The sequence below is a fragment of the Salvia miltiorrhiza genome, chromosome 2 (genome assembly GCF_028751815.1).
Source record: "Salvia miltiorrhiza cultivar Shanhuang (shh) chromosome 2, IMPLAD_Smil_shh, whole genome shotgun sequence".
Taxonomy (NCBI): Eukaryota; Viridiplantae; Streptophyta; class Magnoliopsida; order Lamiales; family Lamiaceae; genus Salvia; species Salvia miltiorrhiza.
The window spans coordinates 20,547,630-20,619,718 of record NC_080388.1 but is presented as its reverse complement, the minus strand read 5'-3'; the positions used below and the strand labels follow the sequence as shown (position 1 = coordinate 20,619,718).

The following is a 72,089-nucleotide window of genomic DNA, read 5'->3' as shown; positions in this document are numbered from 1 at the left end:
TATCTAAATCTTAAAGCATTCTGGGCAAAACACAACTAGCGATAGGCCATCGCAGAGAGCGTGGATGTTGTCCGGGGTAGTTGATTTCCATTAGCTGACCCTTCTAAGGGATCATAAACTGAAAGGATAGATTGGGCAAGGGGTTTTTGCGTGCGTGACGAGTGACAATAGGGGCGCAACAATTCTTATGCCTATAACCACTGGTATGCGAGTATAGTGATTTATCTTTGCACCAATGATCGAGTGTCCAGTACATGTTTAGTGATTCAAACCCAAATCAGGATTGTTTTGTTATTTGATTTATCTACCTTTGTTATTTCAGTTTTAGTTGGAAACTCCGTTCTGCCCATAAGCACGTTGTGGTCAGAACACTACAGGATACAAAACCTTTTTAGTGACACCCTTGCAAGAGAAGTTACTGCTCAGTTCCCTGTGGATTCGACTCTGGACTTACCACTAGCTAGTCTAGTTGTGGGCACAGGATATTTTATTTGCACAAAGCTCAAACGACAGCTTCGTCACATTTGGTCCATGAGAAGAAGACCTTGTGCAGTGGATTGCGCCGGTTGACAACGAGCTCCTGCTCATTGCTGGTGCACCACACATGAGCTTCACAAAAATGTGAGAAGCTCACCTGAGGAACAGGTGAAGTCAGTCTGCTTGAGACAGGTACTTCAAACCGTATGGTCCGGGCATGAGGATGGAAGACGCTCACGTCGATGGATACAGGTGAGAACAGGGCAAGCTTTGACGTCGGAGAGACGTTGAGATCCAGTGGAAGGGTCCGGTGAAGACTAAGTATGTGAGTGTCATTCTCCCACTCCATGACTTTGCAGTCATTGAATTTCTCCTTTGTCGGAACAGAAATTTTCTCTGCAAACTTTGAAAGAGTTTGAAATTTTTCTCATAGTGAAGGCTGTGGAGATTTGTTAGTTGAGGCAGAAAACTATTGAAGACATCATGGTATAAATACACACATTTACCAAGTAAGAAGATGAAAAGTTTTTCGAAAATTGTGCCTAAAATATTTTTGAAGTAAAAATTCACGTCCGCCGTCACTGAAGGGGATGAAAGCTTCAAAAGGTGAGAGATGTCATTGCATTATGTCATGTCAATGAGGTTCTCAAGAAATTTGATCACAGAGGCAAAAGGTTGGAAATATTTTTGGTAAAGATCAGGACAGGTTAAATCAAATACAAATCCACTTTTTGAAAATATTTGTCCTTCACAGATATTTCATATTCCAACAATCAGTTAAAGATATTGAAAAGAACTGATCAGTCAGAGAAAGATTTTGAATTTAAAATCACAAAGCTCTTGACTGAAATAACTGATGTTAAATAGTAAGCTTAAAAATACTTATTGATCGACTGATCATTGTAGTCAGTCGATACCACTTGATCCTGGATGATTCATCAGGATAAAATTTCTTCATTGCTTTCCACGTCAGCGGTCGTAGAATAGCAGTTGGTTGACCACCAGTCAGCAAGACTGTTTGAGAGAAATCTTCAAACACAGCATCACTCTTCTGGGTTGATGAGGCCGATCCTTCCACACAGATTGTTGAACCTTTCTTCTGGAAGAGCTTTGGTTAGCAAGTATGCTCTTTTGAACTGCGGTCGGAATCCATTCAACAGAGATATCCTTCTTTTCGACGTGATCACGAATGAAGTGATGTCGAATAGAAATGTGCTTGACTCTGGTGTGATGAACTGAATTCTGGGATATTGCAATAGCACTGGAGCTGTCGCAATAGATTGGGACTTCCTTTTCTTCTATCCCATAGTCCTTCAACTATTGGACTAACCATAAGAGTTGTGAACAGCAGCTCCCGTAGCAACATATTCAGCTTCAGTTATGGATGTGGCGATGAAGTCTGCTTCTTTGAAAACCATGAGATGAGCTTGTTGCCTAGGAGTTGACAGGTTCCAGATGTTGATTTGTGATCAATTTTGCATCCTGCAAAATCTGAGTCTGAATATCCGGTTAGCTTGAAGTCGTCGTCAGCTGGGTACCACAATCCTAAATTGGTTGTGCCTTTAAGATATCGCAAGATTCACTTTGTTGCATCCATGTGAGCTTCCTTTGGATCTGACTGATATCTCGCACAAACCCCAACTGCAAACGCTATATCTGGTCTGCTCGCAGTCAAATACAGCAACGATCCAATGATTTCTCTGTATTTGGTTGAAGATACAGATTTCCCTTCTGCTCCTGGTCAACTTTCTAGTTTGTATTCATCGGGATCTTGACTGATTTCATGTGCTGAATACCGAACTTGGCGATCAGTTCCTTGGCGTACTTGGACTAATTGATCAGTATTCCTTTGCTGGTCTGCTTGACTTGCAATCCTAGAAAGAAATTCATTTCTCCCATCATGGACATCTGGAACTTATTGGTCATGATATCAGCGAACTTCTTGCACATGCGTTCAGATTTGGATCCAAAAATTATGTCATCGACATAGATCTGAACAAGTATGAGATCTTCTCCTTCTTTGAGAGTGAACAATGTTCTATCCACTGATCCTTTCTTGAACCCTTGTTCAATATGATACTCAGAGAGAGTATCATACCATGCTCTTGGAGCCTACTTCAGTCCATAGAGCGCTTTCTTCCGCTTGTACACCTTTTCTAGACCTGTAACCTCAAACCCTGGAGGTTGTTCGACGTAGACTTCATCTGTGAGCACTCCATTGAGAAATGCGCACTTCACGTCCATTTGATGTACCTTGAATCCTTTGTGAGCTGCAAAGGCTAAGAAGAGGCTGACTGCTTCCAATCTGGCCACCGGTGCAAAAGTTTCATCGTAGTTGATTCCTTCTTCTTGATTGTATCCTTTTGCAACTAGCCTTGCTTTATTTCTCACAACGTGACCTTCTTCGTCTTTCTTGTTTTTGAAAATCCATTTCAAACCAATCACCTTTGCATCATCTGGTCGATCCACAAGCTCCCAAATTGAATTCCGATTGAATTCATTGAGCTCTTCTTGCATTGCGATGACCCATTCAGTAGACTTCAGAGCTTGGCTCTGTAGATGATAAGAAACAGCTGAAATTCTTATCTTCATTGATGCAGTTCTGGTTGATATCAAAGACGAGGTTGCACATTGATCTTCGAGTCTTGACACCGTCTGATGGTTCTCCAATGATGTTCTCCTTTGAATGGAGTTCAAACCATCTTCGATACTTCTTGATCTCTTCTGGTGATGGAGGAGGTTCTTCAGTCAGAATGGTTCTGAGATGTTGAGCATTGTTCTGAGTTGGGGAGAGATGAGTTGGATCTTCTTCGGCTGGTTCAACTCTTTCCTCATCAGTTGGAGTTCCCCCTTGACTGATGCCATCTGCATTAGCTCCAGTCTGAACTTCTGACCTTTGACTGATCTTCTGATACTAAAGCTTTTTCAGTATCTTCATCTTTTTCGGGTCCCCACACCAAGACTATAGAAGGTTCGGTGTCCTGTTCTTCAGTTCTGGAAACTTCAGCATTCTCAGTTTCCTGTTTCCTGAATTCATCAACAGACTCATCAAAGACAACATGTGGTGTTTCTTCAACACAGAGAGTTTGAGAATTAAACACTCAATAGGCTTTGCAGGATTGCTCAGTTCCAGAATATCCAAGAAAGATTCCTAGATCAGCCTTGCTATCAAATGTGTTTAATCTCCTCTTATCATTGTTGTGAATGAAACACTTAGAACCGAAAGCGTAAAAATATGCAATTGAAGGCTTCCTGTTCTTCCATAGCTCGTATGGAGTTTTTCCATGTCTTTGAGTGAGGAAGGAGCGATTTTGCGTGTAGCATGCGTTGTTGACTGCTTCGGCCCAAAACTTCAAGGAGAATTTTGATTCGGCTAGCATCATCCTTGCTGCTTCATTCAAAGACCTGTTTCTTCTTTCTGCAACTCCGTTCTGTTGAGGAGTCCTTGCTGCAGAAGTTTGATGACTGATTCCATGTTCCTCACAATACTCACGAATGACTGTATTGAGGAATTTAGTCCTACGATCTGATCTGATGCTGATGATGTTGACTTCATTTTCAACGCTTAGTCTTCTCAGCAACTTTGGCAATTCCATTAGTGTCTCCTTCTTGTTGTATAGAAAGATGACCCAAGTATATCGTGAGAAATCATCCACGACAACTAAGATGTACTTCCTGCCATTGTAGCTTCTGGGAGAGATTGGGCCAAACAGATCCATGTGAAGTAGTTGAAGAATCCTTCTAGAGGAGTGTCCTGACTTCGACTTGAATGATGTCCTTGTCTGCTTTCCTCTTTGACATGCTTCAGATTCTTGCTTCTTCTGGAATACAATAGAAGGTAGACCTTCTACCAGTTGATGTTTAGCAAGCTTGTTGATCGTCTTGAAGTTGAGGTGGTTCAGTCTCCTATGCCACAGCCAGTTGAGCTCCAAGCTGTTCTTGCTGATGAGACACGTTTCTGGACGGCTGTCTTCCCATGAGACGACGTAGAGACTTCCTTGTCTGAATCCTTTCAGAACCACCTTTCTTTGATTGTTTCTAACAGTGAATTCATCCTTTTTGATCTTCACTGTGAAACCACTGTCACAAAATTGACTCACAGACAACAGATTGTGTTTAAGACCAGAAACAAAGCTAACATTACTGATACTGGCATTACCCATGTCGAGCACACCATAGCCTTTTGTTTTTCCGATTGAGTTGTCTCCGAAAGCAACTTTGGATCCAGCTTTCTCACCATACTGAGTTAGATATTCTTTGTAGCCCGTCATGTACTTCGAACAGCCGCTATCAAGATACCATGTTCTGATTGACGCCTTGACTTCTTCCTTCTTTTTAGATTTTCTATTTTTGACCTGCAAGGAAGAGTCAGTTTAGGTACCCAATCAAGATTTGAGTCCTTCAATGTTAGCTCGAGTTCCCTTTGGAACCCATATCTGCTTCTGAACTGGTCTTGCTGATCTATTGCGCTTTGCTGGTCGTCTGACTGAAGTAGTTGTCGCTTCGATTGGCATATGAGCATTCTTCTGTTGAGCTTTTCTTCTGAAGGCCTCATTCTTGTAGGAGTTCTGTCTGATGAGAGGTTGAGGTCTTCTTTACTCTGCAAAGTATCTTCCTTGAGATACTTGAGTCATTCTTGACTGATGGAGACTTGATTTATGTTGAGCAGCATAAGTCTTTGGATATCCAGTCGCATGCTGTTGTTGTTGACGTTTGCCTCGTCTGGATTTGTTACAACTTTGTCTCCATGGATATTCTTCTCTTCGGAACTGAACTGGTTTCAGTTTCTGACTGATGTTGTTGTTCTTTCCCCTGGACTGATGAGGAAGAGTCTTCTTGATTCTTGATGTTCCTTCCTCGATCTTTGACTGAAATCTATTTTCCAGTCTTCTCAGTAGGATGATCTGGTTGGGTAGGGATGGCAATTATACCCGCGGGTTCGGGTACCCGCGGGTACCCGACCCTAATGGGGTGGGGATGGGGCCAATACTTTTGGGGTCGGGGCGGGGACGGGTATGAAAAATTAAACCCGAGTCGGGTTCGGGGCGGGGGCGGGTATATAGATCCCCACCCCGAACCCGCCCTGAATAATATGTATTTAGTATATTTTAAATTATTTTTTATTATTAACGAAATATATTATTATTAATATTATATTAAAATTCAAAATTATGATATATAACATCTTTATAATTCTTTATATAACACTATTCACCCACTCTTTCTCATCCATTTTTCAATGTGGGACATTGTTTCTCTTCAACTCTCCCACATTTCTCATCACTTTTTGTCCCACATTGAAAATATAAAGAATAGATGAGGAAAGTTGGCTTTATAAATAAGATTTCCTACACAAGACTTAACTTCATTAACTTTGCTATATTTTTTCTTTATTCTATAAGGAAAAAAAGCAAATTTTAATAAAAGTTTAAATAAATTTGAAATAAAAATTAAGTTAAAATTATTGCAAATTTTAACTTTAATTTAAATTTAAATTTTGCGGGTACCCGACGGGTATTCTTTCCCTATTGGATAATATCCGCCCCGACCCCACCCCGATTTAAACGGGTATGGAGGCGGGGCCGGGGATGAATTTCTTAGGAGGGTATGGGGATGGGAAAGCAATACCCGGCCCCACCCCGCCCCGTTGCCATCCCTATGGTTGGGGCCCTCCTTTGCTCATCTGTAGCTTTGTGGAGGAGGAACATTCGATCTTGCCATCAGTTTTCGTTTCTGAAGTTCTTCCATATCATGATCTCTTGACTCCTCAGAAGTGCTGTCTTCAAGAGCATCAGTCGACTCGTTGATCATGATACTCTTTCCTTTATTAACTTGAGCAGTTCTTCCTCCGATGCTTTCAACAAAGCCTTTTGATGGAAAGTTGCTCATCATGGGAGACTTCATCATGCAGTCCTTGACTGTTTCTTCCAGTTTGTGATTGAGCATCTTGATTTCATGAGATGCTCTATCACATTCTGAGTTGGAGATTCTGAGCTTTTCTTCCAATCGACTGTTCTCCATGATCAGTTGATCAAGACAAGTTTCATCCGGAAAGTAGATGACTGTCTGATTCTTGGCTTGTTCATCATTAATCTCTTTTTCCATTATCTGATTCTGCTTGAGGAGATCTTCGAATATTTTCCTCAACTGATAGTGATCAGTCATGAGCTGATCAAGCTCGTCAGCTTCATCGGTTGAGCTTTCTCCAGATTCTGAATGATCTCCTGAATACACCAGGGAATTATCAGTATAAGGAGTTTTTGAGTGAGAGCTTACCTCTGAGCCATTCATTCCATTGTCGTAGCTGTTGTCAGCCACGCTTTCAGTTTCGTTGGCCATCAGGGGTTGGCTCTCATCATCTGAGCTGGTGGAGTCGAAGTCGGATGATTCTGATGTATCTTTGGGAGATTTAGCATCACCAGCAACCATCGCCTTCTTCTTCGCATACTTGCGACCTTTCTTGGCTTTCAACTCTTTGCGCTCAGACTGTGTCAGTTCAGGGCATTCATTTCGAAAGTGCCCTTTCTTTTTGCATCCAATGCATTCCATATCTTTGATGTCGTAGGCGGCTGACTTTCTTTCTCCGCTTCGATCAGTGGAATGTCTGGAGTTGCTTTCTCTTTCCTTTTCTTTGTAGTGCTGCTTGTGGAACCTCCTGTACTTGCGGAATTTGGACTCCATCTTGTTGAATTTTTCAGTCAACAGAGCATATTGACTGAATAAGTCCTCTGGTTTGAGTTCCGTTGGTTCCTTTGTTAGCTTCTTGCTTTCTCTTGCTGAAGCTTTCAGTGCTGCTCCTCTTGAGGTTGAAGGGTTGTCTTCATCTGATCCTCCAGTTTTCTTGATTCCAAGATTTCTCTGGATGTCGAACTCATTTGCCAAGATATCAGAGAAGAGCTTGTTTGTCGGGAGCTGACTCAATCCAGGCTTGTTCTGATGAGCGACTGAGTAGATCTGCCAATCTCGTCGTGACAGTGCTCGAAGAATCTTCAAGTTGATTTCTCGTTGGGTGTACTTGTCCTTCGAGATGGATTGGACTTCATTCAGGATTTGATTGAATCTGAGTTCCATCTCGTCGATAGATTCATTCTTGAGCATGAGGAAGGAGTCGAACTTCTGGCACGCTATGGATAGTTTGTTCTCCTTGATTTTCTCGGAGCCTACGCACATTATTTCAAGAATGTCTCACGTCTCCTTTGCACTTCTGCACTTGATGATCTTGGTGACGTGCTTGTCTGGTACTGTGCTGGAGATGATACTTTTGGCGAGATTGTCAAGCTCATCTTGCTTCCTTTCTTCTGTGGTGAAGTCTGCCTTCTGCTTGATCTGGACGTCATCGAATGGATCCCGAGCAGGATCAACGGGAATCCTTTTGACAATTTCGATGATGATGATTGGTCCGTTGGTGATGACTTCCCACATTCGGCAATGTTGAGCAGTGAGGAAGCTTTCAAGCCGAAACTTCCATATGTCGTATTTTTCAATACTAAATATAGGTAGAGAAGATAATCTGCTGTGGTTAGTCTCCATAAAAATAGGTAACAACAGATAGAGCAAATCACAAACACTTTGAAAGAGAAAAGTTTTTCGAGACCTTTGAGATAAAGGATCTAGTTCAATTAGAACCTAATCAAAAACAGAGTGTTCTTACGAACAACCTGCTCTGATACCAATTGTTAGGTCCGAAGGGTCTCGAATAGGTGTATGGGAGGGGAGAATACACCTATGGGCTATTTTTCTTTCCTCTAAAAATAGAGGGATCTCAAGATAGAGATCAAAACGAAACTTTACAAGCAAACTAAGACACCTGTTATCTGAAAGGAGTTTTAACCAAACAGGGTTGACGACTGATACTGAAAGACTCTTCAGTAAGGAGTTATCAGTTAAGTTACTGGAACTTAACTGATGCACGTAAAGGCTTCAGTCGAGTTTGCTAAAACAGAGATGATATAAATCTTCCTGACTATCAGAGGATAGATCAGTCAGACTGATGTCATATGCAGCGGAAATAACTTTGTTTCGTAATAGCCTCGGTTGAGCATGTTGTTAGTCTTAGGTTTCTCTTTGCAGTTAATCAGAATTCAGTTTATCAAAAGTAACAACACAAGTAAGAAAGTAAAACTGAAAGCTGTAAATAACACAGTGACTTTTACGTGGTTCGAAAAACACTTTCCTACATCCACGGTCGGTTGATCAGACCAACAATCCACTCCGCAAGTGCTTAACTGGTGCACTGCAAACCGAACCGTGTGCTTGCCGAGTGCACACAACCATTCCACTGAAGATTCCACTCTTTAGTACCAACACTTCACTCGCGTTGGATTTCTCACTCCTAGCACGACCTTGCATTAGGATCTCACGGAGTCAGAGTACCTTCCTGAACTCCTTTACCACTCAAACACTCAATTCTATCTCTCGAAAGGAGGTTTGAAAACTTGCCAACTAAACTTCAAAGAACAAGTTCTTTGGAGCAAGTTTGACCTAGGCTTCTGGGTAAACAGATATCTCCCTAAGGTCTAAGAGAATGTGTGTAATCAACAGTGACTGATTTTGGCATTGGAATTCTCTTCTTCGATTCAAGCTTTGGGGAGGTTAAGCTTTGGGCTGAGTAGCAATTTTGGCAGAGCTTCAGCTTGTGTCGTTGAATCGGTGAAGATTGTAGTGATCCTCGAGCACTACTTATAGGAGAGATCTTGAATAGATCCGTTGGCGGAGAACGTCTTTAAGATTTCTTCCATTGGAGAGCTTTTTGAATTTGGGCTGAGGCTTCAATCTTCGAGGTTCCTTGTTTGGTGGGAACGGCTATGTTGATGAGCAGGAGATGCGACGTCTCTGATAAAGTAGCCACCAAATAGGAATGACCTCTGCAGAGAGGGATGATCCTGAGATCTCTGCATTTAATGCGGCTGTACTATGTGAGCACGTGGCTTCCTTTGAACGTTGGAAGTTCAGTCCGAGGAAGAATGTTTAACTGATACTTGACTTTAGTATCAGTCCGCTGAGTCCACGGGGCACGCATTAAGTAATCAGTTCCGAACTGATTCTTCAACTGATACTTTAGTTGGTAACTTCAGTCTTCAGTCTTCAGTCCTCCGTTCTTCAGTCTTCAGTCTTCAGAACTGCAAACTAAACTAGTAACGAACTCTAACACTTGAGTTCAAAACTGTTCTAGTCTATTACATATTAAACCTAAGGATTTTGGTATCATCAAAACAAGACACGATATTCCATGGGGTTCCCAACATCATACATTCTATTTTTTGTAATCTTCCCATCAATGAACAGATCCTTCAAGGTTTCGACACTCATAGGCTTGTTGTGGAATCGCCTCGTGAATGCGACTTTGCTGGAATGATTGTTGTCCCATCATTGTTGAATGTTGATGCTCCAAATCTGAGTCCTGTTAATAGAGCATACGCAAACCTCCTGAACCTGAGCCTCTTTTCGTTTATCATGAAGCTCAACTCATCCGCATCCCTTCCTAAGTTTATCTCTCTTGTGATCACGTACTGCATAGCACTGCCACACTTGCCAATGATTTCTGGCAGTTTCAGGAAATGACCAAAGCAGGAATTCATGAACTTGTTGTATGCAGCAGATCCTCTTAGCTTTAAGACTGAATCAATCTTCTTTATTATTGCTTATTTGCAGTAGAAAATAATCTTGCATTTGACGTCCCTCATATTTGGCCTTTTGTACACCCATTCGACCTGTGAATATCATATTTAAAAAAAAATTCAGTACATTTTTTTTATCAATGTAGATTGTTGTAACCAACTAGTAGTAAAATACACTAAGTTTATGACTTATAAATTAAAGTAATCAATTATGTATTAATGGTTGTGAATTTAAGTTTTAAAATATTAATTCACAACCAACAGTACATTATTATTTTTTGTGAATTCAAATTCACAACCAAAATATACTATTTGTTGTGAATTGATTCATAGAAACTTTAGTTCACTACCAATATCCAGAGCTTGCTTGTGAATTCACAACCAAGCCCAAGTATAAAATCCTAGGTCTGTTGGTTGTGAATTGGAGATTTAAAGCTCCAATTCACAACCTATCTCTAGTTATTGTTTGTGAATTCAATTTTTCAATCTGAATTTGAAAAACAATAATAGTGTTATATACATCCATGCTTAAAAACTGTAATTGTCAACCAAGAATAGTGTTTTTCTTATTTTTCACAACCAATAGCTATGGCTTTTGGCTGTGAATTCAAGCTATAAAGTTGGAATTCACAACAAAAAGTCCTAGTGATTGGTTGTGAATTTTAGACCACTCTTATTATGATATACATCGAGAAATAATCACATAAACTTGCTAAAACAATTATAATCAAATAATATTGTCAATTACTCTGAAATTTAACTTGATCTAGAGCATCTAAAACATTTATAACAAAAAAAAAATTAAATATTTTTTGAAAAATCATCAGACTGTAACATGCATACTAAGCACATTCAAATATTTCAAACAATTGATCATTTACCATTAAAATATAACTTCAATTGGAAAAAAATTCAGTGTTTAAACCTAAATCTTAATATAATACCGTATTTTCAAGGGATTCGGTTTCTTCTCGTACTACCACTTCCTTTGATGTATCAACTTCGACTTGATCATTTTTTTTCCTCCGCACATACATCTTCTCTGGTTTCGTATACTACGGTTCCTTGTTGAGCGGTTTCAGGAGCGCTTGGTTCTCCTGCAGTAGAAATCTCTGCTGTAGTTGGATTTCTGTCTGATTGAGTTTGATTCCAGTTTCTGGACTAGGATTTTCCTCCGTTTTATTTTGATTTTCTTCGGTTGTTGATGGATCCATTGATTTCAGTAGAAACTTTGCTTCTTCTTTGATGCTCCGGTGGTGTGCATTCCGGTGAATCGTTGATGATGCAGATTTGAAGCGTCTCTTCGTTTCTCAGAGGCGTCAATTTCTTCTCAATTTTTGGTGCGAAATTTCTAGTGAGGAATGTAAATATTTGAATATAGAGTGAAAATCGGGAGTTAAAATCGTGTGAGTGAAATCTGATAGTGGAGAGAGAAAATCGCGAGAGTGAAAATCTGAGAGTTGGGAGAGAAAGTCGTGAATTATGTGTGAGAGTTTAGGTGTGAATTGTGAGTTGACAGTTTTTTAATTTTTAAAGTTGAGGGTGTAGTGGGAAAAATTCGTATAGCCCAATTTTAAATATATATTCATGGCCCAATTGGCTAGCCCAATTAAAAAGGTCAAATTAATTTCAACTAAATTGGTCCACATGCTAGGTCATCAGGGTCAATCCCGAATGCAAGGTCATTAAGGCCCATCGACCCAAACCCTAGAAGAGGCAACGATTTGGGAAAGAAAGCAGGAAACTGATGAGGGATATCGACCCCACAAATATCGGAACAACTAGGATTTAGGGGGATGTGTCAGCAAAAACCCTAGCCGTTAGGCTATCACGGTATAAATAAAAATCAATTAGGTCAATAGACACATACAATCATTCACACTCCAACACGTTCTCTCACTCTTCTCTCCCCACTCGCACTATTCTGCCTCCACGCTCTCAGCCTTAGGTTTTCCGGTGATCAGATCAACCGAGACGACCCAACAGCCCTCGCTCATTGCTCAATCGCCTTCAACTCCGTCGACCAGATCGACCCGATTTACTCTTTCATTTACTTTCAATTGCTTTCAATACAATTTTTATTGATATTGTTTACTAACTTGAGCGTCGGAGGCCCTTCTATCGACACCCCACCGGTGCTCCAAGAAGGGCTCTAACGTTGTTCGTGTTTCAGGTTGCTAGTGTCCATCGTATCGGATGACCCCGACGTCTTTATCCATAATCGTTAGATTCATCCCCAATAATTTGGCGCCCACCGTGGGGCCCTAGCAATCAAGCATTCCCAACGAACACTCATTGAGCTCTACCATGAGTACCCCAAACGACACACGCAACACGACCGATGCTCCCTCCCAAACCGAGTTGTTGGCCCAAGTGGAGATAGATGCCAAGCTCAACGCCCTGATGGACCAGATGGCCCAGGAAAGGGAGAGTCGGTTGTTGTTGGAGAAACAAAACCAGGAGCTACTCGCCCGACTAAACGCTCTCACCCAGATTCAAACGCCTCCGCCAATTCAAACGCAACGCCCTGACCGATTCCGGGTTCCAATTAACCCCATGATAGATATTGAGGACATCCCGCTTACGCCCCATGGAACTGAGATCAACCCAGATGACCCTTCATCATCGGTAAGAAATAATAGATCGGAGGTTAATCATCCTAACACGGGTAATCTTCATGTGAATGTAGGTGAAACACATGTCTTGGACCAGACACCCGGGGCAACCAAAGCAACCAGGACAACTGGGACGAGCGTAATGGGAGCCATCACTCAAGTCAACCTGACAACCGGGGGAGTGGACCATTCTACCCCGATAGGCTGGACCGATACCACCCAGGGGCATGTTGTGCCAACGGGACCACACGAAGGTGACCCAACGGGACAACCAGATGGAGCAAGGCGAACAGGTCCACTTGGTCATAATGGCAGCATTCAAGATCAACCATTCCTGGTTGATCAGGGACGACAGGGTATGCCCAACACCATCCAAAAATTAGACCCTGCCTTGGCTAGAAGACTGGCGGATATGGAGGCCATTATCTGTAACACCCCGTATTTTGAGAAGCTATTTGTGCCCTAGCTCGAACTTAAATTGAGGTTTTTTAAATAGTAGCTAGAGGAATTATGCACGTGGGCGAATAAATGAGATAAGAATTATTTTGAGAGTTTAATAGGAGGCGATTTTATTTTCTCGGGCCTTATAAATCCTATTATTGAGAGACATATCTTCGCCCTATATTTTTATTGAAATGTCTATGTGATATTAATATTTTACGTGGTGGAATATTCACATATACTTTATTGATGCATTATAATTATGGTATTAGTAATATCATAATTGAGATAAAATTTTTCCCACACGTAAATAGATATATTTTCTTGGGATATATTCCTACACACAAAATTAGAGATAAAATTATTCAAGCATATATATATATATATATATATATATATATATATCTATATCTCTCTCACTCTCTCTCTCACTCTCTCTCACTCTCTCTCACTCTCTCTCCCTCACGATCTCTCCCACATTACTCTTTTTCTTCCCCCATAAATGAAGACCACATGCACCATTAACAACCCCCCCTAAAAGGCTAACCTATCTAGCCAACATCCTCCCCATTTTGAGCTCACACATGCACATGCACTCCTTTCTTCCCCCCCCCCCCCCTCATTTTGCTCGGTCTCTCTCTCTCTCTCTCTCTTCTCACTCTCCTGCACAATTAAGAGCATGACATCCTCACCACCATCATCCTATTTACTACAAGATTTTCATTTATGAAAGAAATCACACCCTCACGTCACCTCTCATCAAGGCAAGCTCTCTCTCTTCTTCTTCTTCTCTATTTTTCAGCAGCCACCCCTCCTCACTCCACCACACTTCTTTTCTTGTTTCACCATTTATAGAAAGAGTTAAGGAAGCCAAAAGTGTTCTACCTTCACACCAAAGCCACCAAGAGTGCTCCAACCTTCAAGCACAAGCTTCAAGAATCCTACGCACCATCCTCTACTCCACCTCCCTTGATCTTGTTGGTAGTAACCTTCAAATCCTCCTCTTATGTTATGTATATATTTTCATGATGAATAAGCATGTATATTGAAGTATATTGAAGCATGATAGTTCCTTCTCTACTTATAATTTTCGAAAATTTTGGTGAAAGAAAGCATTATGAACTCCTTCAACTTTCAACTTTCAACTACTTTTCATATGCTTAAACACCTCTACATGTTAGATGCATGAGAAGGGAAGATATATTTCTTGAAAACCCTTGAGAGGGTTATATGTTATGATAATTGAAGAATGATGAGTCTTAGTGAGAAAATGCATGAGAATGATGGTGAATTATAGATCTAAAAGGATATGTGTAAATGTTATTATTTCAACCATTTCGGGAAGTTTTCTTACGTTCTGGGCTGATGAGTCGATGAGGTTTCCCTCGTCTAAAAATCTTCAAAATTTTATGGTGTATATATATATGTGTTTTGTAAGCTCTGGTAAAATTTCAAATCATTTAGATCTTGTTTACTACCTTTTTAAAACATAAAACTTTTACTGCGCATTTCCACCGGAAATTTAGAAGGGCAGTCCCTAGAGTCACACTTTTCAGTGACTTCCAAAAACATTCAGCCTCCCAAATTTTTATGGCAGAAAGATACATGTATTATACCGATGCACGTCAAATTTCAAACCATTTGGACAACGTTTACTAATTTTTAAAAATCCTAACTTCCAGTCGTGCAAAACTGCCGAATCTGGTTGACTGTGGGAAAACACCCATATCTCTTAAACCACTTCGAGTTTTTCACTCTACTTTTTTTAAACAAAACTAGACTCAAAGAGGTTTTCATCGGTATAAGTCTTGAATCCAGAAGATTTCTGAGTTAAAACAGTTTATTCGTTAAAGTTGAGGCAGAACAGAATGGTAAACTGTAGGTGTCCGAAAAATTCTACCTTGATTTTGTTTTAAGGATTTTTAAAAGTTTTGGTGGAGATATACACCATGTTATGGCATGAAAATGCTACTAAAAAATTTTATATATTTTCCAAAGCTTACATGAATATTTGAGAATTTATTTACAAGGGTAAAAGATTTCAAGTTCATAGAGTGACTTTTAAGTCACTTGAATATTGAGGTAATTCATAAATATATTATATGGAATAATTGAGTAATTTGATGTATGAATGACTAAGTGATTGATTTGAATGCTATTTACCTAGGATTGAGAGTATTTTAATTGGATAAGATATCCAATTAAATTGGGAGGTCCAATTGGGTAAATAGTAGAGAAGTTATAAGATGAGATTAAGCACATGATGAAAGTATAAGTATTAGATATTAGTTAGATTAATTTCTAACTAGAGTTTATTTTGTCACATGGCAATCTAAACCACGTGCACCACCAAAGGTTCGAGTGACGGCCGGCGTTAGTACGACTCTGAGCTTTACGTCATCGACCCTTGAGACGGGTGGGCTTTATTCTAACTCTATTATGGCAAGCTACCATGATAAAGAGTTCAAATGCAAAATCTTATGAAAATGAAGCATGTTAAAGTATTATTGTTGAAGTATTATGAAAATTGTCATCTTGCCATATTTATTATTGATGAGTATGAAGTATGGTATGCTGCCTCTATGAAAGACATGACTATGTTCATGATGCAAGATATCGGCCTTTAACTGAGCTATATGACAGTAAAGGTTTTGTGCGCAGAGGTGATCGTGAGCCGTCTCTAGTCGGCCGATCACGGTGATTTGAAGGAGGCCTCCTTCTCTTCACCTAATATGTATATGATGTATGAGTTATCATAGTTGGCACATACCCTGAATATATATTGTCTGCAGACTAATGATATTATGATGATGATGCAAATGAGTTTATGACAGAAAAACATGAACAAGTATTTTTAATCTCACTTAAATCCTGTTGATGCATTGAAAAGGACAAGATTGACATATAGCTCTAAGAGCAACATTTCAATTATTTCCGGCATGAGTCCACTGAGTGCTTTTTGGTACTCAACCCTGCATGTATTTCTAAATGTGCAGGTCTGGCTTGGCGCGAGGATGAGTTAAGGCTGTTGGAATTGTCAGTTGGCTGTGTCTTTCCTATGTCTCACACTTATCTTATTGCTTGACTCTATAAGTAATTGAACTCCCTGCTATAGGTCTTCACACATATAGTAACGTATCTCGCTGCACAACTCTGATGAAACTCCTTATTTAATTTGCTATTGCCTGTAAAATCTTATAAGGGAAAATACTTTTCAAACCCTTGCTAAGTCTCGAATCGCTTAATTATGTTTTACCCAAGCAAGTAATTATTTTTTGTCTTAAAATCTTTCTTGGAAATGAGTATATATTGCAAATGCTTCTGCTAATACAAAATGCAAATTCCATTTCTTTCACGATTATTTTTATTAAGTCGTACGATACTTGGTATACGCTATCACTGGCTATATCGGGCTGCGACAATTCTAGTTTTTGTTTTAGTGTATTTCCACTTTTTTCCATTGTAATCTTTCTTTTGTTTTAAGTTGTATTGTGCTTCACGGGTGTACTATCCAACAGTTTCGCGATTAGTTTTAGTTTAGTTTTTATTCTCCACCATATTTTCCTGTTGCCTGGATATTGCAGTAGTATTTATTAGGATTACTTAGAGTGATCTCGATTATCAATCTCTATGGATACGATACTTGGTTGTTGTTTATTTGCCACAATTACACTGTGTTTGTTGCAATTTTTGTCGCTAAGAAAATAGTAATCACATAATAGAAAAGAAAACAATCAAAATAAATGAAATAGATAAAACTCGGAAAGAGTCTTGAATGAACATCTTGAATCTTGAATCTTGCATAAAATAAATCTAATCTATGAAAGCAATAAATTCTAAAGACTAAAAACTAAAAAAAAAATATGAAAAGAATGAGAAGAGAGATGTAGAGAGATGTTTAATAGGTTAACAAAATCAGTTATATATAGGCACATAGATAAATACAGTACAGAACTCGAAAATCCTGATAAAATCTCGAAAATTCTTAAAATTCCAAAAATTCGCAAATTCCCGTCGATCACTATTCACTGTTGTGCGCGACTTTCTTATTTCGGCCATATATCTTTCGTCCAAACTTCAATTTGCGATCTGTTTGCACTCACGAACTCGTATCGAGATGATCTATAACTTTTATTGAAACTATGTTTCAAAATTCAGCTTCAATATTTCTATAAATTTTATCAAAATACGAGCAAGTATCATATTTCACACAAAATAATGTAATTTAAGTACAAGACAATTATCATACACTCATTTTCCTATAAAATTGATATCTCTGGAATATTAAAAAGGAGTTATGGCCAAAAAAATACACAAACTTTGAAAAAAGTTGTAATTTTCACATGAACTTTCAGTTAAGCCAAAATATACACGAATTTATATTTTTGTTGCAATTTTCACCTAAGTTTGACTTTCAACTAAATTAGAGCTTAATTGACAGTCGGAACTTCACCTACTCTTGGTCTAACTTTCTGATGATGATGAACAGGGGGTGGATCCGGGATTTGAGGTTGGGGGGGGGGTGATTTTATTGATCTACGACGTCTGAAGATATTTACACTGGGGTTCGGGGCGAGAGTCCTGGAAACAAATTTTTTTGAGCATTCTGTACACTTTATTTTCATGCATTTTTTAACAATCACTTAATATAATAGATAATTGTTTGCAGTTCAATTAATTCAACATCAAGTAGATTGAAAGCATACAAAAATATACTTTTATGCATTCTTTAAAAAAAATATATTTCATTTTCTAAACAAATAAACTAACTTTCATTGTTAATAATTAGTAATTTTACTTTTAACTTTAGAATGGATTCAAATTCAACATTAAAAATTAAATAAGAAAAAAATAGGATAAAAATAGCATAACTGTAACAAATCAATGTACAATGTCAAATAATTAATATGGACAGTTGGATATACTATAAATAATGTATTATAATTTTTCTTCTATTTCTTATTTATATACATATATATAGATATATAAAATAAAATATATATATCTATATTTAAAATTAAATTTAAAAAAATTCAAAAATTAGGAGGGGGCTTCAGTCTCCACCCCAAATCCGTCATCGATGATGAGTATTTAGAAGCTCAGAGGTCTAAGAAAGCAAAATTTAATATATTTGACTTAATTTCGATTGTTAATTAAGCTTCAATTTTGTTAAAAGTCATATTTAGATGAAAATTACAATAAAAATATAAATTTATGTATTTTTTGGCTTAATTGAAAATTCAGATAAAAATTATAATTTTTTTCAAAATTCGTGTATTTTTTTTACCATAACTCCTTTTAAAAATTATGGAAAAGTGAGTGGTCAATAACTTCAATGGTTTTAACATCGTTAGGAGATGATTAACCAATAGGTGCAGTTGTGTCTTGTGTGATAACACACGTGATGTCATTGTCACTGATTTCGTTGGGTTGAACATAAATGTGATTATCACGTGCCCAATGTCCAAATCGATCGACCAGGCATATATGTTGTTATTTATTTATAGTATTTTTTATGGTCAAGAAAAACTAAATATGATTCTTTAAAATATATATATAGCCCACAACTTGTCATGGAATGCAAATGATGGTATCACGTGGAGATTGAATGAATCCTCGACGCTATGCTCCCATCGCCCCTTGTCGTTTGAACTCCAGGCTAAGAAATCTCCAAATTTAGTGATTTCTAAATGGAAGACGTGGTCGTGCCTTCACTCGTATGGATTATTATTTAATTTCCTTGTTGTCTTCTTGTGTATTAATAGTTCAAATAATATTTACAAGTGTGTAACTGATTGAAATTCGACGAAAAATTATTTTAAATTATTATTTAATTATATGATATTATTTTTATATAAGTAATTATTTATATATAAATTAAATTTAAATTTATTTAATTTAAGGTAATATAATTGAAATTATATTAATCTGAATTATATTCCTCAATTAAATGTTAACCTTTTATTAGAATAATAAGTATTTTTTTGAGTGGATTTTTAAAATGGCCACTTTCATATTGTAAAGATAAAAAATGTCCACTAAAATAAAAAACTTAAAAAATGTCCACTGTTACCAAAATACCCTTCACATTAAAAATTAAAAAAATGTCCACTTTACATCACCCCTTTAAAAAATCCCGCAATTCACAACCAGTGTGAATTCACAACCAAAAATTTTTGGTTGTGAATTCACACTGGTTGTGAATTCACAATTCACAACCAATCGAATTCACAACCAGAATTTTTTGTTTGTGAACTCACAACCAGTCGAATTCACAATCAAAATTTAATTCACAACCAGATTTTTTTGGTTGTGAATTCACAACCTAAATTTAATTCACAATAAGAATTTTTTGATTGTGAATTCAAAATCAGTCGAATTCACAACGAAAACTAGAATTTATTTTGATTGTGAATTCGAGTTTTAGTTGTGAATTAATAGATCCGGTTGTGAATTCAAGAATATTAAGTTGTGAATTCATCGAGCTGGTTGTGAATTCAAGAATATTAAGTTGTGAATTCATCGAGCTGGTTGTGAATTTAAAGACATTAAGTTGTGAATTCATAAATCTGATTGTGAATTTAATTTTAGTTGTGAATTCATAAATTTGGTCGTGAATTCAAGAACATTAATCAAAATGTTTCAGTTTCACAATCAAAATAAAAAACCACACATTAAGATCAAAGATAAAAATTCTCATAAGAACCTAAAAACTTCAAATTGAGTTCGACTAAATTATCCATGTCAACTTCTCAAGACAAAGATATTCACAACAGATTGAGCCAATTTCACCAGAAATTCAGTACACGCATAAAACTATGAAATCTACGAACATCAAAACTCAGAGGTTTCAATATGACAACTTATCAAACCTTATTTGTGTACTATACACAAATAAGCATCTAACTCATGCTCAAAAACCCCTACACAATAATCATCTAAAATTACGAAGCTAGTCAAAATCATCAAACTTTAAACAAGCATCTGGAGATCCCCACTCACCGCCGGCGGCAATAACACCGTCGCCGCCAGAAGACCTCCAGTGGAACCGACTCCGGCCTTCGACTCCTCTATGGCCGTAGCAATCCTGGTCCTTCTCACCGCCATGTTCTTCCTCGGCTTCTTCTTCGTCTACATCCGACGCTTCGCCGCCGAGACCGCTCCCCCCTCGCAAGGGAGGCGGCGGGCTCGATAGCTCCGCCGTGGATTCTCTCGTGAGAAGAAATCGAGCAGATCTGTGGCTGGCGAGCAGATCTGTCGTTGCAGCTGGAGGAGGCAATGCGACGGCAATTCGTTGTCGGAAGAGGCGGAGCGAGGGACAACGTTGCAGATCTGCGGCCATCTTCGCAGTCGAGTTCGACACCGTCCAGCGCGAGATCTGCAGCAAAGGCGGCGGCGGCGTTTTCTCCTCCAACTGATGCGCTCCGATCACCACCGTCGTCCTCGGGCTCGAACCGCCGTCCACGAATACCTGCTCAATCTCAAGCACCGCCGGCTCATCCTCCACGTCGCAGCATCCTTCCCCCCCCCCCCCCCCTCCCAAAAAACCTGCTCAATCTCAAGCACCGCCGGCTCCGCCGCCGTCCTCGCGATCGATTCCAAGCCGAAGCACGCCCTGAACGGCGCCACCGCCGCCGTGCTATTGATCCCCAAATTCGCAGACCTAGAGAGAGAAAGAGGAGAGATAGAGAGAAAGAGGGAGAGAAGATGAAATGGGTTATTTTAGGCTGAGGGGCATTTCGGTCATTTCAGTCACAAAGTGGACAATTTTTATTATTTTTATCTTAGTGGACATTTTTTATCTTTACAATATGAAAGTGGACAGTTTTATATATTTACTCTATTTTTTTTATATAAATTTTATTTTAATAATGTTTTGAAAAAGGTCGATATAAGATTGAAGATTTTCTTTCATTCGAGCATCATCTCGTCTGAACCCTGTAGGATCATATCATCATCTAAAACTCGAAAAACGACATCTAACGTTTGAACACCAGATTTTTGAGCACCATCTCGTCTAGACCATAAAAGACAAAAAATCAACTTTTATGCATCAATTTTTTTAACATCACTATCTGAAGCTTTGAAAGAACAAATTTAACTTGTGAGTATCATCTTATTTGAATTTTGAATGACCATAACTAAGTTACAAGAATTATCTCGTGTGCAGCTTTAAAGATCATTATCATCGTGAGCTTGTAAGATCATAATTAACTTCTAACATCATCTTGTATGCAGCTTGAAAAATCTTAACAATTTTTTGTGCATTATTTCATGTGGAGCTTGAAATATCATAATTGAGTTTAGAGCATCTCGTTTGAAATTTGAAAGAACAAAATTGACTCGTGAACATTTTCTCATTTGAAGTTTGAAAGACCATAACTAAGTTCTAAAAATCATTTCATGTGAACCTTAAGAAAGTTGATGCGAGATTCAAATTGATAAATTTTCATAAAAAAACAATGTTGAATCCAAATTTTATTTTTAAAAATATATACAAAATATATTATTTTATAACAAAATTAAATTGAAGAAATAATTTACTTAATCACACCAATTTATTTTTCAAAATTAAATTAATTAAATTATGTATTTAATTAAAAAAAATTGGTCAAATTGAATTGACAAAGAAATTAAAATTGTATTAATCTCAATCATTCCGCCAATTAAATGTAGTCTATGTAGATTTTTAATTTGGAAAGCAAGAGCTTATTCTTGTATAGGTTTTACTTTGATGAAATCTTATAAAATATCAATGTGAAATAAGGTGAGTTTTAGGCATCATTTCATTTAGAGCTTAAAATACAATAACTGAGTTTTAGGCATCATTTCATTTAGAGTTTGAAAGAATAAAATTGGCTCGTGAGCATCGTCTTGTTTGAAGTTTGAAAGACCATAACTAAGTTTTGAGAATTATCTCGTCTAAGGATTGAGAAAATTGATGTGTTATTCAATTATATCATATAAATCTATTTAGTATTTCAGTTGGTAAATTTTCATGAAAAAATCAACATGTAATCCAATTTTTTTTTTTTAAAATAAAAATTGTGCAAAATATCTTATTTTATGACCAAATTAAAATGAAGAAATAATATATATTGGGTTAATTATCCATAAAATACTGAACTTTTATTTAATTCTGGTTTTGCACACAAACTTTGAATTGTGGCGTGATAAATACTCCCTCCGTCTCATGAATCTTGACACGTTTTTCTTTTTGGGCCATCCCACGAATCTTGACACGTTTCCTTTTTTGGTAATAATTATTAACTTCTCTCTCCTATTTTATCACCTTTATTATATTTTCTCTCCTACTTTATCACTTTTATTACCTTCTCTCTCCTACTTTATCAATTTTATACTTTATTAATTACACACTTAAAACACTAATCTACAACTCCTTAATTCTCGTGCCGAACCCAAACGTGTCAAGACTCTCGGGACGGAGGGAGTACTAAACTTTTGATTTTATTTGATTTTTGCTACTAATCCAAATTCCGGCCAAGTACCAAGCTAATATATAATATAATGTGCCAATTTTGACGTGGCGTATTTATTCTTGCGTGACAATTAGTTGGCAAAATAATATTTTTTTATTTAATTTCTTATCAATAAAAAAAAGAACACAACGTAAATAACTAAAATTGTCAATAATTTAATATATTAAATCAAATAATAGTATTTTTTTAAAAGTTGAATTAATTAATTGAATAAATTCAATAATAGTAAGGGGATTCTTCGAATTTAGGTGTGTCAGCCAAAAAATATTTAATTATCAATAACTTAATATATAAATAAAATTATTTAGCTAAGTAATAAAGTTTATTAAATTTTCATTATCTTAAAGATTAATTTTTTTTAAACTATATATATTTATACTATTTGAATGACTTCTATTTTATATATTGGAGTAATCAGTTGTGTAATAGTGAATTAGAAAAAAAATGATTTAAACTTGAGAATTAAAAAATGAAACAATAGGGCCAAATGGCCCTATTCAACATACAACATCAAATTTTGTCCACCATTTGAAAAAACATAAATTTTAGCCATTTTTTGTATGTCATGACTATTCTACCCTTCTCTCTCTTTCCTCTCTCTTTCTCATCTCCCTCTCTCTCTCTCCAGCGGCTGCGCTATCTCCTCTCTCCTTCTCATCTCCCTCTCTCTTTCTCCAGCGGCTACGCGGCAGCGGCGCCGAGCAGAAGTCATCGGAGCAGATCTGATCGCAGCGGCGGTGCCAAGCAGATCTGATCGCAGCGGCGCCGAGCAGAAGTCAGCGGCAGAATTCGTCGGAGTAGAGGATGAGGCGGCGGCGGTGGAGGAGATCCGATCCTCTGAAACGCGTGGAGGAGGGATTGGTCAGGTGGCGGATGATGAGGCGGCGGCGGCGGCAGATCAGATCTGATCTGATCTGATCTGTGCTGATCTGATCTGTGCTGCACGTATGGCACTTATGGCACTATTAGTGCCATAAGTGCCATAAGTGCACACTTCCCCCTAGGGTTTAGATGTTCCATTTAGGGTTTAGATGTTCCATTTAGGGTTTAAATGATGTTGTTGTTTCTGTATTTGTGCTGCACGTATGGCACTATTAGTGCCATAAGTGCCCAAATGACCATTTTACTTAGTTTTATTTTGAATTTTCGCTGGCACTTATGGCACTATTAGTGCCATAAGTGCCAAAATGACTATTTTACTTTGTTTTATTTTGGATTTCCGATGGCACTTATGGCACTATTAGTGCCATAAGTGCCATCTTGGCACTTATGGCACTAATAGTGCCATAAGTGCCTAACCCGACCCGGCACGCGACCCGCATGCCTGATCCTACCCAGTCCGCCTCATTAAGGGCAAAAACGTCCAAATCAATAAAAATGGCCAAAATTTGTGTTTTTTCAATGTGTGGCCATAAATTGTGTTTTATGCTTCATTTTGGCTACTTCAAAATTTTACTCTTAAAAAATACTATTATTTGATTTGATATATTAAGTTATTAACAATTTTGATTATTTGCTTCGTGTTTTTTTTTAATGAGAAATTAACAATAAATATGTCACATCAAATATTGGCACGTTATATTAGCCTGATATTTGACCGGAATTTGAATTAGTAGCAAAAACAGATAAAATCTAAAGTTTAGTAATTTTCACACTACAGTTCAAAGTTTGTGTGCAAAACCAGAATTGAAAGAAAGTTCAGTATTTTATGGGCAATTAACCCTATATTTAATCACAAGTATTTATTTTTAAAAATAAAATTAAATAATTTTCTATTTAACTAAATAAATTTGATCAACTTAAATTGATAAAGCAATTCAAATTGTATTAATCTCAATCATTCCTCCAATTAAATGTGGGTTTTTGGTTTGGAGAGTATGAACATCCTTTTATATAGGTTTTATTTTGGTTAAATCTCATAAAAAAACAATGTGGCATGAGAAGATTTAGATAAATAAGAATGAATAAATATAAAAATATTTGGAGAATTAGGATAAATAAAAATGCAAAAATATGGTGATGCCATATAGAAGTATTCCATTTTTCTATTATATTTGTGATGTTGAAATAGAAATTTTATTAAAAAGAACAAAAAAAGAAAACTTAAACCCATGAGAACACAAGCGCAACTGAGGGCCGGGCCTCATTAAAATTTCTTTAAGGTAAACCCAAAAGGATAACCCTTAAAGAAGAGAAAAAGTGTACGTCTAAGAAGAAAGACAAAAAGAAAAGGAACTGGCGGTGAGCGGGAAAGGGACCACCTCAGAGGCTCCGGCCGAACCATTGCCCCTAGAAGGCCCGGCCCACCAAAACTAGAGACAAGAGCAAACAACAGAAGAACGAAGAACAGCAAAAGCCAAAACTGAGCATCCCAGAGAGGAAAGAAAATCCAGACAAAAAGGAAACAACCCAATGGGAGACAGCCGGGCGAAGCATCAGAATCCCTAGCGTAGTCAACTCGATAGGAAACAATCAAATGGGGCCAGGACCAGCGCAACAGAACTTCACGAAACGCCCAAGACCCACCAACCACCTGCAAAGCCAACTGTCGCAGCCCGATTCCCGACGCTAGTGATAGCGGGGTACGAGTATCGATACGACTATTTTAAAAGAATAAAAGACAAGAAGAACTAGATTGAACGTCATGCGGAAGCTTACATCAAAGCATGCTAAGGAAATTCATCATAAATTAACCCAAGGGTAAAAACGTCAACATCGTCATAACTTTATAAATATCAGGAATTTCACGAACAAAAACAAAACGGGTATAACTCATTTTTCATAAGGAAGAATAATATTCAGAGTATCGCAGCAAAAGGCGAACCGATTATATGTATGAAGACACATAACCGTGAGTAAATTGCTTGATCTCAAAAGAAAGCAAAGTATCTCAAATTGTTATGACTCTATTAACATAAAGGCAATACAGAAATATAACTACGTCGATTGAAACGTTCCCCCACCAGCACCAGACCAATCTCGCTCCCTGCTTAGCCTGCACATTTATAAATATATGCAGGGCGTGAGTACATAACACTCAGTGGGCAAATGCCGAAAAACAAGAAAGGTGCTCTTAGAGCTATAGGTTTGAAACTTGCCACATCTCAGCAATACATAGGAATAAAGTTAGCGTAAATGAACCTGTGTAAGCAGTTTTCATAATCATGATATCATAAAGAAACGATAGCGCTATCAAAGTACTCATCATGTATGTACCACATCTACAACTCATCATTATCAAAGGTACTAAGAAGTAGGCCTCCCTCTCAAGTACCGTGACCGGCCGACCCGAAGACGGCTCACAGTCACCTCTGTGCACAAAATCCCGCTTGTGGCAGGACCGAATTCGTCTCAACAGTAGAGGTAACACACAAGCTCATCATCAAAAATTGGCAAGTCAAACAGTTCTTGAACATCATTTAACTCAACATTTGATAAACTCATAAATATCATCAAATCATTTTAGAAAGCTCGAATGATATATGTATACTCAAAATATTGCCCACCTGAAGTCCTTCGCTAATCCGGGAAAGAAATCAGGTGACTTACTTCTTCGTCTCGCTCGGGCCTTCATATATCATCATCATCGTCATCGAAGGTTCATGTGATAAAACAAACCTTAGTCAGAAACTCAATCACTAAATCCAATCTCATCTCAAACTATAACTTCTCACTCAACGTCTATTTACCCATTAAAACTCAATCCCTAGGTATACTTAACTTCTAAGGATTTACACGTCCTACTCTCGACTTAACTCTCAACTCGGACCAAACTCATAGCAATCAAGCACATAAACAAACATAAACACTTAAGCATATGAAAATCACACATAGACAAGTCAAAAACAAACTTCACTCTGCACTGACTCAACTTCAAAACCTCACTAGACTCGTTACAGAACTCCCCTGGAGTCGTAACCTATACCAAAAGAAACCTATTTGAGTCTAGTTTCATTTAAAAGAAAGTAGGATAAAAAAATCCAATTATTTTAGGAGATATGATCGTTTTACTATAGTCTACCATATTTGGTAGTTTTTAGCAATCGAAAAGTTTGATTTTTGAAAACTAGTAAACGTTGTCAAAAAGGTCTGAAATTTGGTGGGTACATAGATAAGACACTTATGTCTTAACAATAAAAATTGGGTCTCCAAAACGTTAGGGAAAGATACTGGAAAAGGTGACTCTATTGGCTACCCACCGAACAATTCGGCAGAACATAGCAGTTTTGGTTTTACATTTTATAAAAATAGTAAACGAAGTCCAAATGACTTGAAATTTTACCGGTGTGCTCTAGACTCTCAAATATACTTACTTTAAAATTTTCATGGTGTTTGGGTAACAAAAACCTCTCGAAAACAGTAGGTCAGTGCATCACGAAAAATGACTCCGAACTCAAACACACAAGCAAACATGCTTAACTCAACATTCCTTCATAGAAAACTCATCAAAGCTCATCTTAAACACTTATAGCACTCAAAAACATTCAAGTACATCATAATACTCATCATACTCAATCTCGACTCTTCTCTTACATCTTAAACTCAAATCTCAAGGAAAACGTTTCAACGAACGCATCATTTTAATTCTCTTCTCATTTTTATGCTCAAAATTACTCAAATACTCAAACATGATCTCATACATCATATAACTCATTATGCACACATAGATTCCCTTTTTATCATGCAAACTAAACTCTAACAAAAACTCACGTATCAACGTAAATTCTTAATAAAGCATGACAAACGTTCACATAATGGTCATAAAGCAATTAGACCTCATTATATCATTCATCAACTTCTCAAAATATGAAAATTCAAAAACTTATATAAACTAAACTAAGTCAAAATTTTACTTAGCCAACAAAAGACTTAATCAAACATAAATAGACACTAATTTCATGCTCAATTACATATATCCTAAACCAAAATCACTTAAATAACACATAGGCAAAAAGTCCTAATTTTTATTAAACTAAACTCTTTGAAATTTTATAAACACACATGAAACCTTAATCTAATCATAGATCTATCAATTTTAACCATTTAATTATTAAAATGCGATTTTATAGAAAGAGAAAAAAACAAAAACGAAAACAGAAAACCCTTGAAAGCACCGGAACGCAGACTAAGGGCCGAGCCTCATTAAAACCTTCTTACAGAAAACCCCATGGGAAAAACCATAAGAAGGAAAAAGAGTGCTCGTAAAGAAAAAAGGTAAGAAAAGAGAGCGGAAGGGAGGGTTTCAAGAACTCCGGCCTAACCATCGTCCCTAAACCAACCCGGCTCAGCCAAACATAAATGAGAAAAACCAAAACTGAAGTAAACAGGAGGCCGGTGAGACGCCGTCGCCAACTGACTTCAGAAAGAAACAGAAAGTAACAAAAACCAAGGAGCCAAGGGCCGGTGAGACGCCGTCGCCCCATGCCCCACAACATAAAATAAAAGGAACGAGCAAAGGGCCGGTGATACGCCGTCGCCCAATGCCCAACTAAACAAGGAAAAACGGGGAGATTATGGCCGGTTATACTCCGTCGCCATAAAGAATCCCACGAACCCTGAATAGAGTCAATCCAGTATAGGCCGGTAAGACGTCGTCTATATCGAATCGACCAAACATAGAGATCAATATCAAAGCTGCAACGACGAAACCTATTGTGAAATCTCAACAGTAGAGCCTGCTCCAAATCCTCGAGGATCAGCAACTTCCAAATCAGCCTTCTTTCACTCCCGAGCCGACGCTCCACCCAACGCGAACCATGTTCCATGATCGCCTTCTCCCGCTGCAGTTGAAGGCAGCAGTTCTTGGTGTCTGCCGTCCCTCTCTCAATCCTCCCCAAACGAGAAAAGATCTCCAAGCCCGGAAGCGCCCACCACCTGTTCGTCAAAAAACCCGACAGCAGCCCTCCAAAGAACAACTTAAAATTTGCATCTAACATGGCTATGCACCGACAAATCACGCACAACAGTGTCCCGAATCCAATCCACCCCAAACGGCCACCATCCCTCCGAAGTATGAGGACTAGCCATGATATCCGCCGGGACGTTTCCTTCTTTGAAAATGTGAGAAATCCTATAATCCATTTTGTCTAAAAGCAAAAGAGCTTGATTCCAAGTCGCTTTGAATCTCCATGGAACCCGAGTGGATTTAGTAGAAAGGATATGAACTACATACGAAGAATCGGCTTCAAACGACAGCTTGTTCCAACCCCAATGATGGGCCAGCTGAATTGCCGAGATCACCCCAAGCAGCTCGGCTTCAAAGGCGAATCCCAGCCCTCCCTCAACATGAGCCAATCTCGAAAAACTCCACCAGCACAAATACGGCCCTGAGCTCCCATCGTCGAACCATCAGTGTTCGCTTTCAACCATAAATGAGCAGGCAGTGACCAGTAGACCGAAGTCATCTCCGGCGGTGAGCGAATTCTCGGCCGAACACCCATCTGCCGAATAACAAGATAATCCTTCCATTTATTGTCCATGTGCCCCATTTTTGGAAAAGAATTATCTACTTCAATAAAAGTAACTTTAAGGAAAACCAGGATTTCTTAATGGACAAAAACTTTGTTGTCAAAATGGCACTTATTTCTTGCTGTCCAAAGAGCCCAGATTAAAGAAATAACTCCCAACTTCCAGAACTTTTTAATTTGCGAACTCAGCTGCACCGTCCATGCAAACACAAGCAGCTCATGAATACCGTGACACACCAAGCCCTCATCCAAACCAAACCAGCTCAGCAACGCGCACCAAATTGGTCGAACTTTAGAGCAAGCCCAAAGAATGTGGTCCAAATCTTCAGCATCTCCAAAGCAAAACGAACAGTAGTTAGGCATGATAACACCCTGCTTAATCATCTTATCAAGAGTGGGTAATCGGTTAAGAATAACCCGCCAACAGGTGATGGATCGGCGAATGGGAATAAACTTTTCCCAAATCCAGGTGCCCCACAATACACGCGGAAAACGATGGCAACGGGAAGCAAAGGCAAGAGCCGAGGTGACCTCCCCATGAATCGAAGGCTTCCATAAGCGGACATCCTCCTCATTTCCAATCGGCAAGAGCATAATGTCACAGACGATGTCAGGAAACTCATCGACAAACTCCTGAGCAAAGTGCCAGACCCCATCATAAAGATAATCCGACACCATTTGTTGAAGACGATGCCTCATAAAAATAGGGATGTTGACTTTATCTGCTATAGCGTAGCCGAGACAATCATCATGCCAGAAGTAAAACAACTGACCACTTCCAAGAAGACAGTATGAATCATCGATAAGCTCCGGGATAAGCTGTTTAACACCTCCCCAAATGGAAGAAGCCAGAGCCACTTTGCGGGGACGACCGAGAGAATCAAGATATCTCATCTTCATGATATTAAAACCGAACTGACATCCGAGAATAATCTTCCAAGCAAGTTTCATCAAAAAATCCTCATTCATCATAATAAAAGATCTAACGCCCAATCCTCCTTCCTTCTTAATGCCACAAACCCCATCCCAGCTGACTGCATGCTTAGGACGTTTTCTTATGTCACCCGACCAGATGAAGTTTCTGCAGGCAGAGTCAAGCTCTTGTATGAGCGATCGCGGCCATTTATAAATCATCATAGTGTGGACAATGGAGCTTTGAACAACCGATTTTACCAAGCAGAGACGTCCAGCCATCGAGAGGTGCAGCCCATTCCAGCGAGAGAACTTGCAAAGAATTCGATCTTTAATAGCGGCAAGATGGGAGGCTTTGGGACGACCAACAAAAAGCGGAGCGCCAAGATATATCATAGGAAATCTTCCACTGGGGAACCCCAGTGCACGAGTAATTTGGCGTTTATAACAGGGAGACACTCCTTTAGCAAAGAAGAGCCTCAATTTCTCTTTACTGCAGATTTGTCCCGAAAGCGATCCATAAAACTGAAGAATGTCTCGAATGGCTCTTGCATTCTTCATCGTCGCTTTACAAAAAATCAGAATGTCATCAGCATAAAGTAGGTGGGTGGGGAACAAATGACCCCTACTCATCCTCATTGGCTCAATATGCCCCGCATCAACTGCCTTCAAAAAAAGTCTACTAAGCACGTCCTCCGCGATTCCAAAAATAATAGGCGAGAGAGGATCTCCCTGTCTCACTCCCCGCGAACAAGGAAAATATCCGCAGAGTTTCCCATTCTAAAGGATTGAAAGCCGAGCTGAGGAAAAAATAGTGGCAATCCACCCCAGAAAGGTTTGATCATATCCCATCGCCTGCATAGCGCTCATAATGAAATTCAAACTCATGGTATCAAAAGCTTTCTTAATATCCACTTTGCAAGCCATATTCATTCCCTTGCATGTTCGATTCATGCAGTTAACACCTTCCGATCCCAGCATAATGCAATCGTGTATAAGCCGCCCGCGAATAAAACCAAACTGATTGTGAGTCACACAATCAGCTGCCATTGAGCTAAGCCTAGTAGCCAGAATTTTGGAAAGGACCTTAAAAAAGAAATTAGAGAGGACGATCGGCCTCAGATCAACAACCGTTTCAACCACTTCTTTTTTAGGGATGAGGATCAACGTATTAGAGTTCAGACCCTGAGGAAGATAGTTCTTCACAAAGAAAGTCTTAGCCGCAATCACAATATCATCCTTGATGGTGTCCCAACAATTCTGGAAAAAAGTGCCCGAAAAGCCATCCGGTCCAGCAGCACTATCACTCGCTAAATCGAAAACCGCCGCTTTGATTTCCTCTTCCTCGGGGATACAGCTCAGACTCTCATTCTGCCTTTGTGACACTGTGGCCTCCACAATTTGTTGAATATCCTGCACCATAGCATTATTCATCGTAACTTCAGAAAAGAGTTTGGAGAAAAAATCCACAATATGCGAGGATATAACGTCCTGCTCAAAGGTATCAACCCCATCAATCTTGAGTTGAGAAAAAAGCAGATTCTTGCGTCGCATCTTGTAAGACTTATGGAAAAAACTCGTGTTCCTATCACCATCTTTAAGCCATCGAACTCTACTTTTCTGTTGCATGAGATTACTCTTACGTGTAAGCAAAGTGCCAATTCTCGCCTGGGCTGCGACCTCTTGGTCAAAAAGAGAGTCAGAGTAACCTTCATCTACAATCTTCAACTGAATCTGCGTCAGCGACTCCTGCAGTTGAGAAATACCATCATCGACATTCCCAAAAACTTATTTATTCCAGACTTTGAGCTCAGTACGAAACCGTTTGAGTTTCGCCATAACATTAAACAGAGGGCAGGTGGAGTTCGTCGGCGCCTGCCAAGAAGCCTGCATAAAATCGTGGAAATCCGGGTGTAAAAGCCACATATTCAAAAACTTAAAGTTTCTTCTTCTCGGGGCCACATTCTCTTGGCATTGAAAGATGATAGGAGAGTGATCAGAGGCAATATGAGGAAGAACATGGGCATTCATCGAACTCCACATCGACGCAAAGCCCTCAGAATAGAGACAACGATCTAAAACAGATTCCACATGCGAAGGGAGGTTTCGCCTACCGCACCAAGTGTAAAAAAGCCCAGAAGTGTTTGATTCAATAAAGCTCGAGGCGTCAATGAAATCACAGAACTCCTTACAAGCGGAGGCATTTGGAAGACAATCACTCTTTCGCTCATGCGCACCCTTCACAGCGTTGAAGTCGCCAATGAAGAACATGTTGTCCACCACATTCGTAAGAAGCTCTAACCAAAGAAGTCTCCTCACAACCGTGGAGCAGTCCCCATGTATGAACGCCGCGCGGAACGTACGAGAAGACCAGCAGCAATCAAGAATCACCACTTGATTGGAAGAAAAAACCAAAGAAATTTTGACTTGCAGATTTGCCAGAACCCAAATGTTAGGACTCATACCGATCCGAGAATTCTGATGAATAGGAACGACATTAATAGACTTCCAAAAAAATAACGGAACCTTCGAAACATCCTTCTTGGGTTCCAAAATACCTATAAGCATAGGTGAAAATCTTGAGCAATGATCATGGAGGGCTCGCTTAGCATCATCATTGAACCCCCTCACATTCCAAGATAGAATATTCATTGACGAAGCTCGCCTTCCAACGAGGAGTTTTCCTCGTTCTCGACTTCTTCCGCCCAACTTTTAGTTGCCACATTGGCCATCGTGCGTATTGACGGGCTGATTTCTTTGTCAATAATAAAATTCCGAGGTTTTCTGCCCGCTGCATGTGCGGCGTTGAGTTTCTCCTGTACCACTTCCATGCCCGATTTTCCCGACGCTTTCTTCTTGCTAGTAGAAGTCATCGCAGTCCGCCCCTTCACCATGGGTTGGACTCCTCCATAAGTTGCCTTAGCATTTGATCGAAGAACTCTTTTTTCCGGCTGCTGCAGGACCGCGTCCATTTTGTCTTTGAAGTTTTTCTCTTGGATCTGTTTCTCGGCCAATTGACATTCCTTCTCGTTCAACCAACTCGTCTCCTCTTGAATAAGGCTTGTCAGCGCATGAACAAACTGCGACTCATTCATAATAGTATTAGATGCCAGGCTATGCTCTTTGCTCCTGTTCTTCTCTTCCCCTCCAGCATTCTGCATAAATTCCTCATCAGATTCGTCAGCCTCCTCAATAGAGACTCTTTCCTTATCAGGAACATCTTCCTGCCCAGAACCAGCCTTCCTAACCGGAGCAGCAGAAGGGGCATGTTCTCTATCCTCAACCGTGGATTGGTGCTTATCGTGACCCTCCACATTCAAGTCCTCACAAGCTGTTTCCGTAAGAACTTCAAACACATTTTTAATTGGGACCTCCGCTTGGGGTTGCCAAGCTTTATGACCTTTTGAGTTATGACCTATTTTCCTCGACTCCACAAAGGTTTTTTGTTGTTCTTTGACTTCGGCATCCTTGACCTGTGGAGCCTCTCTCGCAATTTCCATTTTGTCCTCTTTGTTGCGCTTACATTTATCCGAGGAGTGTCCGACCTTTCTGCAAATACCACAATAGTACGGTAGATTTTCATAAACGAATTCAATCTCAAAAGAGGAAGAACCTCTTTTAACATTTAAAGAATAAATAATGTCTTTAGAAACGTCCATCTCGATAAGCACGCAAGCAAAATGTCCCACCGATCCCTCAAACGTGGAGCCCTCGATCTTAATAGGCGAACCTACTGAACGTGTAATTCCCGAGATGATTTCAGGGTGCCACAACTCATGAGGAAGATAATAAATCCTGAGCCAAACTTGCGACAAATTTGTAACTTCTTTGTACGGATTAAACAGAGGTGTCCATTCTCTAATCTTAAGCACGCCTGAACGAAGTTTCCAATATGCTTTAGATTTAGCTATAGCCAAATCACTTTCTCCTGAGAATTTCAAAGTAAAAAATCCTTTGCCGATGGGAATAACCTGCCAAGGAGCAGAAATCCCCCAAAAGGTCTGCAGTTCATTTTTAATATCCTCCGCAAATCTTGGAGAGTCACCTTTTTGCAGCAGAAGACGAGCATGCAACGCAAATTTAAACTTCTGTATTTGTTGTTGAAAGAGTTCTTCGGGAATCTCAAGAGTGAGCATATTGTTTTTCTTGATGGGATGTAGGGAGCAAAAATCCTGTGCCAGAACATCCATAGGCTTAGGGATGGTAGATTTCAACTTCGAAGAAAAAAAAACCCTAGCATGGTTAGGGTTAGGGTTTGCAGCAGCGTTCTGTTGCGGCTTCTTTTCAGGGTTTAAGGCTGGCTGTTTTTCGGCCACTGGAAGATTGGGGACATCCCTCTTGAGAGCATTGTTGCCATTCGAGGACGGTTGCTTTGCCGGAAGAGCGTTGTTGCCATTCAAGGGCTGTTGCTTCACTGGAAGGGAAGCAGAGAGCGTTGGAAAAGTTTGATCCAAAGGAGACAGAGAAGAGGAGGATGCCATTGTCAAGAAGCGCCGGTAGCGTCAAACGGAGAAGGGACAACGACGACAAAATTAGGGCAAAACCCTAGGGAAGTCGGCGGCGGCGTCGTGCATCGTACAAAGCCAACATAAAATTCTCAATTTTAACCATTTAAACTCACATATAAACCATCAATTTACAATTTAGGGCATAGATACATATATCCCTAATTTTATTAAACTAACTCACATCAAATTCATCAATTGACATCATATACTCAATCTACTCCATCAATCATCATCATAAACATCACATAGACTCATTCTCATCATCAATTCATCACTTAACACATCAACTCACAAATTCTCAAATTTTGGGTAAACTAAACTCATCCAACTTTTACATCTCAAGGCATAGCCTTTCACAACACACATCAATCATCACCAAACATTAGATCTCATTTTTCACCCCAAATCAAGGAAAGAAAAAGAAATTTTTTTGAAGGGTTTGAGACCCATAATTTTCGAAAATTTGGAAAAAAAAGAAGGGGTGATTTTCTTGCTTCAATCTCCCATAAATACTCACATATAACATCATACAAGTTATATCTATGGATTTAAAGGTCACTTACCCAAACTTACACCAAAACTCACACTTTCTCTTTCTAGCTTTGAAACCAATCTTCAATGATCTTCTTGGATTCAAGTAGATAGGAGGTGTTTAGGTAAGATTTTGATGGTGATTTATGTGTTTGGCATAATTTTGTGAAGCTTTGAAGGTCTCATTAATGGTTGACAATGGTGGAAAGTGAGAGATGAGGGAGAGAGAGGGAGTGTCAAAAATGGGGCGGAGGAAGAGAGAGAATTGTCTTGCAAGATTTGAGAGGATTTGGATGATCTTGTGAAAGATTTGAAATCTTTGAGAATATTGGGCATTAATTGCCTTGATCTCTCTCTCTCTAATCTCTACACTCTTTCAAGCAATCCACTTGGCAAGTGGGTAATTAGGCACATGCTCAAAGATATAAAATAATAATGTGAGAAGGGTGATTAAATAATAACCATAATAATTATGGAAATATTACTCATTAATAAAATACCATAGCATAATTATTCATGTGACCAAATAAAATAATTATAGCACTAATATTAGTGCACTCACTCAATTATAATATTCCTTATCGTAGGAAAAATAATTTAAAAATATCATGTTTGGAAAAATTTCCATAAACCGGCATCATTCGATTTCTCGGTAAAAATAAACCGCACTTGCTTTGGAAACTTAATTAAAATTCCAAGTGCTAAAGTCCTCAAATAAAAATCATAATAACTTGCTCATAAGACATATGTAACAAAAATCACATTATCAATCAGTCACGTAAATTCACATAATATCACATCAAAGCAGTCGGCAAACACAGATAAACTAGACGTCTCTCTCTGACCGACTCTTTTTATCAAGGTTCTCACTCTTTCTTTCTCGACTCTATGTCAACTCATTATTCCTATTTTCTTAATAGGACAGTCAATCTCTGATAACTCAATATCCGGTAATTCTATTCCCGGTAGTCGGAAATAAAATAAAATAAAATCTCAACTCAATTCAATCAGCATTTCTAACTCAACTCATTTCTCAAATCTCATCACTCTAACTCCATCATTGGTTTGTTCACTCGTAACTCTATTTAAAAGACAATCTGTCTTATCTGGTCATTAAAAAAAAATCTCACATCTCGACATCTCAGTACTCTCAATAGTGTTAAGACACTATCTCACAACATAAGGAAAAGTACGGGGTGTTACACCAACAAAACACCGAAGAGCAAGCAGGAAAATGGAACACACAAGAGCATAAAGCAAGCACAAACGCGTACCAAAAATACCCAAAGACGGGGAAAACAACCCCCCCAAACATAAGCAAAAGCCAGTTCCCAAGCAGCAACCACAACAGCCAAGGGGGAACACAAGTGATTCTACTCCCTAAACACAACACCCACCCATCAAAGTCTCGCAAGAAACTACAGTCCCCGGGAAGTGTGCAAAGTTAAGGCTTTAAGAAGCAACAACAAGTTGATACAATTCAATCCGATCAGACCCAATTCTCTGCTATGGGTGAGTTTCCTAATGCCTTTACAATCCATCTCAAACTAAAAAATAAGGTCAAATCATTTTTGCTCTCAACAGAAAGGTCAACTTCACGAGATCAACACTTTTGGAGGTGATCATTTCCCATGCTCATGATGAACATCAGAAACATCAGAGGAGCAGAGACCCAAAGATATAATTCCTATTATATCTGTGAAAATATTAATACTTATTGTCGTCCTAAAGTCATATAATAATACCAACTAATTTTTTAAATTTGTTTAAATTTACAAAATATGTATTTAAACAAATAAAATATAAAATAATAATTGATTAACAATCTCAATAAAATTGTAATTAGAATACTTAATAATGTAATTACAATTTTTTTAGATTTTGAATTATGAAGTTTAATATAAATTTAATGTGAATTTTTTTGCAACTATAAAATAATGTGGAAAACTTATTTGATATACATATTATAAGTATTTCTTTATCTAGATTTTCCTATTATTAAATTTAATAGAACATCAATGTGGAAAAGATAGATGAGCTAATGTATTCATGGAGAATGAGCCTTTTATTTAAGTTATGAATTGATGAAGTTCAGTATAAATTCAATGTGAGATAGATAAGAACAAATGTAAAAATGTTATGTAGAGTAGAATTGAAAGTGAAACAAATACTAAATTGTGAGAGTGTCACGTAGATAGAGCATAGTGGAGAGCTCTCTAATATATAGCTCTTTATAATATATATATATATATATATATACATATATATATACCTTTGGGATTCGAACTCATGACCATGAATTCATCCAACAAGATGATGAATCAACCGTAGATCTTGATGATCTAAGAGTTGAAAATGATTCTTATTTTATAACTTAAGAAGTGTACTTATTTTAGTCCTCCCCTATATATATATATATATATATATATATATATATATATATATATAAAAGATATTGTAGCCTCGACTTGTATTCTTTTCCTTAGAGAACATTATTAATAATGAAGACAAATAAAAAGCAACAGTCAAAATATGTAATGTAAACCTCACCATTTGAAATTAGAACACTCAAATTTGAACATAAGTCTATTTTATTGAAGAATATAAATGGTCTAAACATAATTAATATTCTATATTTTTTTATATATGATAGGATTTGAATTAAAGACACTGAAGAAAATTATTCTATATAATGTAATAATAAAGGATTAAGTACCAAATTCCCCCTATCGATGGCGTTCCTATCGCGTACAAGAACCCATAGTCAGGGTTGGAGCTGTTTACTACATCAACATGACAAAATCGCACCAAATTCCCCCGCCATTTAACGGGGGGTTAATAACTTTGTCGATTATCATGGCACTATAATCAGCAAAAGCAATTAATATGAATTTATATATGAGCTCATGTAAACAGGTCTGAGCAATTATAAATATAAATATTCTTAGAGTGTTTAAGAGAGTAATTATCAGTTTTTATGTAGATAGATATACATAGTTTGTGCAACACAAGAAAATACGAATAAAAGAGGAAGCCATATATTAATAAGACTCATATCTTTACATATATATAGAGAGAGAGATGGAGATCCATAGAAGCAAACCAACATAAACGACGAATATTGCCTACCTATTTCTTCGTTTCAGATGAAATTCATATTTTCACACACCATTCGTGTTGGTTGAAGAGAATAATCTTATATACAGATCTGTACAATTAATGGTTAATTAGGGTATTAAGGACAATCATTAATTCTTATATAACGTCAGCTTTTTTTATTGATATGTTCCCATATTTTAATGTTTTGATATAAATGGAATTTGATTGCTTGATTATAATGTATTAGGAAAACAACGGTTAAATAATTTATAATTCAGAATTAGATTATATAATTAATAGATTTCAAGATAAATTATGGAATTTAGAAAAATGAAAAAGAAGAAGCATGGAGATGCCACCTAGGAGAGAGAATTATTGTAGTGACTACAATATGTATTCTATTATATAATAGATAGATAGATTTTAGGGTTAATGGTGGTTTTTACACTATTTGAAAGACAAAAACAAAAATATACCCACCCTAAAAAAACATATAAAATGTACCCAATTAGGGGTTGAAAAGACTAACATGCCCTTATTTTTTTTTTCTTTTATTTTCTTTTTTCACATTTAATTTAATTGTTTAAGCTGAGTAAGAATTATAATTGTAGTGAATATATCTCTGCAACTTCAACATCAAACATAAAACAAAACAATTTTGAAATATTCATCTTCAAAACCCCAAAGCTTCTTCAATTGTGGGTTTCTTCGATTCGATCATAATCTGGAGGTTTGAAAGGTATATTGAGGTCTTCTATACATGAGTTACTGTTATTCAAAACTATTTTATGGTTTATGAACAATATTTTTAAATTGAGTTGATATATTTTGAAGATTCGCATGTTTGTTCTATAGTGCTCGATTCGAGAACTTCGCTCGGCATGCTCGACAAGTCAAGCATGTCGAGCATACATGGGATATGAACAAATACTCGACATGCTCGACCACGTGGAGTCGAGCAAGTCGAGCATTAAACATTTAGAACTTTGCTCGACATGCTTGACTTATCGAGCATGCCGAGCAACTGTTCACTATCGAGCATATCGAGCAACAGTAGATGTTTTGCCTCTTTTTTTATTCAAATCTCATTTTGATATTTATTATGTTTCGTTGTTATTTTCAGATGAGCCAATTATTTATGGTTGTATCATATGGTGGTTCATGAAATAACGACAAGTATGAGGGGGACATCACAAATATCTCTGTTTTCCATCATCGGGCATGACATTCAACACATTAGTAAGTCGGATTCAAGGGATTGTTTGTTTAGATACAAATATTTATGAGTATTGGATATATTCATATATGAAAACTCCCGAAGACGAAACTTTGAGAATCAAGATACTAGATTATGAGGATTTAAAATTAGTGATTGATTCTTTTCAAGTGCCGAAGATCTTTGTATCAGTTGTTCAAAAGATAAATGTTCCTTCTTCTAGTTTGTTGAACTCTCAAGCCACAAATGTGAATATGAAATAGCAAATGTATGAAATGCTACAAGAACCTGAAAGAAACATGGATCAATTTATTGCGCGTAGACATGACGTTGAAACTGAAAATGTTGTTGTCAATCATGTTGATAGCATTACCAATAATGTTTTTGATGATGGACATGGTGTTGATTGGGGCTATAATGAGGATGTTGATAGTTTGGATAGTTTAGGTGATGATTTTGATGATGATGATGGTGATTGTAATGATGATGATCAACATTCTGGTAGAAATAGGCATAATGTACCTTCTTTAAGCAACTCATTTGTGGATGCATGTGGATGTTCAAGATGACATTTGGAATAGAAAAACTGGGCATGGTCAACAATGGATCATTCCTGGTGCTCTATATCAAGCGTCACTTCCTTGTGATGAATTAGGAATAACCAAAGGGTTCAACCGTGATACACTATCAGAAGGATCTACATTTATAGATAAAGAAAGCTTGAAGACTGCACTGGGACTATATCATTTGGTAAATCGTGTAGAATTTGTTGCTGAGTGATCTGACAAGTCTAGATTCTCAGTTGTTTGGAAGTATAGTGAACAATGCCCATTCTTACTACGTGCTATAGCGCACGGGACTGTTTGGAAGGTTATCAAATGGGTTTCTCCGCACAGTTGTCAGGTTGACTTGAGAAATCACGGTCCTAGAACAGTGTCAGGGAGGACGATATGAGCATTTTTTGCTCCAACTTTGATGAATGAAGGTGTTGTTTTAAAGCCTAAGGAGATGCAAGCACAATTGAGAAGAGAATATGAGTTTGTAGTTGATTATCAGATGGCATTGATTGAGAAGAATCATGCTATCAATATGATATATGGAGATACAGATAAGTCTTTTCAATTATTACCTTCATATTTGTACATGTTGCAAGAATCTAACCCCGGTTCTATTGTTGCATTACAAACTAACTCTGTTGATCGTTTTCAATATGCTTTTATGGCTATTGGTGCTTGTGTAAATGGATTTAAGTCTTCTTGTCGTCCTGTCATAGTTATGGATGGTACACATTTGAAAGGAAAATATAGAGGTATTATGTTTGTTGCTGCTACAAAAGATGGAAATGAACATGTGTTTCCATTGGCTGTAGGAATTGGTGATAAGGAGAATGACAGTTCATGGATTTGGTTTTTCAACCAATTGAGAAGAACTTTTGGTTGTCCTGATGATTTATTGTTTGTGTGTGACCAACACCGCAGTATCAAGAATGCTATTGATACTGTGTATCCCAGGATTCCTCATGGTGTTTGTACATATCATTTTCAGCAAAATATATCAAGATGGGGTGCTCATGTGGTTGCTATGTATAAAAAACATCCAAATGTTACAGAAGTCAGGACTTTGATAAGCAAATGTCTAAAATTGCAAGGACTTCTGAGCAAAATGCATTTAAGAAATTGATGGATGTTGATCCAATACGGTGGGCTCATAGTAAATGTCCAGTACGGCGGTATGAGTTTCTTACTTCCAATTGTGCAGAATGCTTGAATGATCATCTTAGATGGTATGCACTCTTTTGGAATGTGTACGGACATTGATTGCACAGTGGTTTGTTGAGCGGCGTAATAAAGCTTCGGTGAGAACCTATATTTTAACTAAATATGCAACAAAAAAGTTAGAGAATTCAATTGTAGATGGATGAACCATGGATGTGCAGGCAATTACAGCAATGAAATATAAGGTTTCATGTGGAACAAAGACGTATGTGGTTGATCTGAATGCTAAGATTTGCTTGTGTCGGGAATTTGATCTTGATTTGATTCCCTGCGCTCATGCTGCCGCGACAATAAGGTACTTGTACATTTATATTTCTATTCGTCTACAACTTGTTATTTGTATATTTTGTATTAATGTTTCCAACATTTAATGCAGTTTATCAAAACAGAGTTTATTTTCATATGTGTCGAGCTACTACATAACAGAGACATTGCGTGAGATATATTCTGGTGAGGTGATGCCAATCTTGCATCCAGATGAGTGGTCTATGCCTGTAGAAGTGAAATTAAGACAAGTGTTGACACCACCTAATCCTACACAGGCAGGACATCCACGGACAAGTAGAATCGAATCTTGTACGCGATTATCTAGAGCATGTTCGAGATGCAACCAAAGCGGTCATTACCGTTCCAAATGCAAAGAGGTCATTCCAATATCACAAGATGAAGAGATTGCTAGTAATGAGTCATAAGTTGTTGGGTATCGTAGGCGCAAATATTGTCGCTTATGTGGTGAAGTTGGGCATAATCGTCGAAGATGTAAAAAATCTGTGACGTCTTAAATGATTTATGTCAATTTGTATCAGACTTTGGATGTATGCTATTTTTAAGACTACTCTAGTTTGGATATGGTCTAGTTTGTGTTATTTTTAAGACTTTGGATGTAAGTGTTTTTCAAGACATTTTGTTCCAGATTACTCTAATGATTTGTGACTTGTTGTAGTTGTTTTAATAGTTGCTGTTCTAGAGTGCTCGTCATGCTCGACTCATGTAATGCTCGCAGTACATGAGTCGAGCATCGGTACAATTAGAACTAATGCTCGACATGCTCGACATGAGTCGAGTAAGCGAGCATTATGCTATTGTCAACTAAGACTCGACATGCTCGACATGTATCAAAATCGAGCATCAGTACATATTGAACCAAGGCTCGTCATGCTCGACATTACATTGTACTGCTCGTAGTACATGAGTCGAGCATCAATATAATTAGAACTGATGCTCGACATGCTCGACATGACGAGCATTATGTTATTGTCAACTAAGACTCGACATGCTCGATATTATGTCGTAATGCTCGACATGTATCAAAATCGAGCATCAGTACATATTGAACTAAGGCTCGTCATGCTCGACATTACGTTGTAATGCTCGCAGTATATGAGTCGAGCATCAGTACAATTAGAACTAATGTTCGACATGCTCGACATGAGTCGAGTAAGCGAGCATTATGTTATTGTCAACTAAGATTCGACATGCTCGACATGTATCAAAATTGAGCATTAATACAATTTGAACTAACGCTCGACATGCTCGACATTTGCACATGTGTCGAGTAAGCTAGCATTAGTGGAAATTGCACTAGTGCTCGACTTGAATCATTCGAGCATTAGTGAAGATGTCAAGCTATCAAGCACACAAACAATATTAAACAACAAAGATCTAAGAATTTCATAAAAAAAATTCATAAGTTTAATGAACATCGACGTAAGCAGATTTCATTACCAAAAGGTTCATAATCTAATAAACATTGACAAAAAGATTCAAAGTCGATAAAAACATTTCATAAGTCATAATTTCATTACAAAAACACCACAAACAAACTAGTCTTCACTTTCGCCCTCAGTGCTAAACTTATAAATCGTGGCTGCTACATCAACACAGAATTTTTTAGCATCCTTCTTCTCAAAAGACGGGAGATGTTGCTTCGTGAGTATCATCTCAACATACTTTAATGCATATGCTCCACTGTTTTTTTATGTTTGTTTGCTTGTACACATTACCACTCTCGGGGTATGCAAAGCGCCATTCCGTCATCTTTGGCTTCACTTCTTTCCTTTCATCGTAGAATCCAGAGTACTTGAGGACCTATGGTGATGCAGTTCAGAGCAGAGCTCAGGATGTAGAGCAAAGTCGAGTTTCAGAGGCTGCACAGAGTGAAGATCCGGTACATGTGCCCGTTGGTCCGGTGACGAGAGCTAGAGCCAAGACGTTCAAGGCTAATTTAATGACGTTGGTGGAAGAAATCTGGAGGCAAGAGCTGAAAAGACCAATTGGAGAAGGACTGACAGATCAGACCTCAAAGGTAGTAAACCTTGTTACTTACAGAGCGGAGCCAGACACCAGAGCAGAGAAATCGCCAGAGCAGCGAAATCTCCAGAGCAGACTCGATTCCTCTGGCCTCGCCAGAGCAGCGGAATCGTCCCACCCGAGAAGTCTCGATTCCTCTGGCCTTGCCAGAGCAGCGGAAGCGGAGCACCCGAGAAGACTCGATTCCTCTGGCTTTGCCAGAGCAGCGGAATCGTCCCATCCGAGAAGACTCGATTCCTCTGGCTTCGCCAGAGCAGCGGAATCGAGCCGCCAGATAAAATTTGATTCCTCTGGCTTTACCAGAGCAGAGGAATCGTTCCGCCAGAGCAGACTTGATTCCTCTGCGCTTTTCCAGAGCAGATGGGTTTTCTCGCTAGGGTTTTCTTTTGACTTACTGAACAAGTTTCTTTGTTTCTTTGTTTACGTTTGTTTCCTTTTTACGTTAGGGTTTCTTGTTCCCTATAAATAGGGTTGTTTTGTGTTGGACGAAGGTAGACGATTTTTGATAATAATATTGTGAGTTTATTCTCTCTCAAGTTTCGAATTCTTCTTGATTATACAAATAAGAATTCAACCTATCGATGAATCGACGAGTTCATCATCCCTCGCCGTGTGTCATTCCGCTCTCTAGAAACGACGTAGAATAGATTCAAGGGTTTTGGGACAAAATTCCATCGTTATCTTTATATTAATTTTCATTTCAAGTCTTCCGCGCATCTTTATTTGGTCATTCCGGTGAAGTTCAAGGGGTTACCGGCGAGGTTCATATCAATTGGTATCAACTTTTCCAGGTTTCGTAAGGGTTGCAATTTTAGGGTTTGTTATACCTATTCTTTTATGTTCCATATTCCATAAGCAATAAAAAAAAAACATAAGTCAACAAAAATTTACGATAAAAAAACAAAAAAAAGAGGACACCGAAAGCATCCAAGTTGTGTTTGCAAATCTCGAAACTTTTGTCTCTTAACCCTTCGTGTGTTCTTTAAGTCTTTGGGTAACATAGATAGTTGCGGCGTTTGTTTTCTGCGCAGCACTGACTTTGGGGTTCCAGTCTGCGTTTAGGAGTCTTTCTTTTCTTTTGTCGAGTCCTATCTTTTCTGTGTGTTTGCTGTGGTTCTTCGTGAGGCGTGACGTCGAGTGCTCTCGTCGAGTGCGCTTGTTGATCTCGTTGTGTAGTTGGTACGTTGACTTCACGTGGTAGATCGAGGGAGTTCGATTTTCTTGAGGCGAGAAATAGAGCGGAAAAAGGCAAGAGTGGTGAGATCAATAGAGGGAAAAATCCATACTGTGTGTGATACACGAGTGTTGAGCGATTCTTCCTTGAGGGACATACACGAGTGTGGTAAGGTGGTGAGGTCTTCTTTTGTTTTATTGCTACTAACCTTTTCTTTGTTTCAGTTAAAATGTCAAAAAATGTTGAACATGGTTTGCATAGGGAGGAGGCATCTGCCATACCTTCAACAGTGGATTTTACAATGGAGGCTCTCCAATCAATGATGGAGAAACTCCTGGAGTCCACACTCGAGTCCAAACTCGAAAGCATGACAGAGAGGGTGAAAGAATCGATGGATCAGCGAATGAATTTGTTTGAACAATACCATACCACTTCGACTCGAGATGATTTTGGGGGTCGTAAAGATCGAGGGGGTGGCCGTGGTCCTGGAGGTTGGCGCATGCCAGTTCGCAATGTGCACCGTCGTGCCGAGCAGGATGAGGAGTCTGAGTATGAGGAAGATGGAGAGGGGCGTTGGCGTCGAGTGAACGGTCCGAAATACCAGGATGATAACCTCAACAATATTAAGATGAATATTCCCTCGTTCCAAGGGAATAATGATCCCGAGCTGTACCTTGAATGGGAGAAGAAGGTGGAGCTTTTGTTCGATTGTCACACATATTCAGAGCTCAAAAAGGTGAAACTGGCAGCTATTGAATTCTCAGAGTACGCACTCGTTTGGTGGGACCAAATGGTGACTATCCAAACTTGGACCGAGATGAAAGCAGTGATGAGAAAGCGGTTTGTGCCAAACCATTATTCCCGGGAGCTCTTCAACAAGTTGCAAACATTGAAGCAAGGAAGTAGGAGTGTCGATGAGTACTTCAAGGAGATGGAGATGGCTATGATACGAGCTAATGTTGTGGAAGACAGGGAGGCTACCTTGGCTCGCTTCTTGGCTGGATTACAGTGGGATATTCGCGACAAAGTGGAACTCCAACACTACGTTGAGTTGGAAGACATGGTTCATATGCCAATCAAGATTGAGAGTCAACTCCAGAGGCGAAGTAATTATGGAGGTAATCAGCGGAGTCCCTTCAGCACTGGCAAGCAGCAGCGGGGCGTCTTCAGCCCTGGCGGAGGGCAGAGCAACAGTAGCAGCGCTGGCAACAACCAGCGCAACACTTCCAGCGCTGGCGGCAGCGCAGAGCAGAGCGGGCGAACGAGCAAAGTAGAGCAGAGCAGAGCAGAGCCCGCGACAGAGCACTTTCAGCTCTGGCGGAAGTCAAAGTCACGGTCAGCGTTCTTCCAGCTCTGCCACACAACCCCGACAGAATCAGATTGGCGGAGGTCCGAGGACCACAAATTCCAGCCCCGCCACCGCGTCCGAGGAAAGATACCGTGACAAGAAATGTTTCCGTTGTCAGGGATTCGGCCACATCATGAGCGAGTGTCCGAATCGGCGCATTATGATCCTCCGAGACGATGGAGATGTTGTCACCGATGGGGAAGAGACAGACTCCGAGATGCCTGGATTGGAAGAACCCGAGGAAGAGATAGAGCTGGATGCACTCAAGGGACACTTTCTAGTAGCCCGACGAGCTTTGACCATGCAACCGCAAACGGATGAACTGGAGCAGCGGGAAAACCTTTTTCACACGCGGTGTTTGGTCCGTGACAAGCTCTGCAGTGTGATTATTGAAGGCGGGAGTTGCACGAACGTGGCAAGTAAGCATATGGTGGAGAAACTAGGGTTGACCGCAGTGAAACATCCGAAACCATATCGCTTGCAATGGTTGAGTGACGCCGGTAATGTGAGAGTCACAAGCTAAGTCCGTGTGCCGCTTCGACTTGGTAGGTATGAGGACGAAGTTTTGTGTGATGTGATTCCAATGCAAGCGTGCCACATCTTGTTGGGTCGCCCTTGGCAGTTCGATCGGCGTGTGACCCATGACGGCTTCACCAACAAGTACTCCTTCAAGTTTCAGCACAAGAGAATGTCCCTTGTTCCTCTCAGTCCCCAACAAGTGTACGAGGACCAAGTGCAATTACTCAAAGAAGCTACCACGACCCAAAATAGAGCACAGCAAGTGGAGGCCAAGCCGATGGGTGTGACACATAAATCTTTCCTTGCGAGACCATGTGATATCAAGCTGTGTGTGAAGGAGGAACGACCGATGGTGTTGTTGCGGTTTCGAGAAACCTTGTTTATTGCTAACGATCTCTCCTCCCTACCCCCTTCTATTCACTCGGTTTTGCAGAACTATGCAGATGTTTTTCCAGATGAGACACCGCATGGTCTGCCACCACTCAGGGGGATTGAGCACCAGATTGACTTCATACCCGGCGCGACGCTCCCGAACCGACCAGCCTATCGCACCAACCTGGAGGAGATAAAGGAGTTGGAACGGCAAATCGGCGAGCTTCTGGCTAAGGGGCACGTAAGGGAGAGCTTGAGTCCTTGTGCGGTACCTGTTCTTCTCGTACCAAATAAGGGCGTTCCAAGTTGCTTCCTCGGGGGGATGGCCCATTTCAAATCTTGGAACGGATCAATGATAATGCCGACAAACTCGATTTACCCGGTGAGTATAATGTGAGCGCTACATTCAATGTTACTGATTTAAGTCCCTTTGTTGTAGGCGATGCTGTGGATTTGAGGACAAATCCTTTTCAAGAGAGAGGGAATGATGCAGTTCAGAGCAGAGCTCAGGATGTAGAGCAGAGCCGAGTTTCAGAGGCTGCACAGAGTGAAGATCCGGTACATGTGCCCGTTGGTCCGGTGACGAGAGCTAGAGCCAAGACGTTCAAGGCTAATTTAATGACATTGGTGGAAGAAATCTGGAGGCAAGAGCTGAAAAGACCAATTGGAGAAGGACTGACAGATCAGAGCTCAAAGGTAGTAAACCTTGTTACTTACAGAGCGGAGCCAGACACCAGAGCAGCGAAATCGCCAGAGCAGCGAAATCTCCAGAGCAGACTCGATTCCTCTGGCCTCGCCAGAGGAGCGGAATCGTCCCACCCGAGAAGTCTCGATTCCTCTGGCCTTGCCAGAGCAGCGGAAGCGGAGCACCCGAGAAGACTCGATTCCTCTGGCTTTGCCAGAGCAGCGGAATCGTCCCATCCGAGAAGACTCGATTCCTCTGGCTTCGCCAGAGCAGCGGAATCGAGCCGCCAGAGAAAATTCGATTCCTGTGGCTTTACCAGAGCAGAGGAATCGTTCCGCCAGAGCAAGCTTGATTCATCTGCGCTTTTCCAGAGCAGATAGGTTTTCTCGCTAGGGTTTTCTTTTGACTTACTGAACAAGTTTCTTTGTTTCTTTGTTTACGTTTGTTTCCTTTTTACGTTAGGGTTTCCTGTTCCCTATAAATAGGGTTGTTTTGTGTTGGACGAAGGTAGACGATTTTTGATAATAATATTGTGAGTTTATTCTCTCTCAAGTTTCGAATTCTTCTTGATTATACAAACAAGAATTCAACCTATCGACGAATCGACGAGTTCATCATCCCTCGCCGTGTGTCATTCAGCGTCTCCGAGTTGCTGCATCATTCATACGTTAGGGTTAGGGATCCACTCTCTAGAAACGACGTAGAATAGATTCAGGGGTTTTAGGACAAAATTCCATCGTTATCTTTATATTAATTTTCATTTCAAGTCTTCCGAGCATCTTTATTTGGTCATTCCGGTGAAGTTCAAGGGGTTACCGGCGAGGTTCATATCATATGGCAACATGCGTGCCAATGGAGTGAAGAATGTCTTTTTAACTTCATAGTCAACATCATCGAACTTGTGTTGAGTAGAATCATATATCGTGATAGCACTCTTGATGAAATTGACACTACAAGTCAGCCAATGACTTTCTAGCTTGCAAACCATAATCAACTGTACTAAACAATTACGACGATTAATGCAATATAATAGATATCAATAGTAGAGATTTCAAACAATAATTTGTAATAATATAATATATTTACCTCATCATAGTCGCACCGTGGTTTGTACTTACCCCAACCTTGCAGGTCACCTGTGATGAATTTTAACAGTCCATATAGATCCTCAACATGTATCACTTCTTCCACATCTAGATTAAGCGGCTCATTAGAGTCCATCTTGTGATATTTTTTCCATGCTTGTGTAATGGCAGCCTATTGTAATTCAAAATATACGCACAATGTTGTTAGAAAATAGAATGCATTAAACAATATCAATTACACTTACCATGAAGCCAGTGCTAGTGATAGCTGTTGGATTTGTATACTGAAAGCAAGAACATTTTATGCTTGCATACAATGTTTCCTAAGTTCACTATCCAATCTCCTATCTGATTGTGTTCATAATTGCATATGTATATTCTCTATCTCTATACAAGTAGATTATATGGTGTGTTGTAGATCACAAAATACCATATAATTGGAATAACCTTAAGAGATATAATATAATCACAGCCGAAATAACTCTAGGACAAGTTATTGGTTTAGGCTGCGGTATAGATGGAAGTAGTTTGTCTTGACTACTTATCTATACTGGTACGTCATAACGTATTGATAGGACCACAGTGAGATGTATTCTTCTAGCTGACTTAAGTGAAGAATCAAGATCTCGGTAACTTATATGATCTTAATACTAATAAGATTTCAGATATATATGTTGATTCGTTTATCACTTTGATTTACTATGAGCGAGAGTTATATAGTAACTTGAGTACTCTGTATCTTGGGTGATAGCGGTTAATATATGATATTTAATTATCTGTATTAGTACTCGTATCCGTATAGGATAATGACATCCCCTTAAGGAGCTCAATAATGTTTATTGCGCTAAACCCTGCAGGTTGATTAAATTCAGGCGCAATAATAAGGTTTTAAGGATTACAAAGAGATTAATTAATTAAGGCTGTCAGAGCTCTAATTAATTAATGGATGTCGGATATTTTAAATACGATGATTTAATAAGTCTAAATACAAGCCCCGACTCATCACCGGCAATAAAGGGGTAAGTCAATATTGGTTCTCTAGTGGAATGAACTGATATTTATAAATTAATTATGGTCTGGGCTGACCATAGATAAATTAATTTATTTGAGGCCCATCTTTATTCCTTATATCTGGTCCCTGGACTGGCCCAAAGTCTCCTTGCCCTAGCAGAGAGAATTCGCCTATCACAAGAATACTGGCGCCCCATAGCTTGATTTATTTATTTAAATACAGCTGTCTGCTCTCAGGAAATACACACTAATTTATTAGGGTTTTGAGAGAGCAGAGATAGGTGCCAGCGTGAAAGGCAAATTCTCTCTTGGGACTTTCACAGCTCGTTGTCCATCCAATGGTGAAAGCTGAGCGGGATACAGTTCAGAAGATCTGAGCTGGAGTCAGATTTTCGCAGGAAATCAAATTATGGCAGTTTCAGGAGAACGGCCATATCTTCATCCAAAGAACTCGGATTGAGGCGAAACAGGCGGGCACGGAAACCTCTCTCGAAGACGAAGAAGTCGTATGTCTGGGCAGAATATGATTTGAGGACGTTTGAGGCTTAAAACGAAGGCTTGAAGCTGACTGGTCTGTTCAGCTGCGATTTGACGAATTCTTCTGAATTCTTCAGGTATTTCTGAACTTCAACGTGCAGCACTTAAATTCATAGGAGTATGTTAGGGATTAATCGTTGTATGATAAATTAATAATAATCCAAGAAACGATCATCGGGCAAACGGAACGTTAATTCAATTTAATATTCCTTCAATTGGTATCAGAGCCCAGTATTAATTTCTTGGCTCTATTATTAATTGATGTACGATTAATAATGTACGTTGTATTTACTGCTGTTGTTCTTCGTGGTCTGTTGATTCGTGGGATACGTCGTTTTGACGTTGTAATCGTTTTTTCACCACGAGATAAATCCGTGGTTAGATTAGGATTTCAAATTGTATTTGTTTTTCCTTTGTAATCTGTAAAACTGAGGAACGAGACGAAGACGATGACGAATCAACAACGAAAGAACGGTGGACGGGACGGTTGGACGAAGGAGTGGTGGTGGCTGTGCACGCCGAGGGCCGCGCGCGCGCACGCGCTTGCGCGCTGAGCGCTGCGCGCTCGGTCGCGCGCTGCCGTGCCACCGCTGCTGCTCTTTGTTGCTGCACACCGTGGCGTGCGCGGGAGGCTGCTGCTGTGCGAGGTCAGAAGGCGAGCGTGGACGCAACCGGCGGGGGCGGTGCGCGCCCGGGGCCGTGCCGGCGCGCTCTGCGCGCTGCGCGCCCAGCGGGCGACTCGCTGCCGCTGCTGCTGCCGTGCGCCGGACCTGCTGGTGCTGCTGCCGTGTGCTGGTTGCTGCGGGTGGTGCTGCACGCCGAGGAGGACGAGCCAGGCGAGGGCTGCCGCGCCGGGCAGCTGCTGCTCGCGCAGGGGGCTGCCGCCTCAGGCTGCTGCTCGTGCTGGGGCTGCCATGCCGGGAGATTGCCGCTCGCGTCGGGGATGCACGCCGGGAGCTGCTGTCGAGGGATACTGGCGGCGCTGCCTAGGGTTTCCAAACCCTAGGTGGCGCATTTTTTCAAACCCTAGGGGGCCCAAACCCTACTTTCCAAAGACGGGCCTGTTTTGAAGTGTTCGGGCCAAGTTTACGTTTTTGGGCTTTCTTTTCTGTTTTAAATGTAATCGATTAGAATTTGGGATTCCACGAATGGGTCCTGAAGAATTTATTTCTTTTATTCTGTTCTTTGCATGTCGTGGTGTTAATCCCTTATACTCTTTACCTGCTTTTGTTCGTCTCTGCTTGTTAATATGCTTTATTAACTGCGCTTAGACAAGCATGATAGTAGGTTTATCGTTTTCTTAAGCATGTTTTAGAATTCTGCGAGCATGTTTTACATGTTGCGTTCTAGTAAAGCATGATTAGGATTATGTGTTGAGCATGATCAAACCTTTTGAAAGAAAAAAGACTAAGCTTATAATTTTATGGATGATTTAAAATTATTTAGATTTCCACAAGCGGCCTCTAGACAAAGTGATTGACAATGTAAACGTCCACACCACGTGGCTTATTTCATGTTTGTTCTTTCATAAGTTTGTCAGATGAGGTTTCTATAAAAATATTTAAATCCATTAAGGTAGTTGGAGTTTTTCACGAGTACCTTAGATCATGGATTTAAATAAGATAACTAAGAAATTAAACTAAATGCGGCATGGTCCGAGTGAGTATATCAAAATTCTAGAATTTAATTTCAAAGTTAAATTGTGGTTATTTCTAATTAATTTTATTCTTAAAATTTTATAGACCTCCACATGCAGTCTCTAGACAAAGTGATTAGCAATATGAGTAAACGTCCACCCAACGTGGCTTACTTCATATTTGTTTTTCATAAGTTTGTCAGAAGAGGTTTCTACAAAAAATATTTAAACCATTAAAGCAGTGGGAGTTATGCAGTAAACGTCCACCCAACGTGGCTTACTTGTGTAATTTTCACAAGTACTTTGGAGAATGGAATTAAATAAGATAACCAAGAAAATTAAATTGAAAGCGGCATGGTCCGAGTGAGTATGTCAATTTCGAGAATTTAATTTTCAAGGTTAAAATGTGGTCATTGCTTAGATATCATATCAAGTACAATGTACAACTCCCAAAGGGGTCCCTTCTTGATGATGATGTGGTCTAGTTAAGGTGCCAACTATTAATTTCTTTTGTCAAAAGGTTAAGTTGACATGGAAATTAAATGACTAGGTGAATAGTCTGGTTGAGGAGTTCGTGTGTAAACGTCTACCCAACGTGGCTTGCACATGGGATTCCTTGAGCCGTTGGAGGTTTCATTAATATTGTTTTATCAAAAGGTTACAATAATAATGTTACGAATTATGTGCTTTATGTTCGTTACTTTCAGATATGTCTATGTCTCTTATTGTTTATTTATTCTTGCACAAAGTCTTTTAACCGGTCCACATATATAAAATGGAAACGCAGTTTTGGATTTTTATCTTTATCACAAACTAAACACAATTTTTGCGTTGCTTACTACTCCAAGTTCTTATGGTCCGAATAATAGTCAACTGATGAGAAAAAGGAATTACATAAAAGGTGGCATAAGACGAATAATGTGGCTATATGCTATATTATGAGTACAATGTCACAAACCTTGTAGCTCCAACATCAGGGCATGGACGATGCTATTAGCATCATGCTGAATCTCAAGAAAGTGTTCGGAGAGTCGGACTGAGCTGCTCATTTAAATTGGATGAGAGTAATCCAGTTATTTTTATGAGTGAGCACAGCTCAGTGCACGAATTTTGACGAACTTGACTTGCTCAGTGGGAGTATCGACGGTGAGGCAAAAGTCGATATTATCCTGAACTCTCTTCCCAAGTCTTTTAATTAAGAACTTCCGCCTCAATGCTGTTATGAGCAAGAAAGATAATACTTCTTTTGAGTTGTTGAATGCTCTAGTTACTGCTAAGGAAGTTGTGGGAAAGAGATGTGCAAGCACTTGTTATTGCCAAAGGAGAGCCATCTTCTTCGTCGAATGACAGGAAGAAGAAGGGTCCAAGGGGCAAGAAAGACAAGGGAAATTGTGGGAGTAGTGGTGTGATAAGATTGAGTATTGGAGATTCTTCTTTCAATACTCAAGGCAAAGGGTTAAGGTACTTGACTTGTAGTAACTGAGACATGTCAGCTCGTTTTCTACTCAGTTGTGAGTAGTGGATAACGAGAGAAACTGATAATGATTGTTGCACCTTACATGGCTTTTAGGCTGACAAGGAAGCTGAGAAGTGATGAGATGATTATCTTCATAAGCAACGTGACTAGAGTCGCAGTTGTTGCAATTGGAGACTTGTCTTTAAGTTCTAAAGACATAGTTTAGTTTTTTAGAGTTCCTTATCATGTTTCCAAAATTTTGAATAGATGGATCACATGTCATTTTTGATAGTGGTGTTTCTATCATAAGAAATGACAAAGTTGTCTATTCTGGTATATTTTGAACATCTCTCTTCATACTATAACTTGTCTACAAAATACCTTTATATTGCATTTACATCATCGAACAGTAGAAAGAGAAAAGTTAAGGCTAATCTCTCATGAGGATCTTACACATATATTGATACCCTAGAAATAGGTCACATCTATCTTAACAGGATCCAAAGGCTCGTGTCTAAATAAGTACATTGGATTCAATCCAGGTTGTACTATTTGGAACCTGCGAATCCTGTATAGAGGAAAAGATGGAGACCATGTCATTCATGGCAAAGGGGATAAATGGTCAATAATGTGTTAGGAATGATCTTTTCTGATTCATTGTCAGTGTTTGGGATTACAACCCAGTTTACTACACCGTGTAATCCCTACATAAGATGGTGTGGTGGAGAGAAGAAATAGGTCACTCTTGGAAAAAAAAATATGTTCGATGATGAGTTATGTATCTTTGCAATTAGTCATAAAGAATCAGAAGGTGGTCATTAGCAATGACACACGATTCTTAGAAGTGGACTATGAGAATAATCACTAATCCAAGTCAGATAGTGTGCTTCAAGAAATTGAAGACATTAGACAGGCGATTCCATCACCCAAGCCAAGTGTGCAAGAGTTTTGCACCACAAGACACTGCACGCACTGTTGACACACATGTGCCACCACAGATCCATTGTAGTGGGAGGGTTGTGGGACAACCCGATCGATTTATGTTCTTGGGAGAATCTTTGGATTCACTCCCTGGTAGTGAATATAAGAGAATCGACCCAGATATTGGAATTAGTGGAAGACGAGAATGTAGATTCCTGGCACGCCTCAATGGAGCAATCCATTAAGAATATGGGTGTATACTAGAAAATCTTGCTACCAGGAGGCAGTAAAGCCTTAGGTTGTAAGTGAGTATACAAGATAATGACAGGCCCGAATGAGCAAGGTCGTAGCTTTCAAAGCTAGACTGGTGGCGAAAGGTTATGCCCAGTGTAAGGGTATAGGTTATGATGATATTTTCGCCAGTGGCATGCTCAGAACATTCGGACCATTTTTCCCATAGCAGCTCACTTAAACTATTAAGGTCTGGCAAATGGATGTCACATATATTACCTTGAAAAAGGTAAGGACAACCATGTGCAACAACCTGAAGGTTACGTGAGGGAGGGAGAGAAGCATCTCGTATCAATCGCTCTCGTGTCATCGGTGATGTGGTTTATCTTGCATTTTATGTAGATAATATCCTCCTAATTGGCGACAATATGAAGCTATTGTCAAGACATAAAGTAATGGTTATCCGAACAGTCTCAGATGTAAGACTAAGGAGGTACAGTATACGTCTCTGTGATCAAGGTTATAAGGGATCACTAGAAAAGGATGTTGGGCTTATCTCGAGTGTCTTACATTGATACTGTGAATGCTCGTTTTAGTATGAATACCGCCAAGAAAGGATTGCTACCTTTTAGATATGGCGTTCCTTTATCTAAAGACTATGTTTTAAGATGCCTGTTGAGGTTGAGGAAATGAAGGCAGTATTCTACGTTTCCGCAGTAGATAGCTTCATGTATGGATTACTATGTACGAGATCTTATATTTGCTATGCAGTTAGCATGGTTGTAAGATATCAGTATAGTCCTAGTTAAGGACACTGAAATGTGGTAAATTATATTCTTGTCGCAGCCCGATTCCCAAACGCTAGTGATAGCGGGGTACGAGTATCGATACGACTAAAATAAATGAATAAAGGCCATCACAACTAAATTGAACATCGGCGCGGAAGCTTACATCAAAACATGCCAAGGCAAAGACTCATAATTCGACTTAAGGGTGTATTCGTCAACATCGTTATGACTTCTTGAATATTAGGAATTTCAAGAAGAAAAGCAAAGTAGGTATCCCTTATTTTCCATAAGGAAGCCTAACATCAAGAGTAACACAGCAAAAGGTGTAACAATTATATGTATGAAGACATATAATCGCGAGTATATTGCTTGATTAGAAAGAAATAATACATCATCTCTCCAAAGTTTTATCAATATCAGAGGGAAAACAAGGTTCATCATCCTTAAGACTCTAACATCAAAGGAAAACAACAAGAAACTTCATCATCGAAACCATCCCCACCAGCACCAGTCCAATCTCGCTCCATTGCTTAGCCTGCACATTTAGAAATATATGCAGGGCGTGAGTAATAATACTCAGTGGGCAAACGCCGGAAAAACATCAAAGGCGCTCTTAGAGCTATATGTTTGAAAACTTGCCATATCATCAGCAATACACAGAAATAAGTTATCATCAAAGAATCTGTGCATGCAGTTTTCATAATCATAATATCATAAGTAAACGATTGCGCTATCAAAGTATTCATCATGTATGTACAACATCTACAACATCATCATTATTATCGGTACTGAGAAGTAGGCCTCCCTCTCAAGTACCGTGACTGGCCGACCCGAAGACGGCTCACAGTCACCTCTGTGTACACAACCCCGCTTGTGGCAGGATCCGAATTCGTTTCATCAGTAGAGGGTAACATACAAGCTTAACATCAAAAATTTGGCAAGTCAAACAATTCTCAAACATCATTTATCTCAAAACATCAAAACATCTCATAATCTCATCATCATTTAAACAGTTTAGAAAAGCTCTTAAACTGAATACTCAAAATAATGCCCACCTGGAGTCCTTCGCTTAAGCTCAGATAGGAACAGGTGACTTACTTCTTCGTCTCGCTCGGGTCTTCATGAGTCATCAACATCATCACGAAAGTTCATGTGATAAAACAAACCTCAGTTAGATCTCAATACTAAAATCCAATCTCGTTTCATCGATAACTTCTCACTCTACGTCTGTTTACCCAGTAAAACTAAATCCCTAGGTATACTCAACTTCTAAGGATTCACACGTCTTATTCTCGATTTAACTCTCAACTCGGACCATACTCAGCAAACAAGCACATAGGCATGTAGAACACATAAGCATACAACTTCACATAACATATCACAACAAACAAACATAAGTCTGACTCGGAGACCAGAGCAGAGAAATGCTCAGTGGTCAGGGTGGGAAAACTCGGCAGAGCAGAGCTGGTGAAACGAGAAACCAACACCTAATCTAGAAAGCAGTAAACGACACGGATTTACGTGGTTCGGTCGAGAAGACCTACGTCCACGGGGGTTTTGGGGGATTTTTCCACTATAAACGAGAGAGTGTTTTACACTTTACAAGAGATGAATGAATAATGAGATGATCCTCTAATCTATGCCCCCAAGGCCCTATTTATAAGCATGAACATAAACCTAAGGCCCTTAGGCCCATTAGACCCTTAAAGCCCATTAGCCCAATGAATTAAGCCCAAGCCCCGTTATTCTAATCTACATCTTGAAATTGAGCCATCAGAGCTGGAAAGCGGAGCCGAGCTGAGCCAAGCCGAAAGTCAGGGCAATCATGTATCAAATATCAGAAATAACCACAATAACAATAATAATAATAGTCATAACTAGAAATATTCCCGTTATGTTTAGCACAGCGCTGGTGCATATTTCAGTCCTCATCAGCTACTCCCCCCCTGGTCTGGTTGAACCGAGTATTCTTCGTGTTCAGCCAGCGAAGTATTGTTAAAGCCAGCGCTGTGCTGTTTTCCTTAATCCCTGCAAATCCTGAAGACATAAGAGTTTTAATAATTTAAGAAAGCAAAGATAAGCATTTTCCCCTTGACTTTGGAATTGTAGTTCCAAGTTAGATTTCCTTCTTTTTTGTTGAATGTTGACAAAGATGGATAATTTCCATTTTTTTGGGCGCATAAGAAGACCAGCGCTGAGAATACCCCATATTGAATACTTTGCATAGATAAGCAATATAAATGCTTTGTGTTGGATGAACCAGAAGACCGCTGCAAGAATACCCGAATAACATAGGAAGACCCATGTCGAAGTTGAGAAATATGATACTCTGATCATGTGAGAAAACCCGTCATAAATATTTGTCGAGTCTGAACAATATACCCTGTTGTTGAGCGCGTAAGAAATCCAACGCGTGAGAAGACCAATAGATAACATTGGCACGCCCAAGAGGCGGCTTACTTTTCGCTGAGCAGTGATTAGAATAGATCAAAACAACCCATAGAGCAGAGGCGCAAAATAGTGTAGCCCGTAGAGTAGAACAGAGAAATACCCCAGCCCGATCAGAGCAGAAAAATGCCTAGCCCGGTCAGAGCAGAGAAATGCCTATCAGATCAGAGAAATTCCCATCAGAGCAGCCCGGTCAGAGCAGAGAAATACCCCAGCCAGGTCAGAGCAGAGAAGTACCCCAGCCCGATCAGAACAGAGAAAAGCATATCAGATCAGAGAAATTCCCGTCAGAGCAGCCCGGTCAGAGCAGAGAAATACCCCAGCCCGGTCAGAGCAGAGAAGTACCCCAGCCCGATCAGAACAGAGAAAAGCATATCAGATCAGAGAAATTCCCGTCAGAGCAGCCCGGTCAGAGCAGAGAAATGTCCCTCAGAGCAGCCCGGTCAGAGCAGAGAAATGCCCTTTCAGAGCAGAGAAATGCGACAGAGTATTGAAATCCCGACAGAGGATTGAAATCCCGGCAGGGCACTGAAATCCCGGCAGAGGATTGAAATCCCGGCAGGGCATTGAAATCCCGACAGAGGATTGAAATCCCGGCAGAGCTTTGGAATCACGGACGGCGGCAGAGCATTGAGGTCACGGACGGTGGCAGAGCATAGGAATCACGGACGGTGGCAGAGCATTGGGATCACGGACGGTGGTTGAGCATTGGGATCACGGACGGTGGCTGAGCATTGGGATCACGGACGGTGGCTGAGCATTGGGATCACTGACGGTGGCAGAGCATTGGGATCACTGCAGAGCAGTGAAATCACGGTAGGGCAGTGAAATCACGACAGAGCAGTGAAATCACGGTAGAGCGGTGAAATCACGGCAGAGCAGTGAAATCACGGTAGAGCAGTGAAATCACGGCAGAGCAGTGAAATCATGGCGGAACATTCCTCAGTTGCTTCCCTCCTTTGTATGCATTCCTTTGCTGCTTCCCTCCTTTGCTGCTTCCCATCCAAGCTTGAGCACTCTGCGCGGAGCATGGAAGACCCGGGGGGTGCAACCAACTTTCGCGGCTTACGATTAAATAGTAACCCTCTGCGCGGAGCATGGAGGACCCGGGGGGTGCAACCAACTTTCGCGGCTTACGATTAAAAGAACACCCTGCACGGAGCATGGAGGGCCCGGATGGCGCAACCAACTTTCGCAACTTACGACTACACGGTGATTTCTGCGCGGAGCATGGAGGGCCCGGGTGGCGCAACCAACTTTCGCGGCTTACGAGTAAACGGTGATATCTGCGCGGAGCATGGAGGGCCTGGGTGGCGCAACCAACTTTCGCGGCTTACGACTACACGATGATTTCTGCGCGGAGCATGGAGGGCCCGGGTGGCGCAACCAACTTTCGCGGCTTACGAGTAAACGGTGATATCTGCGCGGAGCATGGAGGGCCCGGGTGGCGCAACCAACTTTCGCGGCTTACGACTACACGATGATTTCTGCGCGGAGCATGGAGGGCCCGGGTGGCGCAACCAACTTTCGCGGCTTACGAGTAAACGGTGATATCTGCGCGGAGCAAGGAGGGCCCGGGTGGCGCAACCAACTTTCGCGGCTTACGACTACACGATGATTTCTGCGCGGAGCATGGAGGGCCCGGGTGGCGCAACCAACTTTCGCGGCTTACGAGTAAACGGTGATATCTGCGCGGAGCAAGGAGGGCCCGGGTGGCGCAACCAACTTTCGCGGCTTACGACTACACGATGATTTCTGCGCGGAGCATGGAGGGCCCGGGTGGCGCAACCAACTTTCGCGGCTTACGAGTAAACGGTGATATCTGCGCGGAGCATGGAGGGCCCGGGTGGCGCAACCAACTTTCGCGGCTTACGACTACACGATGATTTCTGCGTGGAGCATGGAGGGCCCGGGTGGCGCAACCAACTTTCGCGGCTTACGAGTAAACGGTGATATCTGCGCGGAGCATGGAGGGCCCGGGTGGCGCAACCAACTTTCGCGGCTTACGACTACACGATGATTTCTGCGCGGAGCATGGAGGGCCCGGGTGGCGCAACCAACTTTCGCGGCTTACGAGTAAACGGTGATATCTGCGCGGAGCATGGAGGGCCCGGGTGGCGCAACCAACTTTCACGGCTTACGACTACACGATGATTTCTGCGCGGAGCATGGAGGGCCTGGGTGGCGCAACCAACTTTCGCGGCTTACGAGTAAATGGTGACATCTGCGCGGAGCATGGAGGGCCCGGGTGGCGCAACCAACTTTCGCGGCTTACGACTGCACGATGATTTCTGCGCGGAGCATGGAGGGCCCGGGTGGCGCAACCAACTTTCGCGGCTTACGAGTAAATGGTGACATCTGCGCGGAGCATGGAGGGCCCGGGTGGCGCAACCAACTTTCGCGGCTTACGACTGCACGATGATTTCTGCGCGGAGCATGGAGGGCCCGGGTGGCGCAACCAACTTTCGCGGCTTACGAGTAAACGGTGATATCTGCGCGGAGCATAGAGGGCCCGGGTGGCGCAACCAACTTTCGCGGCTTACGACTACACGATGATTTCTGCGCGGAGCATGGAGGGCCCGGGTGGCGCAACCAACTTTCGCGGCTTACGAGTAAACGGTGATATCTGCGCGGAGCATGGAGGGCCCGGGTGGCGCAACCAACTTTCGCGGCTTACGACTACACGATGATTTCTCTGCTTTTCCCTTGACTTGCTTAAAAGCAATTTTGAATTTGTAAATTGGGGACTACGGGTATACACCCTACTCCCCCCTCTGGTGACATGTGCAATGCCCTGCATGAACATGTTAAGTGTGTGTGTGTTTGGTGCTCGTGCTTGTGATGATTGTGAGAGAGTTAGCATAACTACAGTTCCCAAGTAACATAATTCAAGTTGCAGTTCAAGCCCTAGCACATATGCAGAAGGTGTGCAACTTCGTGTACTTAGTCAATTCATAATCCAGCCCTAGGCACATATGCAGAAGGTGTGCAGCTTCCAAGACATAATTATTATTGCATAAATCCCAGCACAGATCATATAAATCATGGTTTTGCCCAAGTAAAGAAGTAGAATATTTCCCAAATCCCTATCATGCTTACATGTTCCCATAAACTACTCTAAGATCATAATTTTGCCTAGTCATAAAACATAATACTCCCCTATCATGCTCTCATGATTCCACGAGATAAAGTTCAACGAAGTACCTGAATTACCACTTACAAGTGGATTAACTTTTCGTGTTATGGTGATTACCATATTTGTTCAAGTTTTTTCCCAAAGCTGTTTATCATGTGCTGTAAGAACTCTTGAACGAGAATATTAGTAAAATATGAGAGCCCCTTGAGACAGGGCTGCAAAGAGAATTCGAACCCTAGATTATATAATCCATTGCCACAACTTGATTCCCATATTCATATCCCGCTGAATTCATTCAAATTTTCAAATCCCATCAAAGATCATATAAATCATGCTTTTGCCCAAGTGATAAAATATCACATATCCCAATCATGCTCCTCCCATTGATAGAGTTCAGTGAAATACCTGAATTACCACTTACTAGTGGGTTATCCTGTTTTACATTATGGTATTTACCATAATTGTTCAAATCATTCTCCAAATTTGTTTATCCTGTGCTACAAAAATTCTTAAGCACATATATATTAGTAAAATATGAGAGCCCTTAGAGATAGGGCTGTAAATCAATTAACAAGTAAAGAAGTGTACGCTTTGCTTTTCCCAAGCAACAGTGCCGCCCTAAACATTTATTCCATCGAATAAAAGTTGTGAGAATCCCCAAAAATGACACATAAATTAGAATATTTGTATCCCAATGGCTGAAATTCACAATCCTGAAATCACGATTCTCAAAGAGAAAATATAATGGATAAACAATAATTATTTGTCAGTGCATATGATATGAAACCACGAATTCAATAATGTCTTTAACCCAAAAACCCATGTCACGATTAATCTCTTTTTGTGAGTGTGTTCAGCAACCCTCTTTTAACGCTATAACATTCCCCAAAAGTTGAGCTTATGACCCGAGCAAGTAACTAGCGGAGCTGTCATTTGTTCCCTTTTGTCAAGAGCTCCCATGAATAAACCATATTTGGCTCAGCTAGGCAATCATAGTGTTCTCAACAGCGAGCAAATGTTGAAATACATGTCTTGGTGGTCCTGAACTCACAATTCGAAATCAGGGCTAAGTTAGTCCAACAAAATGACAGAATTAATCCCCAAAATCAGAGCAAAAATCATAGCTAAATCACTCCCAAGTTCAGAGTTATATCTCAACAAAATATTCCATATTCTTATAATCAATCAAGTCGTAATAGAATTACACTTTGAAACCTGACATCTATGCAGAGATAATGATAACTCATTGGTCAATCTTGGGCTTGGCCTCAAGTTATTTTAATCATCCTAAAGGAACTCAATCCCCCAAACCATTTATATGATCGCATAGAATGTCCCATGTCCAAAGTCATAACGACCGCAAACTCAACAAGTATGCACCGTTTAAAGTGTAACCACGCTTTCACATAAAAATTTTAATGATAAAAAAGACAATGAATTTTTGCTTGTCCTGCCCATTTTTAAAACTAGCTAAGTTCACATGGATAACCAACATGTCATATAGGTATAATTAAAACATAAGATATTAGTCTGCCATGATTGTTACTGCATGAGCTATTATGACAACAAGTTCCCATGCTGCTACAAGAACCCATAAGCTGTATTATTTAGCATATGTAATAGGCGAATATTTTTATGAGAGCAATGCAAATCCAAGCGAACAGTAATCACATATGCATATTCAAACTTCATCTCAAACAATTTCAGGCTCAGTTAAGCATGTTCCAATATTCTAAAGTTTGCTCGCATCAACAGACCATAGTTGATAATAAAAATCATTTTAATGCACATATCACACCACGATCATACAATGAGATATAGATACATCTTTGACTTTTTATAGCTAGCTGTTTTATTTGAAGCATCAAGCACTTTATTGCATATAGAAGATTGGACTTAGCTTTTGTTGGAGGGCCGAGTGCCCTGTTCAGTCGATCCGGAGGAAACGAAGACGGTGAGCTCTTGCAGACTCGTCGGAACCCGAGCATAGTAGCAACGGCAGTCCAAGTACAGTGGCGAACTCGGAGATGGAGGCGAGTTTCAGGTGGCACCCGCCGGCTCTTCAGTGGTGGCGGCGGAGTTGGGATGTAGATTTGTGGGTCGCTAGAGTGAACAACAGCTATGAATCGAGAAAGAAACTCGATGACCTCAGTGGTAGAATCGATGAAGATGAACTCCCTGCCCAGAATCCCGATTCCCCTTTTCTCTTCTCGACGAGCCAGATTGAGCAGCAACTACGCATCCCTTCGATTGTTAAGGATTAATGGAATCTGGTAATGGCGACGGTGCGCGACGTGTAGGTGAACCAGCGGTGACCGATGGCGACCGGCGACCAGCGCGATGACGGCGCACGATTGGTACTCCTGTTAAACCCTAACACCCAAATGCAGTCGAGCTCCCTTATTTTCTGTCAAATGTCTCCTCTACTCTTGAGTTTTATTGGAACTGTATCTCCCAAAAATCAGATCCCCTAACCAGGGGACTCCTCCGGCGATTTCAGGGGACTCCTCCGGCGATTTGATCGGTAATGGTCAAGATTGTCCGGATTGCCCAGATTTTCTAGCCTCGATGAACAGTAACCCACATCCCTAATTTCCCCAATTTCTCTCCAATGAACAGTAATCTGATTCCCCAATTTTTTTCTCGATGAACAGTAACCCCAAATTCCCCAATTTCTTCGATGAACAGTAGTTTCGATGAACAGTGCCCCCCATTGATGAACAGTACCGAAAAACAATTAATCTCACGCCTTAGCTCGATTTTCCCACAGACGGCGCCAGTTGGTGAAACGAGAAACCAACACCTAATCTAGAAAGCAGTAAACGACACGGATTTACGTGGTTCGGTCGAGAAGACCTACGTCCACGGGGGTTTTGGGGGATTTTTCCACTATAAACGAGAGAGTGTTTTACACTTTACAAGAGATGAATGAATAATGAGATGATCCTCTAATCTATGCCCCCAAGGCCCTATTTATAAGCATGAACATAAACCTAAGGCCCTTAGGCCCATTAGACCCTTAAAGCCCATTAGCCCAATGAATTAAGCCCAAGCCCCGTTATTCTAATCTACATCTTGAAATTGAGCCATCAGAGCTGGAAAGCGGAGCCGAGCTCAGCCAAGCCGAAAGTCAGGGCAATCATGTATCAAATATCAGAAATAACCACAATAACAATAATAATAATAGTCATAACTAGAAATATTCCCGTTATGTTTAGCACAGCGCTGGTGCATATTTCAGTCCTCATCATCGTTATGTTTAAAATCCAATCTCGTTTCATCGATAACTTCTCACTCTACGTCTGTTTACTCAGTAAAACTAAATCCCTAGGTATACTCAACTTCTAAGGATTCACACGTCTTATTCTCGATTTAACTCTCAACTCGGACCATACTCAGCAAACAAGCACATAGGCATGTAGAACACATAAGCATACAACTTCACATAACATATCACAACAAACAAACATAAGTCTGACTCGGAGACCAGAGCAGAGAAATGCTCAGTGGTCAGGGTGGGAAAACTCGGCAGAGCAGAGCAGACTAGCTTGGCAGAGCAGAGAAGAAATACTCGCCAAAGCAGAGGAATGCTCGCCAGAGAAATCAACAGTCAGAGGGATGATTTCGTCAGAGGAATCGACATCAGAGGAATCAAACGTCAGAGGAATCGATCGTCAGAGGATTCAAACGTCAGAGGCATCGATCGTCAGAGGACTCAAACGTCAGAGGACTCAAACGTCAGAGGAATCGATCGTCAGAGGAATCGATCGTCAGAGAAATCAAACGTCAGAAGGATCACGAACTCTCTGTTATGCCAGAGGAATGGCGAACTCTCTGTCGCCAGAGGAATGGCGAATTCTCTGTCGCCAGAGAAATGAACTCGCTGGCAGGGCAGCGGAGAAAAAGAACTCTCTGGCAGGGCAGCGGAGAAAAAGAACTCTCTGGCATGCCAGCGGGGAAACGACTTGGCAGAGCAGAACGAGACTCAAGGCAGAACAAAGCGAACAAGAGTAAACTCTAAACTTCATCGACTTTTCATACCCAGAAATCATCAAACATCACGTTAATCCTTTCATCTATTCATGCTCATCGTCAAAACATCATTCAAGACATAACTTACAGATTTTTCCCCTATTTCTTATATCAACCAAATTTTGTAAAAACTCATGCTCAAGACTCAGTTTTGAAAAACACCTCTTAATCACTTCAAATCATCACGTATAACATACATCTCATCACATATAACACATTTCTCACCCCATTTTTAGAAAAGAATCAGAAAGATTTTTAAAGGGCATGAACCCTAATTTTCGAAAATGACGAAAAAAATGAAGGGGGAGTTTCTCATGCTTCAGTCATCCTTCTAAACACATATATCACATAAAAAGTCTAAGTCTAAAAGATTAAGACACTTACTCAAGCAGTTTCGAGAAAAGGAAAGCTTCGGTCTCTATTTTTCAAGCATCAAACTCCACTAAACTTCTTGATTCATGAGTAGTAAGTGTTTAAGGGCTAGATTTAGTGGAGGATTTCATCATAGTTATGTCTTTAGAAGCTTGAGCTTAGTCTCCAATGGAGGAGAGAAAGAATGGCGTAAGGGAGAGAGAAGAAGGTGAAGAGCCGAAAATGATGAGAATGACGGAAAGAGAGAGAAGCTCTTCGGTTTTAGCAAGATTCTTATTCCTTAAGATAAGAAGCATTAAATGCTCAACAGTATTTTGTCTCCCCCTTAGCAGCAAGTCTCATCCGCCAATTATCCACATGTGAGAAAGGGCTTAAAATATTGGGTGTGAGTGTAGGAACGAGTGGTGGAAAATAAATCATGTGTGCTAAATTTCGAAAATCATACAGACACAAATATAAGTGCACACATATCAAATAAATCACATAACGTCAATCAAATAGCTCACAAGGCTATCACATTAAAACGAATCATCACTCGTCATTTATCTAATCATCACTCTTAGCTTAATCCTCTTTATAATGACTCTCAGTCACTACCTCGACTCTATCTCTCGTCTTTCATCTCATCTCAAAAATCAATCAACGTCTCCATCTTACTCATATTACCATCCATCGATAACTCAAGGGTTCTCTCCCTCTCTTCCTCGACTCTATGTCAAACTCATTATTCCTATTTTCTTAATAGGACTGTCAACCTCTGATAACTCGGTATCCGAAAATTCTATTCCCGGTAGTCGGAAATAAAATAAAAATCCCGACTCAAATTAATCGGCATCTATAACTCGACTCGTTTCTCTAATCTCTTGACTCTAACTCCATCATTGGTTTGTCCACTCATAACTCTATAATCTTCACATCTCGACATCTCAGTATTCTCAGTAGTGTTAAAACACTATCTCTTATCATAAGGAAAGGTACGGGGTGTTACATCCTACCCCCCTTAAAGAAATTTCGTCCCGAAATTTGAGTTATTCATCTCCGGGATAAAGCTCTGGGTACTTCTCTTTCATCTTCTCTTCAAGCTCTGGGGAAATACATTCCCGCTAATTCCAAGTAGTCCATCAAATGTGACTATCAATTTCTTCGCTTTTTAGTCATCTAGAATTTTGTACTCCGTAGCCATTCGAGGTTATTGGAGATTGGCTATTTTGTAACTGTTGCTTTAACATCTGTTTACAATCGTCTTTTCTTCACGTTCCCATGTTGACCCTCCTTCTTGACCTTGATGTCTCCATTGGATTTTCACCAAAGGAATCGACTTGCTCCTCAATTGTTGGATCTTCTGGTCCAGTATAGCGTCAGGTCTCTCTCTTCGTAGCTCAAAACTAGTTCCAGGGACTCTTCTCAGTTGAGAAACATGGAAAACGTCTTGGACGTTCGCGAAGCTCGGAGGCAACGTTAGTTTATAGGCTACTTCTACTTCTTCTAATACATCATAAGGTCTTATATACCTCGGTTTGAGTCTTTCCTTAACTCGAAAATAACTCGTTCCCTGCAAAAGGGAAGACTTACATAAGCATAAACATCATTTCTAACGTCCAAAGAATCTATCGGTGATTACTCAACTATCGGATTTCCTCTCTCGATTTTGCTAATCGATATCATAACTAATGGTATGTGGTCTCACTTCTATTGTGGAAGTCTCTAACAGTTGTAATTTGTATGAGGCTGCCAAAGTGGCGTCTTCACGTGCTAACACATCAAACATCTTTCTATGAAAGATGCCATCACTCACTTCTCATCTCTATTCAAAACGTCGTTTCAGTCTTGGCACGTGTTCATAGTTTCTCTGTCAGAGCAGCGAATTCGTAAAGCCAGAGGAATCGGATGCCAGAGCAGCGGAACGAAACGTCAGAGAAATGGCTTCCGCTCTGGCGCAGAAATCTCATCTTGTCCTATCCTTATGTTTATATCACAGCGCTCTAGTCTCATCAAAAGTGTAACTCTAATGCTCAATATCTCTATTTATCATCATAACTCCATCTCATCTTAATAAAAATCTCACATTCTCAGTACCGTAGTACTCTCTGCAGTGTCTCGACACCACTATAACTCATAAAGGTATGGATTCACTCGTGATTCCATTCTTCAGCTCTTCTTTATCAGGCACGCTCAGTCTCTATTCTTAGACAAAATGGCATTATATGCCGCCTCTTAATAATTCTCTACTCTCTCTCGGTTCGAAACTTTATTCGAAAACTTTCCACCTTCTCATCTTCTCATCCTTCTCTGCCAGAGCAGAGGAATCGATATTTCTCTGTCAGAGCAGAGGAATCGGCGTCAGCTCTGTCTAAAACGGAGACCGCTCAACACATAGGCTCTATTGGTAGAGCAGAGCTCCTCGGTCGTGAGTCTGGTGTAATGCTCAGTACTTTACGGGGGTATTATTACCTTCAAATTCATCTTCTTGAATTCCTTGATTAGATTCATTCCTTGAGTAAGGAAAAATCTTAACTCTCCCTGATTCTCTCTTCTTAACGCGTCAGTTACAACGTCAGAGGGATCACTTCGTCCGCGGAATCACTTTGTCAGCGGAATCCCTAACTCTCTGCCAGAGCAGAGCTAAAACTTAGCAGCACTCGGCAGAACAAACAGAACTCATTTCAACACTTCTAATCATCAATCCAAACCAGCATTTAATATCATAGCATGCTCGAGAACTCATATACATTTAAATCTTCAAATCGACTTATGAACTTCAAGATTTTTCCCAAAATCTTGGGTAACTTATCTCACTTAAATCATCATCAACCTTCTATAAACTCGTGAATCATGCTCGTAGTCCTTCGCTGACTCTGATCGTCTCCTTCGTTGCTCAAAGAAAAATTTGAGACTTTTACGATCGATGTACATCTCACATTGTACTCCATAAAGATGGTGTCTCCATGTCTTCAAAGCATGCACTACGGCTGCTAAATCTAAATCTTGCGTTAGATACTTCATCTCGCGTGGTCTCCACTTGCTTTAACTCCTTTCTTTCTAACATTAGTTCCGCACGAGGGCAGAGAAATCGGCGCTAGTGCAGAGGAATGCTTTCAGCTCTGTCGTCAGAGCAGAGCAGAGTTCAACTTCAGTTCTACTTCCAGAGCAGAGCTCGGCTATAACTATCGAAAGATAAGATATCTTTTCTCCCTTGCATCAGCACACATCTTAGACCATCCTTCGATGCATCAATGTAAATTGCATACTAAGTCTCTTCTTTAGCGCTTGAAAACTTCGTTTACATTCGTCCGTCCAAACGAACTTGACTCCTTCAAGCCAAAACTCTCATTTGCCAAACTTCACATAAAGCTTCTCAGCTCGTACTCTCCCCAACACGATCCTCACATGTTCTTCGTGTTCTCGTTCACTCTTCGAGTAAATCAGGATATCGTCTTTGGAGACTAACACGAACTTGTCTAGGTATTCGCGAAGAACGCGGTTCATGAGATCCATGAATACGGTCGGGTCATTCGTCAAACCAAAAGACATCATTATAAACTCATGGTATCTATATTTCGTATGAAATGCCGTCTTCAGAAATATTTTCCGATCGTATCTTTAGCTGGTGGTATCTCGTTCTCAAATCAAACTTCGAAAAAGTGCTCGCTCTTTGCAGTTGATCGAACAGATCATCGATCCGAGGTAACGGATACTCATTCTTTATCGTCACTTTATTCAATTTTCGATACTCGATACACAACCTCAAGCTTCCATCCTTCTCTCTAACAAACGAATTTGGTGCTTCCCACGGGGAAACACTAAGTCGATTGAAATTCATATCGAGATGTTCTTGTAGTTGCAGCTTTAACTCTTGCAACTCAGTGGGGGCCATTCTGTATGGCTCTTTCGACGTCGGTGACACGCCAGGCTCCAAATAAATCATAACCCAAACTGTCGGTCTGGGGGTAATCCCGATAAAGTCTTAGGGAAAACATCTTTATACTCTCGCACGACGGCCATCATCAGCGTTTTTCTTTGGATTCGTCTCTCTCTCTGGCTCAGATATACAACATACGCGGTTGTATCATTTCTTCGCAAGGACTTTCTTGCTCGCAGTGCCGAGATGATCAGCGTCTTCTTCCATCTTTTATCAATACCCATAACCGAGGTAGGCTCTTGGCCTGGAAATTGAAACGTTATTCGTCTCTCCTTGTCTTGTATCGTCACATGGTTTTCCTCTAACCAGTACATTCTAAAAGTTATATCCAAGTGCCATATAGGCATCAATCTCAGTTTTCTCGCCTCCAGCTTAATCGATCTCACTCGAATTCTGAGTCAGGGCACACGGATGAAACCGTAGTGGTTTAGCCTATGAGTGTGATTACTCTTTAGAGGTTGTTGAACAGGCTCTTCGTTCGATGTCGAACAAACTACTATGGGTACATCCTCAATTCGTCTATATCTGACAATTTCTTCTATTCTTGTCCGGTGCTTTCTATTCACGCGTGAACAGTCTCTGGAGATGAGGTCGATTCGCCTACGGGGCCGGTGGTCGCCCTCTTGACTGACGTGGTTGAAAGGCTGGCTGTTGCCGCTGTGGTGGAAGTAGCGCTAGGATTCCCTCCATTGCTTTTGAGTTGCGGCCGAACTGACTCGGCTGTCCTCCGCTTCCACTTTGCTGCCGCTTCGGACACTAGTTGAGTAGTGCTCGACCCTTCCGCAGGTGTAACCAATATTCTGTCTCATTTTGCATTATCTCAAATGTAATTCATTTCCCTTCGACAAGGCAACATCCCTCGCGCTTCTTGAAGATCTACTGCTTCTGGGGCAGTTGGGCCATCATGAGGCCGTTTGTCTCAATTTAATATCGCGGTGGCGCATTCTCACTCTGCCACGGCTTTTTAGGATCTTAACTTCAGTCATCCTGTCTTCTCTTTCCCTCTTAAATCGCGTTCTCTGGCTACATTGCCAAATCTATACCAAATGCTCTATTCAATGCATCAGTACTCATAACCTCCCTTTGACTCGTTACATCGTCTCGTACCTCTTATCTCAAATCTAATCGAAACAATTCTGACATCTTCTCGTTTATCTCTTCTCGATATGTGGCATACTGAACCAAGTCACAAAACTAACGTTCGTATTCAGCTTACGGTTTTATTGCCTTATCTCATATCATCAACTCTACTTCTTTCTTCCATCGGTTTCTCTTTCTCAGCAAAGTCTAAGGGGACATACATCAACCTTAGAACTAATCCTCATAGCTCACACATCATAAGACTCTTACTCAATCATCATACTATTTTCTCAATTCTCATAACTCAATGTCAAAGACATATTTCATGTCAATCATCGTAACATCAGCTCAAAACTCTACTCAAGCATAGAGACTCTCTGGTCATCATCGTATAGGTATGTAAGAAAATTTTCTCTTTCGAGAACTTGTACCCTAAGCGGGGCATAACGGAAATAAAACATCCCGTAATACTTCATCGTTGCTACTCCCATACTAGTCGTCATCTCAGTCTGCTATCGTGAAAAACGCCATCTGTTCTAATCTGTCATCTCGATCTCCTTGAATCTGTGATTGCCTATTCTGGCTTAGCATCACTTCTTCTCATCCTCGAAATGATTAGCTTTCTACGTACTTGGCTAATATAAGAAAATCCATAATCTAACTGTTGTGTTCGTCCCGTAATAACATTCTACGACTTCTCCCATAAATCGTGTTTTCTTCCAAACACTCCTCTTATTATGCCATCCTAGTTACCTAGACATTCCTAACTCTTGTCGGATGTGGTAGGGACTAGGATGTGATGAATAAAAATGTCTGATCTTGAACAAGACGAGCTCAAGTAATGGAATAATTCCATAATAGCCAGTGCTATCTCAAGGATAATGAAGAAGTTATAATCAAAGGAAGATCAAAAACTAGAACAGAAACTCAGATGAAAACTGAGATATGATATGATGGGGGTAAACCAATACTGGAAGTGGAAGTAATCCACTAAGTGGAAAATGAATAAATTGTCCACTGTTAAAACAAGGGGTAAAGATTTCCAACACAAACGGTTTAGGCTCGAACACAGTGGATCTGCTCAATAGCAAATAGTTCATCTCATGTAGGAGTTCATTTGGATGCAGAAAAATCTCAAAACGACCAAGCGGGATAGGGACTCAATGAGTCTACTCTCATGACTACTCTAGCGATAATACGCGCGGTCCCAGTGAAAGTACCTCTATCACGAAGTACAATTGGTCAACAGTATCTATGCATCCCATGAGGTCTCCATAATACGTTCGCCCTAGTAGGGTCGTGTCTATAAATCGCGATGAAAACTCTAACTCTTATCGCATTATCTCAACTATCTCTCTCTTGGCTTCTCTTCTTCGTCTTCTTCTCAGTTTATATCCCTTCCGTTCCTTCTTCTTCTCGGAGGTAAACCATAGAGGGAAAACAATTATAAAACTATCGACTTCAAAACTAGCAGTTCGTTAAAACAAAAAAAACTAATTCTCTACTTCGCTTCTATATCTCGTAAGTAAATCTCAAAATTACAAGTTCTATTTTCTCATCTCAAATATACGTCTCAACTCGGTTCTATATATATCATATAGAATTCTCATCTCAGTTCTCGTCACCTCCATCGTTCATCTAATATCATGCATCTAAGCAACAATCTCAAAATTCTAATGTGACATCAAGCTCTCTAGTCATCAACGTCATCTCTATGTAATAGGGGAAATTGCCTCTCTATTGAAGTCTTACACAGAAACGAAGGTTCCTAGTGCATGACGCCCTATACTATAATAATGCTCTTGCTATGCAAGCATCATAGGGACTAAACGTCATATATGTTCTATACTATGCTTCTAGCTATGTACATT

General features: G+C 40.1%; 2 long non-coding RNA genes across 2 annotated transcripts; both read right to left on the bottom strand.

Moving 5' to 3' along the window:
* Positions 1–25,351: 25,351 nt before the first annotated feature.
* On the bottom strand, positions 25,352–35,370 carry LOC131011547 (uncharacterized). Its single transcript, XR_009097010.1, has 3 exons — positions 35,101–35,370; positions 26,157–26,218; positions 25,352–25,645 (listed from the first exon to the last, which is right to left on the bottom strand). It is a non-coding gene; the product is annotated as an uncharacterized LOC131011547 (long non-coding RNA).
* A 21,479-nt stretch (positions 35,371–56,849) lies between these two features.
* On the bottom strand, positions 56,850–58,097 carry LOC131011549 (uncharacterized). Its single transcript, XR_009097012.1, has 2 exons — positions 57,998–58,097; positions 56,850–57,835 (listed from the first exon to the last, which is right to left on the bottom strand). It is a non-coding gene; the product is annotated as an uncharacterized LOC131011549 (long non-coding RNA).
* Positions 58,098–72,089: the final 13,992 nt, after the last annotated feature.